Source organism: Oryctolagus cuniculus, chromosome 3, assembly GCF_964237555.1.
Source record: "Oryctolagus cuniculus chromosome 3, mOryCun1.1, whole genome shotgun sequence".
NCBI lineage: Eukaryota > Metazoa > Chordata > Mammalia > Lagomorpha > Leporidae > Oryctolagus > Oryctolagus cuniculus.
In genome coordinates this window covers 69,540,183-69,610,583 of record NC_091434.1, presented here as the reverse complement: position 1 = coordinate 69,610,583, position 70,401 = coordinate 69,540,183, and the positions used below count along the sequence as shown (strand labels likewise).

General features: G+C 47.8%; 1 protein-coding gene across 3 annotated transcripts; it reads left to right on the top strand.

Moving 5' to 3' along the window:
* Positions 1–9,950: 9,950 nt before the first annotated feature.
* Positions 9,951–44,324, top strand: CYBRD1 (cytochrome b reductase 1). Of its 3 annotated transcripts, none has more exons than XM_002712282.5 (4): positions 9,951–10,143; positions 25,071–25,279; positions 39,791–39,945; positions 40,813–44,324. In XM_002712282.5, exons 1-4 carry the CDS (start codon positions 9,951–9,953, stop codon positions 41,108–41,110), a joined length of 855 nt encoding a protein of 284 aa, XP_002712328.1. In that variant the 3' UTR covers positions 41,111–44,324. The 3 variants fall into 3 exon arrangements, with proteins under 3 accessions (XP_002712328.1, XP_069926803.1, XP_008256948.1); XM_008258726.4 differs by lacking the exon at positions 9,951–10,143 and adding an exon at positions 17,283–17,556; XM_070070702.1 differs by lacking the exon at positions 25,071–25,279 and having other exon boundaries at positions 40,813–44,319.
* Positions 44,325–70,401: the final 26,077 nt, after the last annotated feature.

Below are 70,401 nucleotides of genomic sequence, written 5' to 3'. Positions count from 1 at the left end.
TTTTTCTTTATCAAACTGATGGTTATTTGGCAAAAGAAAGAAAGAAAGAGAGAGGGAGGGAGGGAGGAAGAAACTCTTAGAATTCATTTCACAGTCTTATTGTTCAGAGTGGCAACACAGACAACATATTTACAAATACAACAGAGTGATTGTATTTATGAAGGACCCATGAGTCCATGAATCCAGTAAGTTACTTCTTCTGGTTTGTCAGGCTGGAAGGAGTGGCCAGGCTGAGGAGGGGTCATGCAGCCACGGAATTCTGGTCTGAAGCAATGGTGTATGCAAAGCAAAGGCCAGAAGATAAGAGAGGGCATGACATTCAGGGTGATGGGAGCAGAGGTTGCTGAGGGAGAGTGGAGAGCCACGAGGCTGGGATGATGACAGGGGCTCAATCAGCCAGGTCCTGAATGCCACCATGAGATGTTTCTTCTTTAAACCTGGTACCCCTGGAAGACTTCATCAGGGGAATGCACTCAGGCTTGCATTGTTGGATTATGTGTGGGAAATACATTGACTGGGAGAGGTGGGCAAGATTACGAGCAATAAAACCAAGTGGAAGGTTGTTTGCTAATCAAAGCTTTGAGATAAGGGTTGCTAGAACCAGGGCAGCAGTGGTAAAGGTGGAAAAAATAAATGGTTTTTAAAGAGGGTAGAATGGCTCATGAATGCATATGGAGGCTAACAAAAAGAAAGAATCTCTAAAAGAGGAATGGGTATCGCTTTCCCCTGTGATTTCTGAAGAACACGAACACAAGGAACGTGAAATTTGAGGTGCTGTGAAAAAGAGTAACATGTACATGTGCAAAAGACTAACAACAAAGGGAGACTGAGAGAAGAAATATGCTTAATAGGGAATTCTCTTTCCTGTTTTCTGGTTCTAGCCATGGAGGCCTGAGGAAAAGCAACTTAAGAATCTGAAGGAGAAGATGTTAGAACAGAGATTCTGGGATTGGCGCTGGGCGCAGCGGGTTAAAGCACTGGCCCGAAGCGCCAGCATCCCATATGTGCACCAGTTCTAGTCCCGGCTGCTCCTCTTCCCATCCAGCTCTCTGCTGTGTCCTGGGAAAGCAGTAGAAGATGGCCAAATCCTTGGGCCCCTGCACCCATGTGGGAAACCCAGTAGAAGCTCCTGGCTCCTGGCTTCAGATTGGCCCAGTTCCGGCCTTTGCGGCCATTTGGGGAGTGAACCAGCAGATGGAAGACCTCTCTCTCTCTCTGTTTCTCCCTCTCACTGTCTGTAACTCTACCTCTTGAAAAAAATAAATAAAAATTTTTAAAAAAGAATTTATTAGGAATGATGAATTACACAAAATAAGGACAAGTCAAAGGAGAGAAATGAACAATCACAAAAGAAGAAACAAATTATCAGTTAATACATAAAAAAGGTCACTCTCAAAGAAATGTAAATTGTAACAAGACATCATGTTACATTCATTAAATGGGCAAACATTTTAATTATTTTAATTTTTGGGGGGGCAAACATTTTAAAAACAGAACAATAACACTCTTTATTGGCAATGGTGCAAGGAGGCAGAATCATAATTCTGGTAAAACTGGTATAACCTTTTGTGAGACAATCTAGCAATTTTTAAAGAAGTTTTAACCTAGTTGCTCCACTTTTAGGAATTTGCCCTTAAAGAAACCCCCAGAAACGTGTAACATTTTTATGTATAAAGACATTCATGAAGGCAATTTTAAAGTAGTGAAACAAACACAATGTCTATACATACAAATAGAGAATTTGTTAAATACATAATGCAGTAGCCAAACTACTTCCTTGCTGTGGGACCTTGAGCAGGTTGCCTACTTTCCTTGTGGCTTTGTTCTCTCATCTGTGAGATAGGGTTGTTGCAAGAATTAAATTACTGAATACATGGAAAAGCCACAGAACTATGCCTGGCACATACTGAGTGATCCATGAGGATGAGTGATTTTCCTGGTTAGGGTTTACCATCGACTGTTTACCATCAACGGTCAACCCTTAGCATGAGAGATCTGTGATCACTTCATGTTGGTGGAGTGGGAGGGAAGGTTACATCTCCACCTGGGACCTTGGCAGGGATTGTCAGTGTGAGTGTTGGGGGTTCTCGTACAAAAAGCAGTGACAGGACAGAGGAGGGCCAAGGGAGGAAGACAGTTGTAGAGAGGCGAGCCAACAGGCTGCCCGTGGCCGACAGGGCTGTCTGACACCTTCGCCAGGCCTCCCTACCATGTTTGCAGAACCCACGTACCACAGCACCAGCAAATGAAGATGAAGCAAGAGAGAGGGAGACTCATTATTCTTGAGGAAGTCTGAGTCAGGACAACTCAGCATTTAATAGCTCTGGGTTGAGAAGATACAAGGCTTTCTGCTGCGGTTCTCCGAGAGCCACGTCAAGTTCTTTAAGTGTTGTTTTATATTCCTATCGTGGTAGGATGGTCACTGTACTTTGTGAGATATGAGTTTTATTTGATTGACAGCCTCAACTGTTCAAGGTGTGGGTTCAAAGGCAAGAGTGAAGCTTGGAAGCCATTTGTCCTGAGGGCTCTAAAACGTGTCTGTGCTGCCGCCGCTTCTGGCAAACCAGTGAGGTCTGCGAACCCCTCCCCGAGAACTGGTTTAAAACGCATCAAGAAAAAAAAAATCACAAAATAAACCAATCACACGGAAAAGGAGTCATTAAAATCAAAATTGTGATGATAACATGTCACTTCACTATTGACACGGTAATAAGATCAGTTGCTGGTCTGATAACTACTGTTACTTTGAAGCAGGGTTGAACATAAATGTAAATGGCGGTAACTGCAGCAACCCCTTTTTTAACATTTTTAAAATTCATATAAGGAAAACAAACTCCATGTTTTTCATATTCACCATTTTAAGAGCATAATGATACTTTCCATCCTACCCTCCTTCCTCTTTGCTTTCTTATTTTTCTTTTAATTTTTGCAATGGCATACTTTCAACTTACTTTAGAATCACAAGCTTAACCCTCCACAAATAAAGAATGCAACAAGTAGTAATAGAAAACCACTGTTCCTCGGGGGTATAGACAAGGGCTATAAACAATAATCAAATCTCAAAATGTAAGTTTCACTCATATACATTACTCTTTTGTATGCTGTATATTAATTACTACAAATCAGGGAAAACATGAAATTTGTCTTTTGGGGACTAGCTTATTTCATGAAGCATATGGTCTCCAGCTGCATCCATTTTGTTGGGAAAGACAGGATTTCATTCTTTTTTACAACTTGTATATGTCACAATTACTTTACCCAGTTAGCACTTGATGGACTGCAGCAATTCTAATGCAGCAAGAAAGAATCAGTAGTTTCAGTTGGTGACCAAGTCATGGTTCCTGCAAGTACTGCTGAGGATTTTTGTTTGATTAATAAACATATTACTAAACTCACTCAGCAGTTAATGAAAATCCTGTGCAATTTCCCCCCATTCAGTTCCGTCCATCCACATTCACCAGGTTTAGAACCCTAATCTAGGCCAAAGCTGTCCCATCACAGATTAGCAACCTGCAGCCCAGCTTCTGCGCCCGTGAATTTGTCTGGTTATACAGCAAGCTACTAGCAGCAGATTACCTTATTCCACACTGCATCCTGTTGGCCGCAGTTGCCAGGATCTAGGCTTGGAGGCAACATACAAATGACAGAGCGCAGCTATATTGTTTTGGAACCAAAGTAAAGTATGGGTTCATACCATTTGATTTTTCTCTCTCTTTTTAGAAACATTTATTTGTTTGATTTGAAAGTCAGAGTTACATAGAGAGAGGAGAGGCAGAGAGAGAGAGAGGGCTTCACTCCCCAGTTGGCCACAATTGTCAGGGCCGTGCTGATCTGAAGTCAGGAGCCTGGAGCTTCTTCCAGGTCTCCCACATGGGTGCAGGGACCCAAGGACTTGGGCCATCTTCCACTGCTTTCCCAGGCCATAGCAGAGAGCTGGATGGGAAGTGGAACCTCCAGGACTCCAAACTGGCGCCCATATGGGGTGCCAGCACTGCAGGCAGTGGCCTTACCCACTATGCCACAGTGCTAGCACCTTGATTTTTCTCTTTAAAAGATTTTTGAGGGGTCAGCGTTGTGGCATACTGGTTTAAGCTGCTGCCTGTGACACTGGCATCCTACGTGGGCACCGGTTTGGGTCCTGGCTGCTCCACTTCTGATCCAGCTTCCTGCTAATGTGCCTGGGAAAGCAGCAGAGGATGGCCCAAGTGCTTGGGCCCCTGCACTCACCACACAGGAGACCTTGGTGGAGATCCTGGCTCCTGGCTTCAGCCTGGCCCAGCCCAGGCTGTTACAGCTATTTGGGGAAAGAACAGTAGATGGAAAAATGCACCCCGTCTGTTTTCAAAAAAATAAATGAATTTTTTAAAAACATTTTTTAAAGATTTATTTATTTATTTGAAAGGCAGAGTTACAGGGAAAGGAGAGAGAGAGAGAGAATCTTCCATCTGCTGGTTCACTCCCCAAATGGCTGCAACAACTGTGGTTGGGCTAGACCAAAGCCAAGAGTTTCATCTGGGTCTCCAGTGTGCATGCAGGGGCTCAGGGAATTGTGCCATCTTCTGCTGCTTTCTCAAGCACATTAGCAGGGAGCTGGGTTGGAAATGGAGCAGCGGGGATAGGACAGGCACCCATACGGGATGCCGACACTCCAGGTGGTAGCTCAACCTGTCAGCCACAGCGCCAACCCCGTGGATGTCTTTTCTAAAAACAGAAATTAGAATCGAGTCTTCCAAATATCCAGTGAGGTCTGTCTCACCTGTCTGCAGGTAAAATTGACTTCACCAAGCATTTGACATCTTGGGAGAGCCTGGCTGATCTGCAGAGTTCCTTTCTGGATATGCACCACTCCTTCCTACTTCAGTGGGCCTGGGAACTGTGAGTCAAAATTCTGGAAACACGTATCTGAGGCACTGCCTGTGAATGCCCTTTAAAAAAATGCATCAGTAACAAAGAAGATTGTAATTAAAACACTTATTCCTGTTATGACAAAGTCAAACAAGCAAGCATCCAATAAAAGTTCTCCAAGGGTGATGTTTTTGACTGTTCACTAATAATAGTGTAACCCAGCTCTTTGTACACCATAATGTCCCACCCAAACAGCCCAAGGTACTTATGTAATTTGGTTTATTTGAAAGAAAGCTTGGTTGTAAGAAAAATGTTCTAGGGCATTCCATCCCTTGCCAATTCTCTGACCTTAGCTTAGGTTCTGGAATCTTAACTTTTCTAGTCAATTGTCAGTGTGTAAATGTGTTTTAAATGCCTTATCTCTGTCTGCAATCTTGTAGCTGTATTAACTGTGTCTCCCCATTTTCTGTATTCTTCAACTCTGGCAGTTGAGGCCTTGTGGACCCTGGAAAGTGTCCCTCCTAGGGTTAACCATTTCCCAGAGAGAACAGTTTACCTGCCAGTAGATCTTTGAGATGCCTTGCATGAGAAAAGCCTATTCCTCCCACTGAGAAGGGTTTGACTGTGTTCTTTTCCAAACACTAATCCTTGCTTTATTTCACTAAGGAGCCTTTGATCACATCCTGGGCTTGGCTCGCATCATGAGTCATGGTGTCAGCTGCAAGCTGCTTTGTCGTGGTCATCTGGGATGTCTTTCTGACCCCCAAATCTCTTGTCTAGTTGAAGGGAGGAGAGGAGAGTCTGTGACCTCATCTTGGCCCTCCTGCCTTTGATTTTTTTCTCTCACTTTATACGTGGTCCATTCATGATATGTTCTAAGAAGGCATGGACAATTAATTGGGGTGAGGCTAGGGAAACAGCAGGATTAGACTAGAGCATTTTTCCATTTGTATCTGTCAGGATCTTATAAGAAACATGTGCTTCTTGCAAAGGATTTAACTGGAGAAATTGTAATAAATGGACTATTTACAGAGAAACAGATGGACTCAAGGGCACCCAAGAAGGAGTGGTGTAGATGAACAACAAGCAACAGCAGGAAAACAAAATTACCCTTACGCCTGTGAAAGCAAGTGGGGGTGGTGTTGCCAGACCCCTGTGAGAGCTGGAGCTGTGGAAGAGGGGACACTTGGAAGCCAAGTGGCAAAGATCGATGTGACTAACGTGAAAACTATGACCTGTGCGATAAGTAGGTCAACCTGCCTTCTGCTGTCCTGTGGGCACTGCCTATCAACCAAACTTAGCAGGAAGTTGGAGGATCAGGCAGGCCACAGACTTCAGCCTCCCGGGCAGGCAAGGAGAGGGAAGGAGGGGCACACACTATCTAACATATTGTCAATATTTGAAAGTTTAAAAAGCGTGATCCGCTTCTCCCACCAAGCAAGCCACTGTGTACAGCTTACTAGCACCTTGCATTAGATCAGTGGACATGTGTGCCAGAAGCAATGCGGTACTCGTCGTAGGGGATCGGCAGGTCCATGGCCTACAGATTCCTCATCTCACTGTGGACAGGGTTTGCATTTCTCTCCCATGCCTTCACAACCGACCTTATTACTCTGCATTCTACATTTCTGTCAGGGACAATAAAAATCTGTGTCAATGCGTGTATGTTTCTAGAATCCCAAGTTTTTAGAAAGGCCATCTTGTTCGATGCTACCTTCCACCTGCCATATGCCTCAGCAGCCACATGGCACTGCTGAGAAGCTAGCCAGTATGATTATGCACTTTGATGACAAACTGCTTACTGTCTCCCAAGATAAACTGCACTACCTAACAGCCCTGTGTTTTTTTTTTAAGTTGTGAACACTAAGTCATGACAATATTTATTTACTTTTTTTTTAAGATTTATTTACTTATATGAAAGAGTTACAGAGAAAGAGAGGCAGAGAGAGAAAGAGAGATCTTCCATCTGCTGGTTCACTCTCCAAATGGCTGTAACAGCTAGAGCTGGGCTAGGCCAAAGCCAGGAGCCAAGAGCTTTATCCAGGTCTTCCACATGGGTGCAGTGGCCCAAGGACTTGGGCCGTCCTCCACTGCTTTCCCAGGTGCATTAGCAGGAAGCTAGATAAGAAGTGGAGCAGCCAGGACTCAAACCAGCACCCATTTGGAATGTGGCACTGCAAACAGTGGCTTTTACCCACTATACCACAGTACCAGCCCAACAGTATTTATTTAAAATATTCCTTTTCTAAGTGACCAGCGGATTAGTCAGCTTTTCATTACTATGATGAACTACCTAGGACAAGCTACTTATGAAGAAAGGAGGTTTGTTTTGTTTCACAGTTTTGGAGGTTCACAGTTGCAGACTGGGCAACCCCATTGGCCAGGCCTCTTGTGATGAATTCTTGCTGGCAAGATCCTGAGGTGGCACAGAACATCTCATGGCAAGAGGGAGTGTGAGTGTGTGTGTGTGTGTGTGTGTGAAGCCACCAGGACTCACTCATGGAGGCTGCACTCCATCAGCCTAACCTAGTGTAATCACTTCCAAAGGCCTCGCCACTACACACCACAACTAGATTCCATTTCCAGTCTCTCACCACCATTAACACAAGAGTTTGGGGACCAAGCCTTTCACACATAGGTCTTTGGGGGACACCCAAACTAACATTCACACCACAGCAACATGTTTCTAAAACAGTTCAGTCCTTAAATTCTGAGGTCAAAACGCTCTCTGTTTAGCTTATAATGTCAAGGCCATTCAGCATCATTCAGCCAGGTTTTCGTTCTCTAGAGACATTTTGTTAAACAGGGTCTTGGGATCCCAGAGACCCTCATTTGCTGCTGCTGTGAAGCAAAATCAACTCATGAAGGGAGTGAAGGTGATGAGTCCCAGGGGTCCAGACATACACTGGATACCAGAACTGCACACTTCAGGGAGAAGACTAGGGATACAACTGCATTGCCGAAGCGGGACTCCGTAAAGGTCACCAAGGGAGATAAACAGTATCGAATTCAACAGAGATGTTTGCAACATTCAGGAACAGAGTCATTCAGGAACAGGTCAGAGTAAATCAACAGAGCCTAGGAAGGTTTCCATGTATCCCTATAGAGCTCCTCTGACCCTTCTGCAGCGGGCGCTCTGCCTGGGGAGCTGACCTACATATACTACATCCGCTGCCCTCTGGCTTCTGGTTAGGTTCTGGTTAGCCATGGGGCCACAGCACCCAGGAGATCAGAGGGACGGAGGCTATGGTGGGACATGTATCTGTTTTCCCAGCCTTTCTTCTTGCCCTGCAGGCCTCCATGCCACCCCTCTGGTGGACTGCCCTCTGTACACCCATCTCCCTCTGGATTACAGCAACCAATGCTTCTTCAGGTGACGGCACTGTTCAACTGCTGTGGTTTCCTATACCTGCCCACAAGTGTGTCTCTCTTTTATATATATATATATATATATATATATATATATATATTTTATATATATATAAAGATTTATTTATTTGAAAGAGTTACACAGAGAGAGAAGAGGGAGAGGGAGAGGGAGAGACAGAGAGAGAGAGAGAGAGGTCTTCCACCCGATGGTTCACTCCCCAATTGGCCGCAATGGCTGTGCTGCTCTGATCCAAAGCCAGGAGCCAAGAGTTTCTTCCAGGTCTCCCACACAGGTGCAGGGGCCCAAGGACTTGGGCCATATTCTACTGCTATTCCAGGCCATAGCAGAGCTGGATTGGAAATGGAGCAGCTGGGTCTTGAACCGGTGCCCATATGGGATGCCATCACCTCAGGCCAGGGCATTAACCTGCTGCGCCAAAGCGCCGGCCCCACAACTGTGTCTCTTAGTCGTCCTGTTCATCACTCAACTTCCCAGTTAGAATGTGCTATCTGTTTCCTGCCTGGACCCTCTTTGACACACTCACTCCCAGGAACCAACAAATGTTAAGTAACTGTGATATGCCAAGGTGGAATAAAGTGATAAAGTGGACAGTTAACGCCTGTAGGGGGGCAGTCTGGAGAGTGGAGAGGGCCAGACAAGCAGATCATTATGTTACATTCTGGTAGGTGATGCAGAGAGGTCTTGGGTGCGAAGGTAGGGTGTAAAATAGGAACATGGCAAACGTCCTAGCTTCCTGTCTGAAGAGAGGTCAGCAAATATAGAGGAAGGGAAGTGGGTAGGGAGCGGTGTACAGGCAAGGACATCCAGAGCGTCAGGTCAGGTCCTGAGAAAGGACTGAGTAGAGGGCTGGGCTGGGGGAAGGGATCTTTGCCTTCCATTTGCTTACTCTCCTGCTTTGGGGGGTAGGGAGGATAATGGCACAGGTGAAGTCTGCAGTCTCCTATCCCTCCATCCTGCCCCACTACCCCGGCTGGACGCCTGTACTGCTTTGGTCTAAAATCTCTATGGAAAATCACCCAGACATACGTGGGCACATTCTAAGGTCTCCGAATGCATTCTGGAAGCCCCGCTAAGGAGGACAGGCTCCTGGTCCAGAGCACAGGGTGACGGGCACGCTAGGAAGAAGGCAGAGACCCAGGTTCACTTCATCAAGGCGAGGCTGGGAGTCCGACTGGTCGGGGTGTGTGGGCGCTTCTGTGGCTATTTCTGTGGCACTCTCCATGGGAGGCCAGGGGCCAGGAGGTGCCAGTCTGCCCTCTCTCCCCAGCAAACTGCGAGCCTGGCCAAGCCCAGACCGCCCCGCAGCCTCCTCCCGCAGGAACCCTGGCACCAGAACACTACACACGCACGACCCCACCCGGGGGATCCCCGTATCTGACGTCCAAAAGAGCGTGCCTGAGCCCCTGCCCCCGCGGGGCTTTGGGCAGGGATCCAGTAAGAGGGCGTAAGGTCCTCGGCGCCCTCCCGACACTACCAATTTGGGGCGACGCGAGCCCTGGGCCAGGCGGCACGCGGGCGAGGGGCGGTGCAGCGCCATCCCGGGGGTGGGGCGCGCGGGTGGACACGGGCTAGGGGCGCGCACCCCCGGGAGGCCCGCGCAGGGGCCCCGGCCGAGAAAGCCCCTCCCCGGGGGCGGAGACAGCAAGCGAGAGTCGCCGCCCGGGGCCTGCCGCCGGGACCAAAAGGCAGCGGCGGCGCGGAGCATGGGGCTGTGATGGCCATGGAGGGCTACAGGGGCTTCCTGGTGCTGCTGGTGTCGGCGCTGCTTGTCGGCTTCCTGTCGGTGATCTTCACCCTCATCTGGGTCCTACACTACCGCGAGGGGCTCGGCTGGGACGGAGGCGCGCTCGAGTTTAACTGGCACCCGGTGCTCTTGGTCACTGGCTTCATCTTCATCCAGGGCATCGGTACTGAGCACCTCCTGGCGGGGTGGGGGGGGGACGGCGGGGCCGGGGGTGTGTGGGGTGCTCTTAGGTCTGGGTGTGCGCGGCCAGCGGTAGGAAAGCGTGGAGACGTCCGCGACCGCACGAAGGGAGCGGCGGGGAGCGCCCCGAGGGCACCTGTAAGGCGCGGCCTGGCACTGAACTTGCTTGCGGGCTGCAAATTTCGAGGCTGCGGCAGCGGGCGAAAATGGAGGAGCTAGAATTTGCTTCGAGGGCGACCTCCGCAGCCGCGGGGAAGGGTCTGGTCAGCCGAACGGCGCGCTCCGTCGAGCCGGGGGCCGCTGCCCTGCCCGGCCATGGGACAGTCTGGAACCGAGCTTGTTGATGTGGCGGCCGCCTGGCGAAAGCTCTTCCGTGGGGCTTTCTGTTGGGCGCTTGTCCCGAATGCGGGGTGGGAGCCGCCCGGAGCAGGCCCGCGGCTGCGCGGCCGTCCCGGGCTGGCCTGCCTTCCCGGGAATGCGGTTGGCGCTGGCCAGGGGCGTCGGTGTGGATCGCGGTTGTGTCGTGCCCGGGGTCCCGAGGGTTTTCTTTTCCTGTTTGGCCTCTAGCTGGTGGCGCAGGCAGCATTTGTGTGCGGCCACTTTCCAGAGAGCGAAGTCCAGGCTGTGATCTTGAGAGAGTATAGAGGAAACGGGGTCGTGCGTGGAAAATCGTCAAGCGTTTGGAAGCGCCGCCCACCCTGCCTTGTCCGCACCAGTATTTAACGCTCCACGAACAGCAACAGAAGCGCTGTCCTCCTTCCTAAAGGAAAGCGGTGGTTTTTGTTTTTCCCGTTGCACACTTGGCCCCAGCCGTAGGCGAGTGTGGCCTGTGTGCTCCCACTCCGGGAGGCGCTGGGGGACGCTGCCGGGCCTCAGGCCAGCCCAGGCTGTCCTGGTGCGAGCTTGGCATCAGGCCTCCAAGTGATCCCACTGCACAATTCCCGACTGTTTTGCCCCAGCACAAGAATGAGAAAAACACGCTCAAGTTCCATAGTCACTGGCATCAGAAGCACTTTTGGGCCGTGCGCAGCCCTGGGGTTGGTCCAGAGCTGGCCACGCCTGTTGTCTCACAGAAGAAGGAGCCGTCTCTCTCCTTTAACTTCTCCGAGCAGCTCCTAATACCCACGCACTTTTCAGAGGTTTTGAAGTGTACTCTCGTGGAGTAAGGGAAGCACAGGTGATACCACGGTTGCCTGACTCAGCAAAGAGGACTTAAGTCACAAAACACGTGGTGCTCCCTGAGTGCTTTCTGGGTCACTACTAAGTGCATTCTCTGCAGGTGTCTGTGGGGCGCCGGGGCAGAGTAACCTATCAGTAACCTATCTGTGGAAGTAGCCGGTTCTCAGTGGCCTTAACTTTCAAGGTTCATTTCTCTGCTTTTTTTGGCAATAGGCTTGTTTCCTGTAAAATCTTGTTAGGGAAGCAAAAAGCTTCACCTAAAATGTGCTTTGAAGCCTCTTCTTTCACGTGAGAGGCTATTGCACAGTTCTCCTTGAAGGTCTTCTCCTTTCTCAATTTTGGGCTTGTCTTAATGTGCTTAGCCTTTGGGGCAAATTGTGTAAATGGATATTTGGGGATTTTTATCTGCTCCTCTTAAGCAAGCCTGTTTTCTTTACCTTTTGTGCTAATGTTCCAGCGGCCCCCCTGTTTACTGTTCAGGTTGAGGATTTGTGGAGCACTCTGGTCACTCACGTCATCATACATTTAGTTGAGAGTGACATGAGATGTTGGTATGTGTAGACATAGGCGTAGGCCTCCCGTATCTGGGCCACACACACGCCTCACTCAAGCCGTAGGAAGGCTTCAGTGGTGCTTTCCTACATACTGAAAAGATGACATTGTCCCAAGAGCCAAACTACATGGGAATCTGAAAAGGAGCAGTAAATACAGATGTTTCCCAATTTACTGTGGGGTCCCGTCCTAATAAACGCACCATAAATTCAAAATTCCAAGTATGGTTTCCATTGAATGCACTCCATTGTAAGGATGAAAAATTGTAAGTGGAACCGTTGCTGAGTAGGTGCTAGGTGGAGGTGATGGGCTGTGAGGGAGACACACGTTACAGATCAGCCACGACAGAACAGCATTTCTACTGTGTGCAGCTACTTCAGGGAGGATCATGTTAGGCGGTGAGATTTCACAGGTCCCATACTGAACTCACGTGATGTGGAGTTCTTCTCTCCAGTAGTGCACAAATATTTGGAGGCGAGGAAAGGAAAGCTAAAGTTTAGTTATCACTCTAAGCAAAGAATGGTTTATAAATGCAATGTATCAACAGTGAACTGTATTTGAAACTGTGAGGATAAGTATGGTTCTTCTGAAACGTGCTGAAGAAAGCAAGGCTACCATAGAAGTTATATAATCTCCCTGTCTCTCTGACTCTGTCTCTGTCTCTCTCTGTCTCCCTGTCTCTCTCCCTCTCGTCTTCTCTCTCTCTCTCTCTCTCTCTCTCTCCCTCTGCCTTCCTCCCGACCTTCCCTCCCTCCCTCCCTCTCCACGTACAGCCATGCTCCAAGTGCATTTTGGAAAATGGATGTATTGTAAAATACAGTGTAGCACACTATAGGAAATCTAACACTAAAATACAATGTTAAACTAGTGGGAAATCTAGCTAACAGACTCTGCCATGAATGAGGAAGAGTTTAGTAGAGGCTTTGTGCTTCTCTAAAAGGAGCATTTCTCATGAAATAAGTATACTGCCAGGAAATCAGAGAAACACACCTTGAAAAGGAGGCCGCCAAAAAGACTGAAACAAATCAATGCTTTCAGAGTGGCAGCTGACCTTTAAAAAGGCTTAGCAAGGTGGAATGTGTTCTTTAGTAAAAGGTAGAGAATTCAAGTGTCTACATTTAGCCAAAAAGAAGTCTTGGCAATTCTATACTCCTTACTTTCCCACGTGTAGGACTCCGTTATTGTAAAAACTGAAGGAAGAGAAATCAGATAGTTTAATGATCTCAGTTTGATTTCATGAGACAATATAACTACATTTGAGCAACATAAAAGATGGACAGAAAGAAATTAAGAGAAGTTCTTAAAAGGCAGTGGCAATGAGGGGCCCGTGTTGTGGTATAGCAGCTAAAGCTGCCGCCTGTGATGCTGGCATCTTATATGGGTGCCAGTTTGGGGTCTGGCTGCTCCACTTCGGATCCAGCTCCCTGCTAATGCACCTGGGAAACCAGTGAAGATGGCTCAAATGCATAGGCCTCTGCCATGCATGTGGGGAACCTGGATGAGGTGGCCTGTCCCAGCCCTCCAGCCCTCACTGTTGCAGCCATCTGGGGAGTGAACCAACAAATGGAAGATCTCTGTCTGGCCTTCTCTCTCTCTGTAACTCTGCTCTTCAAATAAATAAGTAAATCTTTTTTAAAGAAAGGCAGTGGAGATATCCTACTAGTGTATCTGAATGTGACCAGATTCCAACATCACTTACATATATTTCAAAAGGCTCTTGGGATAAGAGCTGGCAAAGAGTGAGAGAAAGTGTCCCAAATACCCACTCTCAAATAAAAGCCCTTCGCTCTTGGGAAAATGAGAGCTTTTTTCAAAGCATAAAAAGACAACTCAGAGCAGCTTAGAATCCATTTATAAACACAAGCAAATATCTTAATAATGTGACTAATAAGCATGATTTATAAATGATGATTTTGCTCAGTGCCATATCCCCGGCCTGCGGGAACTGGGGCGAGGTAGGCCTGCAAAGAGCAGCTGCATGAATGAGTGCTTATTTCTGCACCATAATTGCATTGCTAGTAACAAGATGCACTTTTCCAGCCCCTCACTGGTGACAGTGATGATAGAATCTGAAGTCCAGGTGCCTTGCCTTTTCTGTGTTAGACACACTGGCCTAGGCAGCCTCAGGGAGAACCGACGTGGTGTCCCTCAGGAAATGCACCCTCATCCCAAGGCCTCTGACTGCTCGGAACGTCATTGCATCAAGTGCCAGCTGAGCCCTTCCTGCCCGCCCGAGGACAGCACTTCACCAGTTCTCCCTTAATGATGCTTCCCAACATGCCGTGATCTCTGTCATCTTAAAAAGAACACCGTAGTCTTGACCCTGAACCCCTCCAGCAACTGCCTCAATTTGCTGCTTGCCTTACCACACAGCTTTCTGAAATCCATGTCTTTACCTGTGGCACCCAATTCCTTTCCTGCTGTTTTTTCTCAACCCTCTGCAACCATTGCTCCATGCCATTGCTCCACGGGGTTGCTCTTAGTGTAGTAACCAGTGGCCTCTGTGTTGCTACTGCCAGGGCTTGGTTCTTAGTCTTCATCTCACAGGACTGGGGGGGAGGGGCAGTACTGATGGAACTGTCTCCTCCCTCTCTCTTGGGATACTTCATTTACTTGGAATATTCTCCGGGATCCTTGGCCGCTTCCCTGGCTGCTACGCAAGGCTGTTTTTGTCCGTCTTTTCCTGCAAAATAGAAACCTTCTGAGGAGAAGGATTGTGTCTGTTTTCTTCGCTGCTGTACCCACAGCCTTACCTACCATGCATACGCACTTGGTGAATATTTATTAAATTGATGAAAGTTTGGCTGATCCTTTAAATCAGAGGCCACACCTACCAAGATCAGGTGCACAAAATACTTAAGTGAAGTCGATTTGGCGTGTAGCACCAGCAGAGTCAGCTGTACATTGGGACACAGATGACCAGGTCTGCACTGGGCACCGTTTACTGAGATGGACTCAGGTCAGGAATCAGAGCATGCAACAGGATGGTGTCAGGTGCTCCTCAGTGCGTTCCCTGCAGCAGCAGTCAGGGCCCAGGGCCCTCCGTAAACTCCCCTGTCCCCAGTGGAGCTTAGGCACCAGCACACGAGATCCACCATGGTGGGCTCAGAGCTTCAAGTCCCCAACCCCAGGGGAACCATTATTTTTGAGACACTCTATAGACCCAGATTCCATGATGCCCTCCCTGCCGGAGGCGGGTGATGGATTCAATAGTGCCCCCTTCCCCAAATATATTCAAGTCAATCCTGGATATCTGTAAATGTGACCTTATTTGGAAATAGGGTCTTTGCAGATACCATCATCCAGGGGCTGGTGTCCTTAGAAAGACGGAGTTTGAAACACAGACGCACGGCAGGGGGGCTGAAGTGGAATCAGAGGCGGAGATCTGGGCAATGTGTCTCTCAGGGAGCTCCCCACGGTTGCCTGCAGCCACCAGACACTGAAGAGCCCCCAGAAAGAACCAGTCCTGCCAGCTGCTTGGTTTTCAAGCTCTGGTCACCACAGCTATGAGATGTCGCTCCCCCTCTTCGCGGAGGAACGACACTAAACCCTGCCTAGGCTTCCTATTCGAGTCACGGCACCTTTATGTCGCTCCCCCTCTTCGTGGAGGAACGACACAGTACCCTGCGCTGTTCTTTCGTCTGCTCGGCCCTCCCCGGGTTTGCTGCTGGTTCTTCCCGGGTTGGCTACCGTCCCTTCCACTTCCGTGGAAGGGTGGTTCCCCCTGCCGCTTTCCCCACTTCCGCAGGGGAGCGGCACACCGCCGGCCGGCTCTCTCGGGGGCTGCACAGGTGTTCCTTCAGATAGATGTTCCCCGGTGCATGTTGTCTCTCCTCCTTTATAGTCCTCTTCCACCAATCCCAACTCTGCTACCCACACGCCGAGTACGCTGCTCTCCTCCAATCAGGAGCAGCTCCTACAGCTTGTCAAGTTGGTGAGAGGCAGCTGGGTAGAAGCTGTTTGCTCCTCTCCCAGCGCCATATTGTGGGAGAGCAGATGTATAGAATAAGTCTTAATTCCAGTAACAGTATAGTCCGAGTTGCTCCCCACAGTGAGAGAATACATTTGTGTTCAGTTAAGCCAGGTTTGTGGCAGCTTGTTATGGTAGCCCAAGGAAGCAATTAACTGCACAGCAATTAACACAGGTTCTCACTGCACCCCGGGGGGGCCCAGAGTGTTGGCCTCCTGCTTAGGTATTTCTAGATTTTTCCATCCTTACTCTCAGTCCAGATACAGTTTACTGATCAGGGATAGTTTTTATTATAAGCAGTGTTGCCAAACAACACTGGTAACAAGTTATTGTATCTGTTTATAAACACAATTAGCCAATGGTCAGAGCCTCATGCAACAGGAGATAGGTATGTACCTTGTTTTAGAAGTGACTCAATATGAAACTTATACTTAGCTCCAGTGGATTGTGTCTATATGGGGATGCTTCAATTTGCTGCTCTTCTCATTTTTTCTAAGCGAATCCAGATTTTGTAAAATTGGTTCAGGGGCAGGTGTTTGGCACTGTAGGTAAGTCGTCCCAGGTCAGAATGCCTGGTTCAAGTCTTGTCTCCACTTCCAGCCCAGCTGCCTGCCAGTGTGCACTCTGGAAGGCAGTAAGTATTAGCCCATGTACTTGGGTTTCTGCCTGCCATGAGGGAGACCTGGATTGCATTCCAGGCTCCTGATTTTGGGCTGGCCTTGCCCTGGCTGTTGCAGACATTTGGGGAATGAACTAGCAGATGGAAGATTTCTCTCTCTGTCTTTCTGCCTTTCAAATAAAACAAAAACAAAAGAATTTTTAAACCATTTTAACATTTTTAAGCCATTTTAAAAAATGTTTTAAAGTAAAACTAAATAAACAGTGCCCCTCCTCCACCACCAACTGGCAACATTGTGCTTATCAAACAAAACAACATCTGGGAACCAGATTCCAGCCCTTATCTTCCAGGTTACATGATTCTGCTAGGGTTTTCTGCCAGTTTCGTGAAGTTTAAAATGTTTTTTTTCTTTTAAAGAAAGACCAACTTTTTTGATTCATGTAATAACTGTTTTAAAAGGTGAATGGGCCTTGAAATGACTGTTGAGGCTTGAGCTGTAGTTTCCTAAGTTAGTTCTACTTTTATTCATGTAATTATTTTGTATTTTATCCTGTTCATTTAATTAGTGTGTTTCTGAAGCACTTCCTTTATGGCCAAATATTGTGTGAAACAAATGAGTAAGAGGAAGCCTTTAAAATGCTGTTCCCATGTGAGTTGGTTAAGGACGAGTTATGGTTTTCTTCTAGAAATGCAGGTTATGCTTACCCCTAAATAGTTAGAGCTGGCAGGGGCCTCAAGTTCAACTCCTCATTTGGAAAATCAAATACCTGACCAGGGTGGGGACAAGCAGGCAGTGTCAGAGCCAGTACTATTTCCAGTCTGTCATCATGTTGATACGAGGCCCAAGAAAATATGGCTGATCTAACAACACAGAAGTCTCTGGACACTTGTCTGTGTCTGGCCAGTCAGTTGAATTTTTCTCTTTTCTTGCACGCATTTGTACAAGTAGCTGCCTTTGTGAGGATTTCAGTCATTTCCGAGAGTTGTTTGCAAGGCCAAGGAGCTAACAGGAATCTTCCAGACTGCTTCCTTTGTGCTGACTCTCCAGAGGTCCTGGGTTATGCGCCGGTCAAGCTGTGAGTCTGTTTTGAATGCATGGGTGTGTTCCACAGTTCTGCTTCTCTTTGACAGCCACGCAGAGAGCTAAAAGAGGGTTTTCTGCTTTTTCATTTAAACTTGAATTCCTTTGGATAGGAGCTGGCAAACTTTTGGGTGCATGAGGAAATGAGTTCTAAAGATTGATAATCCTGATAATTCTGTCAAGGAGGGCAAAACCCTACTTACTCTGAGTGTAACGGGCACACTATGCTTAAGTAGAATTTCTAAGTATTTCTAAATTCCCATGTACTTCAAACTCAATAACTTGTTCTTATTTCTGAATTCACTTAAAGCTCTTAAGTGGGTGCAAGTGCAGAATACTTCTTATGGTTTTGAAAGGACCTTCTGGGCTTTCGTTAGCAAGTACTTGGGTCAGCAGTACAATTTGTCTAGAGTTTTTGATTTGTGCATATAAAAAGAGGCTCTGGGGCCAGTGCTGTGGCTTAGTAGGCTAAGCCTCCGACTACAGTGCTGGCTGGCATCCCCTGTAAGTACTGGTTTGTATCCTGGCTTCTCTTCTTCTGATCCAGCTCTCTGCTTAAGGCTTGAGAAAGCAGTGGAAGATGGCCTAAGTGCTTGGACCCCTGCACCCAAGTGGGAGACCCAGAAGAAGCTCCTGGCATTTCACAGTGTATTCCTCTAACAAAAAATCATGTTGTACATGTAAACAGTTACCATTTTTGTCACTGTGCCTTAATTTTTAAAAGTAAATTTGAACAAAATGGAAAACAGTTCTACTAGGAATACTGAATGAATTCCTGTGCTTTATTAAGATTTATTTATTCTCTCATATTTACTGAATTCCTGATACATGCCAGCCTCCATGCTGACGGCTGGAATGTGACAGTGAACATGATAGACATGTTCCCACCCTTGTGAATCACAAGATTTAAACATAAGAACTAGAATCAAAATATTGTTCTTGTTTGGGAACTTTCTACTTTCTCTAAGTGTTTCTCTCCATGCACTTTGTCACATTCTGAATTTGCATTGCCAGTTATAAAGAAAACTCGTGTATATAGAGAGTTTTTAAATGCAATGTGAGTGGATAGCTGGTGTCAAACCGGAGGTTACATCTTACGAAATATGTTATTTTCTAAAAAAAAAATTCTTAATTTCCTGAGTTTTGATTGTGCAACTAGGAACTAACAAATTTTTGGATCATTACATTCAAATTCAGTTTACTGTCCGGCGGCTCAATAGGCTAATCCTCTGCCTGCGGCGCCGGCACACCAGGTTCTAGTCCCGGTTGGGGTGCCGGATTCTGTCCCAGTTGCCCCTCTTCCAGGCCAGCTCTCTGCTGTGGCCTGGGAGTGCAGTGGAGGATGGCCCAGGTACTTGGGCCCTGCACCCGCATGGGAGACCAGGGGGATGCACCTGACTCCTGGCTTTGGATCAGCGTGGTGCGCCGGCCACAGCGCACCAGCCGCAGCAGCCATTGAGGGGTGAACCAACGGCAAAAGGAAGACCTTTCTCTCTGTCTCTCTCTCTCTCACTGTCCACTCTGCCTGTCCAAAAAAAAAAAAAATCAGTTTACTGTCTTTTCACCGTCATTGTCCAAAGAGTAGCTATACGCAGGTGTTAATTCTTCCTCCCTCCCTTCTTTCTTTCATTCTAAGGTTATCACATTAGCATCTTCTACCATGGATAATTTTTCCTTCTGAAGGCTTTCTTAAACATATTTATTTATTTATTTAAAAGGCAGGGTGACAGAGAGGGAGAGATGGAGAGAGAGAGCTTTTCCATCGATGGTTCACTCACCCAAATAACAACAACAGCCTGGCAGCCAGGGCTGGACCAAGCCAAAGCTAGGAGCCAGGAGTCAGGAGCGAGGAACTTCATCCAGGTCTCCCACATGGGTGGCAAGAGCCCAAGCATTTGGGCCGTCTTCTGTTGCTTTCCAGGTGTATCAGCAGCGAGCTGGATCAGGACTCAAACTGGTGTTCTAGTATGGGATGCTATGTCACAAGCAGCCGCTTAACTTCCTGTGCCACTCTACCACCTCCAACCCCCCTTTAAAGGATTTCAAGCGCATTGCTTACAAATATAAGTGCACTTCAGAGTTTGTAGGAAAATGGAAATAAAAGCTAAGGCTTTTTTTGTTTTGTTTTGTTTTTGGTAAAAAATGTATGTTTGGCTCCAAAACAGACTTCTTGTTGACTTCCCTTTCCAAGAACTTGAGAGGTGCCCTCACATGTGCTAGTGGGTCTTGCTAAGCAGAGCCTCTAACAGCATAGCGTGTGTTCAGTCCCAGGTGGCTGTTTGGTGACGTTTCCCCCTGGAGAGCCGAGGGCTCTTCTTCCTTCTCACTGAGCCTCAGGAATGGGGTCTAGGTAAGTGCCAAGCCAAGGAAGCAAGAACTGTTTGAACTCCACTCTGCAGGCAGTTTTTGTAACTGGCGGGAGTCGCTTCTTGTTTGGGAAATGTGGTTTGATTTGTTGAGCTTGCCCTTTTCTATTGGAAGTCCACCATATTTCGGTTATTTGTGCGTTTCTGAAAGCACGTAAACAGCTTCTACAAATGCAGTGTTTGGCAGTGATCCCTTATTTATCGAGCGCATTTGGAAGCATGTTCAGCTGTGCAGCAGGGCCTCCATGTAGTCAGTCCAAATGCTGCGGATTCCCTGAGCTAAGGTCCTGTGTCCCACCTGTGGTCGCCACAGGCCACCTGTTGAGGAGTTTAGAGTAACTGGCCGTTGGTTTGCAAGCTTACAAAAATATTGTTTTAACTTTAAAACTATAATAAACTCTTTCAGCCACACAAAAAATAATAGATCACCCTGTACCCACCCTCCAGATTTAGCACATGTTAAGAGTTAGGGCAACATAAAAATGTATAAGCTGGAGCCAGATGTTTGGCACAGCAGTTAAGACGTTGCTCAGGATACCCACATCCTACACACAAGGGCCTGGGTTTGAGCTCCAGCTCCACTTCCAATTCCAGCTTGCTGCTAATGCACACCCTGGGAGGCAGCAGGTGATTCCAGCTTCCTGCTAATGCATACTCTGGGAACCAGCAAGTGATGGCTCAAGTACCTGGGACCCTGCCCCCAGTCTGGGAAACAGGTTGAGTTCTTAGCTCCTGTTGCAGGCATTTGGAGAATGAACCAATGGATGATAGTCTGTGATAATGATAATTCTTTAAAAAGGATTCATAAGCTAGGACCTAGTGCTGGTGGGAATGAAGGATGCTAGAGTTAGGCTCCCCAGCCTGAAAAGAAGCTGAAGATCCAGAAAAACTCTAACTAGGCACAGAGACGCTAACATCGCAGTTGTGTGGGCCCCCCTGAGTCAGGAGCAAACACCTCTCCTGCTTCAGAAAATCCCAAGGGTTTCCTTTTACAGTAATAGGGCAACAGGTGTTTTGTTGATGACCCCAAATCATCAATGAGAGATTAAGTCTGTTCCACTTGTGTACTGCTGCAGAAGCAAGGCTAGTGTGCAGCTGACTGGAAACCATTTGGGTGAATGTAAGAGGTTTAACATCAGGTTTGACAAATGGTAGATGTTAGCTGTATGGAAGCGTTGACCCTTCCCTGTGTTGTTGCTGGTAGTATTGGGAAGAGTAAAAAGTCTTCGCTGGATGTACATTTGGCTTTGAACTTTCGGCAACATGTTGCTAAAAGTAAGCTTAATGAAGAATAATAAGCAGAAAAGTCTCCAAATTATAAGCCATGTGTTTGCCTAACAGAAACACACCTGAGTTGTCAGATCAAGAAATAAAATTCCAGGAGACCCAGAAGAAGCTCCTGGCTCAGCTCAGCTCAGGTGCTGCGGCCATTTGGGGAATAAACCTGCGGATGGAAGATATCTCTCTCGCTCTTTCTCTGCCTCGGCCTCTCTGTACCTCCACCCTTCTGTAACTCTGCCTTTTGAGTAAACAAATAAATCTTCAAAAACAAACAAACAAAAGAAATAACATTCCAAGTGCCCCAGAGTCCCCCGGTAACCACGCTTACTCCGTTCTGTCACAATCACTGCTCCAGACTTAACCTCAGAGATTCATTTTGATTCTGGAAATTTTTCATGTTCAACTTGGAAAAGGAAAAGCTGTTATGAATTAGTATTCATAACTTGCTTTCCAGCAAACACATCCTGAGCAGTTTCTTTTCATGTGTAGATGTTCAAGTTCACTCAGCTAAGATTCCTTCCTCCCAGCAGGACTTGGGTGATATGATGGTGCTGCTGCTGCTGATAACAATAACAATATTAATTTAAAACATTGAGGTTGAGCCAATCTACTTCTGTGTCTCAGCTTCCTCCTTTGTGCAATGGTAATAGTGTACCTTCCTCACAGAGTTGAGATGAGAAGATGGAAATATAAAGCAATTAGCATGGTGCCTACTACATAGCAAGATCTCAGTGTGTGTGTTTAATAAATTGGGATAACCCAGGAGAGGTCCTTATATATTGCACGTTTCTTAAAGTTTATTTATTTACTTATCTATTTGAAAGGCAGAGCAACAGAAAAAGAGACACAGAGATTTTCTATCAGCTGGTTCACTCCCCAGATGCCCACAATGGCCAGGGCAGGGCCAGGCCAAAGCCAGGAACCAAGAACTCCACATGAGCAGAATGGGCCCAAGCACTTGGACTGTCCTCCTCTGCTTTTCCCAGGCCATCAGCAGGCAACTGGATTGGAAGTGGAGCAGCGGGAACACAAACGACCTCCTGTATGGGATGCCAGTGTCACCGCTGTGGGTAAAGCCACTGTGCCACAATGCCGGCCTCTGTGTTATTTCTTACATCTGAATATGAGCCTACAGTTATCTGAAAATCAGTTACAACAACTTGGATGGAGCTACATACTTTGAGAGTGGGCTGTCTTAGGCTCTGCAGATACATAGGAGAAACATCAAAACACATTAACACCCTCAGAGAAGATGAGATGGGAGTGAGTGAGGCCCTTGGGTTTGAGGCATTACATTAAGTGATTTGAAAAGGTTCTTTGATGGGGCTGGCACTGTGGCACAGCGGGTTAAAGTCCTGGCCTGCAGTGCTGGCATCCCATATGGGCAGCAGTTCTAGTCCAGGCTGCTCCTCTTCTGATCCAGCTCTCTGCTATGGCCTGGGAAAGCAGTAGAAGATGGCCCACGTCTTTGGGCCCCTGCACCCACATAGGAAACCCGGAATAAGCTCCTGGCTCCTGGCTTCGGATCGGCACAACTCTGGCCATTGCGGCCATCTGGGGAGTGAACCAGCGGATGGAAGACCTCTCTCTGTCTCTACCTCTCTCTGTAACTCTGCCTTTCAAATAAATAAAAATAAATCTTTTTTAAAAAAAGAAAAGGTTCTTTGAGGCGGTATGTCGCCTGGCAGGATGAGCTGCTGCCTGTGACGCTGGCACCCCAGTCCTGCCAGTCCTGTCTGCTCCGCTTCAGATCCAGTTCCCTGCTAACGTGCCTTAGAAGGCAGTGGATGACTGTTCAAGTACTTGGGACCCTGCCACCATGTGGGAGACCAGGACGCAGTTTCCAGGTCCTGGCTTTAGCTTGGCCCAGCCATGGCTGTTGGGGTCATTTGAGGAGCGAACCAGAGGACAGATTTCAATTTCTCTCTCCCTCTCTCTCTCTCTCTCTCTGTCACTACCTTTCAAGTAAATACATTTTTTAAAAAAATATATTTGAGTATAGAAATGATAATCCAGAAAGTCTCCATGTCCTCAAAGAAGTATAATCAGTAGCATCTTCAAGATGTCCATATAAGCAGTAAAATCATTGAGCAGCTCCTTCGGGCTGGGAGTAAGTGGAAGGAATGGTGCCCTACGGGGAGGCTGGCAAGGGTTGCAGGAGGAAGGCTGGTGTCTTGTGCGGACAGCTTCAAAAAGGCTGTCTTTGTAGTCTGAAAAAGGGCTAGATAATCCCGTACATTTTTACAATTCTAAGAAGTTTATGTATTCTGATGATAAATGCCTCCGATGGCTTCTTTTTTTTTCCTTGCTGGAATTAAGAAGTGTACAAGACATGCTGCTCATAATCTGGAATCCATCTTCCAAGAAGCTTTTTGTTTTGTTTTGTTTACTTATTTACTTGAAAGGTAGAGGGACAGAGAGAGAAATCTTCCCTCTGCTGTTTCACTGGGCCAGGCCAAGACCAGGAGCCAGGAACTCCATCCGGATCTCCTACGTGGGTGGCAGATGTTCAAGCACTTGAGCTATCTATCACCTGCTGCCTCCCAGGATGCGTTAGCAGGAAGCGGCATCCCAAGCACAGTAGCCAAGACGGAAACCAGGTATTCTAGTATGAGATATGGGCACCCCATGCGGCGTCTCAACCCACTGCAGCACAACGTCTGATCCCCAAGACATATTCCTTAAATGTCTTTGCTCTGCCACACATTTCCAGAAAGTTCGTTTTTCCCTGACAAGGACAAGAAGGAGGGAGGGTAGCAGCAAGAAACTGTCTTCAGAATAAAAATTAATTGCCTACTGATTAAGGCGGTCTTGTAAATATATTCCTTAAAGTTGGACTCCTTTGTAAAATATTTTTTATTGAAATCTAGTCTTCGTGTAGAAAAGTCTGCATATACCTAATGAAATACGTGTCAGGAAGCACCTGTGTCACCAGCACAGGAAGTTGAGCTGCAGTATTAGGAGCCTGTGAAATCCCCTGAGTGTGTGGTGGTTTTTTTTTTTTTTTTTTTTTTTTTTAACAGGCAGAGTTAGACAGTGAGAGAGACAGAGAGAAAGGTCTTCCTTTTTCCATTGGTTCACCTCCCAAGTGGCCACTACCGCCGGCCACAGCGCTGCACAGGTCCGAAGCCAGGAGCCAGGTGTTTCCTCCTGGTCTCCCATGCGGGTGCAGGGCCCAAGCACTTGGGCCATCCTTCACTGCACTCCCGGGCCACAGCAGAGAGCTGGACTGGAAGAGGAGCAACCGGGACAGAATCTGGCGCCCCGACCGGGACTAGAACCCGGTTTGCCGGTGCCACAGGTGGAGGATTAGCTAGTGAGCCGCGGCGCCAGCCGCTGTGTGTTCTGTTGCAGGTGCTATTCCCCTTCCTCACCAGGCAAGCTGCCCTCCAGACTTTCCTAATTACACGGATGAGCCTTGCCTGTGTTTGTGTTCCGTGCACTTGTTAATGTCTGGCTTCTTGGGATGGATAGTATGGGCTGATGTGTACCAGCAGGTGTAGTTCCAGTGGTAGATCATTCATTCTCTTTATTGTGTATTATTCCATGGTGTGAATATATCACAGTTTATTATTCTATTGATGGCATTAATTTGGGGGAGTTTCCAGCTTTTGGCTACTGTAACTGGTGTACTAAAACTCTGGTATGCAGCTAGACTTTTGAGCATATGTCTTTTTGGGCACAGACCCTGGAGTGAGATGGCTACAAAGGGGGAGCTGCTGAGAGGCAAAGTAACCTGGGTAAGGGATAGAAGCAGAGGCCAAAGGAGAGTGTTTCACAAGAGGAGGAGTGGAGTCTTCCCACTGTTCGTTTTCTGCTGGTTTTTTAAAAACACGTGTTCTCCACTGTCCTCTGTCCTCAGCCATCATTGTGTACCGACTGCCATGGACCTGGAAATGCAGCAAGCTCCTGATGAAATCCATCCACGCGGGGCTCAACACCATTGCTGCCATCCTCGCCATCATTGCCCTGGTGGCCGTGTTTGATTACCACAATGTCAGGAACATCCCCAATATGTACAGTCTGCACAGCTGGGTGGGACTGACAGCTGTCATCCTCTACTTCCTGCAGGTCAGTGTCTCAGTGTTCCTTTAAACAAGGGATAAAGGGTAAAACGATTCAGAGAATGTCCACGTTTTCTAAACCTTCTTCACTTTTGTTTCTATGTAACGCTTTGTCTCAGGGTACCAGACGTACAGAATGAGCTTTTTTAAAAAAATTTGTTAGAAAGGCAGAGTTACATAGACAGAGGAAGAGACACAGAGAGAGAATCTTCCAACTGCTCATTCACTCCACAGATAGCCACAAAGCCAGGGCTGGGCCAGGCTGAAGCCAGGAGCCAGAAGCTTCATCTGGGTCTCTCACATGGGTGGCAGGAGCCCGGGCACTTGGGCCATCTTCTACTGCTTTCCAAGGTGCATCAGCAGGGAGCTTGGATTGGAAGTGGAGCATCTGGGGCTCAAACCGGCACCCACATGGGATGTCAGTGTCACAGGCAGGGCCTTTACCCACTGTGCCACAGTGCCGGCTCCTGTCTGTGAGCTTGAATGTGAGCTTCCAAGTGTTGACATACGTCTCTAGGGAAGTTGCATCCCCTGACGTCCTAGACTGATGTTACTTGGGCTTCAGGTTCCATGCACTGAATGAACTCACCGAGGCAAGAGTTGCAGATTTCTCTGTCACATTCTGCCACTTGCTTTTTCTAGGTTTACTTTTATGGGTAAAGAAATTATAACTTTGTGTTAGGTTTTAAAAACACAGGGATTATTTTATTTTCCTCCTGTCTCCCCTTCCCTTATTTATTTATTTGAAAGGCAAAGTTAAGAGAGGCAGAGGCAGAGAGAGAGAGGTGTTCTATCCGATGGTTCACTCTCCAAATGGCTGCAGTGGCTGGAGCTAAGCCGATCTGAAGTCAGGAGCCAGGAGCTTATTCTGGGTCTCCCACCTGGGTGCAGGGCCCCAAGGACTTGGGCCATCTTCCACTGCTTTCCCAGGCCATAAGTGGAGAGCTGAATTGGAAGAGGAGCAGCTGGGACTAGAACCAGCGCCCACGTGGGATACCACGCCTCTGGCAGGGGCTTGGCCTACTACGCTACAGCACCAGCCCCTGAAAGCTGTTTTTAAGTAGTTCGTGTTGCCTTCCCATAGAAGTGACAGAACAGGTTCCCCAGGTGTGCTCAGGGAACTATTCAGCGAGAGAACACTGCCTATGGACATGGAAGGAAACAGAAACGGTTCTGTGCTTGATTGCAGCTCCTTCCTTTTTGTGATTTACAAAGATTGCTGATGCCATATCCTCAGATGCGAAGACACAAGAGCCACAGAAGCCTTGTGCTTCGACTGAGGTGCTTTCCTGTCAGGTTTCTTAGGTTAAACGTTAAAAGGGGAAGCATTTTCCTGTCTGAGGCAAGATGACTGCTCTCCAGCTGGTGGTTTCTGGGGCTTCGCTTGTGGGTGGAGAACCGGAAGCCTTGACTCGCTGGAAGTCACTGGCAGCCGTGGGTCGGTCATGGCCACCCTGCTGTGCTCCTGCCCAGGCCAGGAAAGTGCGTACCATGGAGCAGGAGGAGGCAGGGAGAGGTGCTCAGACAGACCACTCACCTCAGCGCTGCCGGGGTTCAGGGGAGCTGCTTTGTGCAAAATCAGGATGTGGCTGCCAAAAGAAGCCAGTGTCTGGGCTGTTTTGGAAAAACAAGGATGTAAGCAAACAATAAACAGTACAACCACAACAAGCCGGAAGGTCCTCACCCCTGGTTGCATCCCAGGCCAAGAATTCTGTTCCGGTTGTGAGACACAGCCCACGGGGCATTTGCAAAAATAACAACTAAGTCACAACATCACTTTGAGCCTCCTTAGTGTATACACACAATTATATGAGGGCACTTTAAAAGGTTTGTGGAAAATGGAATTAAAGGGTAAGTTTATCTTAGTGCAAACATATTGAAATCCGTGCATGTGAGGGGTCTTCAAAAACTTTATGGAAAATGCCTATTATGAAAAAATTATATGTGGATTTCAAAATCTTTTTTGTAACAAAATCAACTTCTTTTTTAATTCTGTTTTCCCATGAACTTTTCGAATACATTGTCAACTTACAATTTAAATAACAAGAAGCCTGGGAGTTCAACCTAAAGAATATATTCAATTATTATATGTATATAAAAGTTGTGAGTCAAGGCTGATATTGTGTTGTTTTTTTTTTAAGATTTATTTATTTATTTGAAAGAGTTACACACACAGAGAGAAGGAGAGGTAGAGAGAGAGAGAGAGAGAGAGGTCTTCCATCCACTTGTTCACTCCTCAACTGGCCACAACGGCCGGAGCTTGCCAATCCGAAGCTAGGAGCCAGGAGCCTTTTCTGGGTCTCCCACGCGGGCACAGGGGCCCAAGGACCTGGGCCATCTTCCACTGCTTTCCCAGGCCTTGGTAGAGACCTGGAACGGAAGTGGAGCGGGTGGGACTCAAACCAGCGCCCATATTGGATGCTGGCACTGCAGGCTGTGGCCTTACCCACTACGCCACAATGCAGGCCACCGCCTGTAATACCAGCATCCAATATAGATGCCTCTGGTCCAAGCCCTGGCTGCTCCACTTCTGATCCAGCTCCCTTTTAATGCACTTGGGAAAGCAGCATAGGATGGCCAAAGTCATTGGGGCCCTATACCTATGAAGGAGACCCAGAAGAAACTGCTGGCTCATGGGCCCAGGCCTGGCCAGCCCTAGCTATTGCTGGCCATTTTGGGAGTGAACCAGCAGATGGAAGACCTCTGTCTCTCCCTCTTTCTCTATCTAACTCTGCCTTTCTAATAAATAACTCTTAAAAAGTTCTGAGTCAGGGTTAGTGCTGTAACACAGTAGGTTAATCCTCCACCTGTGGCACCAGCATCCCCTATGGGTGCCGGTTCTAGTCCTGGCTGCTCCTCTTCTATGCTCTCTGCTATGGCCTGGGAAGGCAGTAGAAGATGGCCCAAGTCCTTGGGCCCCTGCACCTATGTGGGAGACCTAGAAGAAGCTCCTGGCTCCTAGCTTTGGATTGGTGCAGCTCCAGCTTTTGTGGCCATTTGGGGAGTGAACCAATGATGGAAGACCTTTCTCCCTGTCTCTCCCTCTCACTGTCTGCAACTCTACCTCTCAAATAAATAAATAAATATATTTTAAAAAAAGTTCTTAATGAATTCATTCATTAAGAATCAAAGTTCTTAAAAAAATTCATAATGAATTAGTCCCCATGATTTCACATACAACCTAATTGCTCCCATATCTCTACTACCCACATCTCTACTACCCCAACTGGACCCATGTGGGAGACCTACAAGAAGCTCCTGGCTCCTGGCTTCAGATCTGCCCAGCTCCAGCCGTTGTGGCCATTTGGGGAGTGAACCAGTGGATGGAAGACCTCTCTCTGTCTCTCCCTCTCTCTGGCTGTAACTCTGCCTCTCAAATAGATAAATAAAAATCTGTTAAAAAATTTGTCTGTGATATTTAAGTGCTTACTTCATGTGGAATCCACCTTAGTCTACGTTGCCATGTTGTGACCCAACTTCCTTTGTTTCCTCTGGATAAACTATAAGCACTGTTTCTTGGCTTGTCCTTGCCCTTGTCTTTATCTGCAATGCTGGTTCTGTCGTGTACCTTTTCCTGTGTCCCAGCTGGTACAGTGCAGTAGTACAGTAGAGAGATTGATAAGTGGATATAGATAAGAGGTATAGAATTCAAATGGAGATAAGAATCCATCTGGTTCTTACTTTAGAGAGAATGCTGGCAGGTGTTTGGCACAGAGGGTTGAGCTGCTGCTCGGGACACCTGCATCCCACACCAGAGTGCTTGTCTGAGTCCAGTCTCATCTGCTCCCGATCCAGCTTCCTGCTGCTGCACCTGGGAGGCAGCAAATGATGGCTGCCAGCTACCCACACAGGAAACCAGGATGGAGTTCTAGGCTCCTGGCTTCGGCCCGTTCTGGGCACGTGAGAAGTGAATTAGCACATGGAAGAGCCTGTCACTCTGCCTTTCAAGTAAAATCAGTAAATCAACATTTTTAAAATAAGTAAATGAAGTGCATGCTTCATTTCCCTCCTCTCTGTGAACAAGTTTTGTTTTACTGTTTAAATCATGAATGGATGTAGAATTTTATGGAATGTCTTTTCTGTGTTGATATGCAAATATTTTTCTTCTTTATTCTATTAGTCAATTTTCTCAATAGATTCTAATTTTAAACTTCAGTGAATTGAAAAGATTTTTAATTGCCTCAAGATTCTCTTTTGCTGTATGAAACATCCAGATTCTTATCTCTCATTTCCTTGTGCTAACTGGGCTTCCCAGAAATACCATTTCACAACTTTCTGGCTCTTCGTACTAGGAGGAATTTTGGCTTCCAACTTCTTCCTTGCTCAGATCCAGGGACCAGGTTGGGGTTAAGAACACAGGATTTGCAGCCAGGGAGATCTCACTTTGAATCAGGTTGGTGCATTTTGATAGCTGGTAACCTCGGACAAGTTGCCCAACTTCTCTGGATTTAGTTTGTTCACCTGTAAATTAAAGCTTGTGATCATTCATAACATCATAAGCCTCAAAGCCAAACAAGGCTCCTCCCAGGGCACAGCACAGTGGGATGACTCTTGTTGGTGGGCTACTTTATGATCTGCAGGTGTCATTTTATATTTCCACCATAAGTTATAGGGGCCTTCGTGGTTGACAACATGCATTTTATGCCAGTGAAACTTCACTCCTGGCTTCATTTATTCAACAGAGAGCTGAATACCTGTTGTGTGCCAGTTAGCTTGCCAGGCTGTGGAGGATGCATTGTTCCCAAGACAAACATGGATTCAAAGAGATGTGCTTCCTGCCCGTGTGAAGTCTACAGGGGAGGACGGGTAACTGAGTATTTGTTAGACAGGGTGGTTATGGAGTGTTCTGGGAGAACTCTCACATGGGAAAAGGGATAAAGGAAGTCCCACTGAGACCTGAAGTCACAAGGCAGGTGTTGAAAGGGCAGAGTCTTCTGGGTGGATGCCATAGCGTGTGGGGAAATGTTTGCTTTATCTGAGGCATGGAAAGGAGGCCATGCTATCCAGAGTGCGGTTTGGAGGATGAATTGGAGGGTGCACAGGTATAATAAGCACAGGTGTTTCCAGAGGTTCAGGTAAGAAATGGTGGCGACTTAGAGGAGTAGCAGTAGCGGTTATGCAAGGTAATAGACAAAGATATTTCAGCGGAAGAATTAGTAAGATTTGGGAAGTAAATGATGTGAAGAATGAGCAGACTTGAGCAAGTGGGTGATTGAGAAAGGAAACATGGGGTAGGGGCAGAGGAATGGGCTTGAGGTGTGTCACATGTGACTGAGAAGCAAAGCAAAGAACTGAGAACTGTCCATCAGGGTGAGTGACCTGGAAGTCACTGCCGACCCGGAGGGCGGTGGACTGAAGAGGGAGTGTGCAATGAGGAGTCCACTCCGTCAGGAAGGTTGGTTGGGAGGAGAGCGAGAGGGTGGTAACTGGACAGGGACAGGAGCCAAGGCAGGTATTTGGGGACCTTTTTGTGTTTTTACTTCTGCTTTTCATTGTGAGAAGCATGGGCATGTGAAAATGCTGACAGGGTGGCGCCAGGAAAGAAGAGGTGGTGACTACTACGGGGGAGTGGCGCTCATCTGTCCCCACGTCTTCAGGAAGCGCGTTGTGGGCACGCCGACTCCATTGTGATTGAAGACAGAAAGGAATCGTTGGCTTGGGGTGACTTTTTGGTCTGGTGGCAGGAAATTGAGGCTCTTCTCTGAAGGTGGGAGTAAGGCCATCTGCCAGTACTGGGGAGGCACAGCAGGGAGTCAGGAATTTGAGGCGGGAGAGGATGGAGAGCCAGTGGTAAACCAGGCAGTAGAACGTTTGTTGAGCGGCGTGGACTGCTCATGACCAGCAGCGTCCCAGCCATGAGTGCAGTGATTGAGATTTCTTCCGGTAGCACCAGCAGGCCAAGGAGTCATGGAGATGGCTGAGCTAGGGTTCAGGTGTTGCCAGGTGGATGAAAGGAGAAGACAGTGTAGCGAGGAGATGTAGGGTATGAGCGGGAGGCTTAAAGGCCAGTTTGAGCATCTGTTATTCCCTTTATTAAAAAGCTTTGGAGGGGTTGGCACTGTGGCATTGCAGGTAAAGCCGCTTGCCTGCAGTGTTGGTGTCCCATATGGGCGCCGTTTTGAGTGCCGACTACTCCACTTCTGGTCCAGCTCTCTGCAATGGCCTGGGAAAGCAGCAGAAGATGGCCCAAGTCCTTGGACTCCTGCACCTGTGTGGGAGATCCTGAGGAATCTCCTGGCTCCTCTCTTCAGATCTGCGCAGCTCCAGCCATTGCGGCCATTTGGGGAGTGAAACAGCTGATGGAGGATCTCTCTCTCTCTGCCTCTCCTCTCTGTGTAATTCTGACTTTCAAGTAAATAAATAAATATTTTTTAAAAAAGCTTTGGACATATTCTGTAATATACAAAGTGATTTTTTTGACAGGCAGAGTTAAACAGTGAGAGAGAGAGACAGAGAAAAAGGTCTTCCTTTTCCGTTGGTTCACCCCCGAAATGGCCACTATGGCCGGTGCACTGCACCGATCCGAAGCCAGGAGCCAGGTGCTTCCTCCTGGTCTCCCATGTGGGTGCAGGGCCCAAACACTTGGGCCATCCTCCACAGCCTTCCCGGGCCACAGCAGAGAGCTGGACTGGAAGAGGAGCAACTGGGACAGAATCCGGCGCCCCAAATGGGACTAGAACCCGGGGTGCCGGTGCCGCAGGCAGAGGATTAACCAAGTGAGCCACGGCGCCGGCCTATACAAAGTGATTTTTTTAAAAAAGATTTACTTATTTATTAGAAAGAGCTACAGAGAGAGAGGGAGAGACAAAGAGATCTTCCATCTACTAGTTCACTCCCCAAATGGCCACAAAGGCCAGGGCTGGGCTAGGCCAAAGCCAGGAGCCAGATGCTGCTTCTGAGTCTCCTATGTGGGTGCAGAGGCCCAAGGACTTGGGCTGTCTTCTGCTGCTTTCCCTGGTCATCAGCAGAGAGCTGGATGGAAAGTGGAGCAGCTGGGACTCATGTCAGCACCCATATAGGATGCTGACATTGCATACAGTGGCTTTATCTGCTACACCATAAGGCCAGCCCCTAATTTTTTTTTTTATTTTTTACCTCCAGAAGAAGATGAGCCTTTTATTTTTGCTTATGAAGAATGCAGTTTAGGAATGACTTTGGACATTTTTCAAAAGTATGATCCTGAAGTGGGTGTTTAGTCTTGTGGTTAAGATGCCCACGTCCCATATCACAGTACCTGGGTTCAATTCCTGGCTTTGGCTCCTGACTCTACCTTCCAGGTGCAGGCCCTGGGAGGCAGCAGTAATGGCTGAAGTAATTAAGTTCCTTCCACCCACGTGGAAGACCTGCATTGCGTTTACCACCCCATCTTCAGCCCCAGCCCAGCCCTCGCTGTTGCACACTTTTGAGGAGTGAATCAATGGATGGGAACTCTGTCTCCTCTGTCTCTGTCTCTCAAGTAAATAATAAATGAAGTTTTAAAAAAAATTTAAATATGGTTCCTGGAATAGCAGCATTAGCAGCACTAGGGAAAATAGAAGAACAGGTTCTCAGGTCCCACCCCAGACCTACTGGATCAGAAACTGGGGTGACACTCAGCAGGTGCTGTAACAAGTGTTCCAGGTGATTCAGGTGCACGCTAATGTTTGAGACATTTGACCTAAGAGACAAGGCTATAAATGGCCAAAAGGTCGGACCTTACGACAATAGTAATGAAAATAAGTGCTCGTCCTTGGAACACAGGGAGCTTGTCCGTTTTGTGTTGCATTCCCAGCACTCAGAACAACTCCTGGCATGCACAGAGGTTTCAGAGTGAGTGTTGAATGTAGGAGTGTAGGCGTGTGTAGAACAGGAAGATGAAGGAATGCTAGGAGCAGCTTCAATTACTTCTTTTCTTTAAGATTTTTATTTATTTATTTGAGAGGTAGAGTTACAGACAGTGAGAGGGAGAGAGAGAAAGGTTTTCCTTCCGTTGGTTCACCCCCCAAATGGTCACTACGGCCGGAGCTACGCTGATCCGAAGCCAGGAGCCAGGTGCTTCCTCCTGGTCTCCCATGCAGCTGCAGGGGTCCAAGCACTTGGGCCATCCTCCACTGCCTTCCTGGGCCACAGCGGAGAGCTGGTTTGGAAAAGAAGCAGCCAGGACTAGAACCGGCAGCCATATGGGATGCCAGCGCCGCAGGTGGAGGATTAACCAAGTGCGCCACGGCACCGACCCCCATTTAATTCTAATAATCTGTAATTCACTGGATTGTTCACCAAATCTACCCCTTACCTCCTTGACTCCTGCGAAAATAGTGAACTGCAGCAACTAGCCAGGAAGATGTTCCCTGGTCTCATTAATGGCTTTTGCAACGAAAGCGTTTGCTAGGTTTATAAGTTTGTATACACTGACATTTTTTCAATGTTTATTGTATTTACTTGAGAGGCTGAGACAGACAGGCAGAGGGAGATGGGCAGAGCAATCCTCTCTCCACTTGTTCATTCCTCAGATGACTGTAATGGCCAGCGCTGGGCCAGGCTGAAGCCAGGGGCTGGGAACTCAAGCCAGGTCTCCCCTGTGAAGGCTCAGAATCTTAACTATTTGAACCCTCACCTGCTGCCTCCTCAGCTATGCGTTAGCAGGAAGCCGGAATCAGAAGCAGAGCTGGGACTTGAAAGCAGGCACCCTGAAACGGATGCAGGCACCTGCGCTGGTGTGTTAGCTGCTGTGTCACAGGCTCCCCCTTTCCTCTGTTTAAACTCATCCATTGGTAAAGTGAGACAAACTGGCGTGCTAAAATACATTTGTATCTTTAAAGTAGTAATACTCAACTGCAAAAAGCCCAGGTATTTACGACAGAATTTTAAAAAAAGATTTATTTTTGTGAAAGGCAGAGAGACAAAGACAGAGATCCACAGAGAACTTCTGTCTGCTGGCTCCCTCTTCAGGTGTTATCAACAGCTGAAGTTGGGCCAGACCAAAGCCAGGAAGCTGGAACTCCATCCAAGACATGCATGTGGGTGACAGGAACCCCAGGTCCTTGCGCCATCCTTGCTTCCTCCCAGGGCATGCATAGCAGGAAGCCAGAATCTGGAGCAGAGCCAGGACTCAAAGCTTGGCAGCTATGACATTGATGCAGGTGTCCCAAACAGCATCTGAACTGCTGTGCCACTCACCCAGATATTTAATTTTTTTAAAAAGATTTATTTGATTTATTCAAAAGGCAGAGAGAAGAAGAAGAAGAGACAGAGAGAGAGAGAGAGGGAGAAATCTTTGATCTGTGAGTTAATTCCCCAGATGGCTGCAATGGCCAGGGCTGGGCCAGGCCAAAGCCAGGAGCCAGGAGGTTCTCCCATCTGGGTAGAGGGGCCATCCCTCAATTAGCAGGGAGCTGGATTGGAAGTGGAGCAGCCGGGACATGAACCAGCACCCATGTGGGATGCCAGCATTGCAGGCTTTACCTGCTACACCACAACAGTGGCCCCAGATATTTAATTTTAAATGTTATTAGGTTTGGGGCTAGTGCTTGTAGCACAGCAGGTTAAGCCACTGTGTGGTGCTGGCATCCCATATGGGTGCCAATTCGATTCCTGGCTGCACTACTACTGACCCAGCTCCCTGCTAGTGCACCTGGGGAAGTAGCAGAGGATGGCCCAAGGGTTTGGGCCCCTGCACCCACATGGGAGATTTGGATGAAGCTCCTGGCTTCTGGCTTTAGCCTGGCCCAGCCTCAGTCATTGTGGCCATTTGGGGAATGAACTAGCAAATGGAAGATCTCTGTCTCTGTCTCTTCTCTCCTCTCCCTCTCTCTCTCTCTCTCTCTCTCTCTCTCTCTATATATATATATATATATATATCTGACTTTTAAATAGATAAATAAATCTTAAACAAATGATTTATTTTTTTGAATGTTATTAGGGTTATACTTTCATCTTTAAGCATAACTTTTTGTGAGATTTTATTTGCCTTAGCTCTCCTGAGCACTTCCACTATAGTGGAGAACAGCTTCCTATAGCCAATAGTTCCTGAGTACTAGAGCACTTAGCAAGTCTTTGTAGACCATTGGTGATGGAGGATTCCGCTGCCTTCTCTTTGGGGGATTTTCCAGAATGCAGTTAGCCCATATCTCTAGGAAAATTTGAATGAATCAAAAGCAATGGTCTTCGCCAGCGCTGCGGCTCACTAGGCTAATCCTCCGCCTTGCAGCGCCGGCACAGCGGGTTCTAGTCCCGGTCAGGGCGCCGGATTCTGTCCCGGTTGCCCCTCTTCCAGGCCAGCTCTCTGCTGTGGCCAGGGAGTGCAGTGGAGGATGGCACAAGTGCTTGGGCCCTGCACCCGCATGGAAGACCAGGATAAGTACCTGGCTCCTGCCATCGGATCAGCGTAGTGCGCCAGCGCAGCGCGCCGGCCGCGGCGGCCATTGGAGGGTGAACCAACGGCAAAGGAAGACCTTTCCCTCTGTCTCTCTCTCTCACTGTCCACTCTGCATGTCAAAAAAAAAAAAAAAAGAAAGAAAGAAAAAAAAAGCAATGGTCTTCAAACTTCAACATATGTAAGAATAATGTGGGTGTTCTGTTAAAATGCAGACTCCTAGGCCCTACTGCAGAAATTCTGATTTCGTAGGTCTGGAGGTAGCCCGGGAATTGCTTTAAATACTTGAAGTGTCTCTGCTATGTCTTCTATGAACCACACCTTAGCAATGACTGACTTAGATAAAGGGGCTCATAATTTTTAGTTCACTAGGTTAAAAATTGTCATCTTCACTTGAAATAAGTCTAAGATAGTTAGAAAGGGATGGCATTGTTGTGCAGCGGGCTAAGCTGTCGTCTGTGACACCAGCATCCCATATGAGCTCTGGTTCAAGTCCCAACTGCTCTTCTTCTGATCCAGCTCCCTGCTAATGCACCTGGGAAAGCAGCAGAAGATGGCCCAGGTGCTTGGGTTCCTGCACCCTAATGGAAGACCTGGTTGGAGTTCCAGGCACCTGGCTTCAGCATGGTCCAACTCCAGCCATTGTAGCCATCTAGAGAGTGAACCAGCAAATGGAAGATCTTTGTCTGTCTCTCTGTCCCTCCCTCTCTCTCTATAACTCTTTCAAATAAACAAATCTTTAAAATAATAAAAAGGAAATAATGATTTCTATAAATTTTTATAAATTATAAATGTATTATTTATCGTTTGAAGCACTTTTCATAATTTTTTAAAGATTTATTTATTATTTGAAAGGCAAAGTTACAGAGAGGCAGAGGCAGAGAGAGAGTGAACCATCGACTGGTTCACTCCCCAAATGGCCATAATGGCCAGAGCTTGGCCGATCTGAAGCCAGGAGCCAGAGTGTCCTCCAGGTCTCCCATGCGGATGCAGGAGCCCATGGACTTGGGCCATCTTCTACTGCTTTTCCAGGCCATAACAGAGAGCTGGATTGGAAATGGAGCAGCTGGGACTCGAACTGGTGCCCATATGAGATGCCACCACTGCAGGTGTGGCTTTACCCACTATGCCACGGTGCTAGCCCCTGAAGCACTTTTTAAAAAAGATTTATTTATTTGAGGAGCAGAGAGAGAGAGAGATTGAGAGATTTTCCATCCCCAAATGACTGTAATGACTTGGGCTGGGCCAGGCTGAAGCCAGGAGCCAGGAGCTCCACCTGGGTCTCCCAAGTGAGTGGCCAGGACCCAAGTACTTGGACCATCATCTGTTGCCTCCCAGGAGCATTAGCAGGAATCTAGATCTTACAGGAGCAGCTGGGCCTGGAATCAGTGCTCCCAGTATAACCCATTGCACAAAAAACCAATACCCCTTCCTGCCCCCAAATGATTTCTAATATATGCAGGTGTGTGTGGTATTGAGCAAACAATAAAATGTGTAAATCAGCCTATCAAAGTGCACTAACATTTTTAAAATTATTTATTTGCGAGGCCGAGAGAGTTCCCATGTGTTGGTCATTCCCCAAATGCCTGTAATAGCCTTGGCTGGGCTAGGGCCTAGGACCACAATCTAGGACTTCTGTTACCACTGCCTCCCAGAGGACATTGGCAGGAAGCTGGAGTCAGGAAGCGGAGCTGGGAATTGAACTCAGGTACCGTGATGTGAGACGTGGGGGTTCTAAGCAGCATCTTACTGCTAGGCCAGATGCCTGCTCCTCCCTGTGCGTTTTTTAAACTTCCTGTTCATTACCATTGCTCATTACACATAAGCCGGTTCTAAGTACGCACGAGGGTTCTGTGCCCCACTCTGCCTTGCTCCTCTGGTATCTCCGGTTACTCCTCGGATCTTGGGAAAGTCGCACAGGGAGGCCGCCGCCTTTGTTCCCCTTCTCCTGTCTCTTGGGGCCCTTGTTGGGGTGGGGGCCCTAAGCCAATACCTGAAAGGAGATGTGCCCTTAAACTCAGTAATTCAGTAGCCACTGAGTTTCTTGAAGAGAGAATACTTACTGGGTAGGGGCTGTGAGGGCCACAGCACAGACGGTGAACGTGCAGCAGACTCCAGTTTACACAGCAGTGTGGCTGCCTTCCCCAGAGATGAACCCTACTAGGGATTTGATCATCGAGGAAATGGGGATGGCTTTTCTGCAAAATTCCTTTCTTCCTCAAAAAACAAAGCTGTCGGCTTCTCACGTAGCTTTTTAGGTTGAGCTAACGAAATCGTGCATCCTAATGTATGTGGTTTTAGTGATTTAAGAAATATTTTACTCCCTTTCCTAATTGACAACCTTAGAACATTGTTAAAAAAAAAAAAGTTACTTGAGGCCGACACTGTGGTGTACCGGATAAAGCTGTTGCCTGCAGTGCTGGCATCCATATGGGTGCCGGCTTGAGTCCTGGCTGTTCCACTTCCGATCCAGCTCTCTGCTATGTCCTGAGAAAGCAGTAGAAGATGGTCCAGGTCCTTGGGCCCCTGCACCCACATGGGAGACCCAGAAGAAACTCCTGGCACCTGGCTTTGGATCGGCCCAGCTCTGGCTTTTGCAGCCATCTAGGGAGTGAACCAACAGACCTCTCTGCCTCTCTGTAACTCTGTCCTTCAAATAAATAAAGAAATCTTAAAAAAAAAAAAAAGTACCAAAATGTTCACTCTAGCCTTACTAAAGATGGCGGAGAAAACTAGAAATAGAAGCATCCATGAAGAACTGTATAAATAAATTCTGTCATAGCCTTGAAATAGAATTTCAGCCACTAGAATAATAAACTAGACACTTTTTTGTTTACTTAAAGATTTATATATTTACTTGAAAATCAGAGAAAGTGAGAGAGATATCAAGAGAAATCTTCCAGCCGCTGGTTCACTCCACAAATGACTGTAGCAGCCAGGGCTGGGCCAGGCCAAAGCCAGGAGCCAGGAGTTTCTTCCAGTTCTCCCACGTGGTCTGTCCTCTGCTGCTTTCCCAGGCACATCCACAGGGAGCTGGATCAGAAGTGGAGCAGCTGGGACTCGAACCAGTACCCACATGGAATATTGGCACTGCAGGTGGTGGCTTTACCTTTTACACCACAGTGTGAGCCCCAACAGATGTGTGTGTGTGTGTTTTTTTTTTAAGATGTATTTATTTATTTGAAAGGCAGAGTTACAGAGAGGCAGTGGCAGAGAGAGAGAGAGGTCTTCCTTGGTTCACTCCCCAAGTGGCTGCAATGCCTGGAGCTAAGCCGATTTGAAGCCAGGAGCTTCTTCTGAGTCTCCCATGTGGGTGCAGGGGCCCAAGGACTTGGGCCATCTTATACTGCTTTCTCAGGGCATAGCAGAGAGCTGGATCAGAAGTGGAACAGCCAGGACTCGAACTGGCATCCATATGGGATACCAGCACTGAAGGCGGTGGTTTTACCTGGCACAGTACTGTCCCCAACAGACGTGTTTTGGTTTGAGAATATTTTCAAAAAATACAATATATATTTTAGACCACTATACATAAAAGGTCCCATCTTAAAAGCTGATTATGGCTGGCGCCGCGGCACACTAGGCTAATCCTCCGCCTGCAGCGCTGGTACTCTGGGTTCTAGTCCCGGTTGGGGCGCCAGTTCTGTCCTGGTTGCTCCTCTTCCAGTCCAGCTTTCTGCTGTGGCCCAGGAAGGCAGTGGAGGATGGCCCAGGTGCTTGGACCCTGCACCTGCATGGGAGACCAGGAGGAAGCACCTGGCTCCTCCTGGCTTCGGATCGGTGCAGCGCCGGCCATAGCAGCCATTTGGGAGATGAACCAACGGAAGGAAGACCTTTCTCTCTGTCTCTCTCTCTCACTGTCCACTCTGCCTGTCAAAAAAAAAATAATAAAATAAATAAATAAATAAAAAATTTAAAAAAGCTGTATAGTATATATATGAATTATACCTTTTGCATATAACATGGTTATAAAGGCATAGAACTCTTCTGGAAGGATACATGAGAAGATGACTCTCCTAGCTGTCACCTGTGGGTCCTATAACCGGGGTGGGGACCCTCACTTCACTTTATGCTTCTCGGCTCCCAGTGAGAGGTTTTCTCATTTTGCATATGCTGATTTTATATAATAATCATTTAAAATTAACTTTGGCACTTTTTGGTGTTTAGCTTGTCCTAGGTTTTTTGATCTTTCTGCTTCCCTGGGCGCCACTTTCTCTGCGAGCGGTTGTCATGCCCATCCACGTGTATTCTGGACTCCTCCTCTTTGCAACAGTGATCGCAACATCACTGATGGGACTGACCGAGAAGCTCTTTTTTGTCCTGTAAGTTGTATAGTCTTCCTACCTGTAATACTTAAGCTATAAAATATTATATACTTGTTCAATGGGAAAATATAATATAAATGTAACAAATTAGTTTAAATATTAAAAGTTTTAAATATTTATGTTGGAATAACTTAATGGCATCATGCATGTAATATGATATTATTAAAAGCTTAGAAGGACCAAAAACATTCATCAGATGCACCTCTCTTAAGAAACAACTTCTTTAAAAATTTTGTGTTTTTTTTATTTTAGAGACAGAGAAAGAGAGAGGCAGAGATAAGAAAGTTGTCATTCATTGTTTCCCCTAGCAAATGCTTGCAATGGCCAGGGCATTGAGGCTTAATGGTGAAACTGAAAGCTGGAAACTCCACCCAGGTCTCTCACACAGAGAGCCCAGCTAGGAGAGTTAACACCACTGCCTCTCAGGGTCTGCATCTGTAGGAACCTGGAGTCCGGAGCCAGAGCTGGCCCTGGACCCAGGCACTTTGATGTGGGAAGCAGGTATCTTAACTGCTAGGCCAAACACCCGCCCCCAAAACAACTGTTAAAATTATAAATTCTCTCGGTCTTTCTGATGTGCATGTTTTTATGTTAATAAAATTACAGTGTACCTTTGTTTTTGTTTTATCTGTTTTTCCATTTGTAAGTAATACCAGCATTTTTCCGGATGCCATATTGCTTTCATACTTAATGATGTTTAATAATTTCCAAATACGCTACTGAATTACAGCATAACTGAAATTTCTCCTGAATATCAATCTATAATGTACCAGTGTGCCTTTTGAGCAGGTGCGTTCAAGCCTGTTTTGCATGTTGCTGTGTCTTCCATGTGTAATTAAGCACGGAGATCTGTTTTTCTCCTAGGACAAACCCTGCCTACAGCACATTCCCACCAGAAGGCGTTTTCACAAACACCCTGGGCCTTCTGATTCTGCTCTTCGGGGCCCTCATTTTATGGATCGCCACCAGACCGCAGTGGAAACGTCCTAAAGAGCCGAGTTCTACCCTTCTCCAGACGAACGGGGGCGCTGCCGAGGGGACGGAAGGCTCCGTGGCCGTAAACCCTGGCAACAACCTGGACAAATCCGATTCAGAGCTTAACAGTGAGGCGAGGAAAAGAAACTTCGCCCTGGATGAGGCTGGACAGAGATCCACCATGTAAGGCGGCGTGGAGGCGTAGCTGTGTAACTTCCCCTTTAAAAACTAGCTCCAAAGCTTAGCTTCTCCTGTTTAGACATAAGATGATTGAGCTGCGTAGTGTCGATATTTATTTTAATCGGCCAAGGGGGTTTCTTGAAAGCGATTGCGTTGATCTAGGCCTGCGAATTTACGTGATTTAGAAAGATTGTGATGTATAGATAGTAGCTGATAACCAGCTGTGGTTATGTAACCTCTTTTCTTCTTGTGGACCAAAGCATTAGCACAGCGCCTTGCACAGAGCAGAGCTCAGAATGCAGCAGTCAGCTGATTAATTTGATAAGCTGGCAGCATCCCCTGCTTCTTGTCATGTGATTGTTTTGAGTTAATTCTGGGAGCCCAGTGATTTCCGAAGTAGGCAGAGCCAGCCCTGAAGTTTTAAAATCGGGCGTGACTGTCTGGAACAGGATTTAGACCATTATGTAACACAGATGTCATGACTAAAGTACTGGGAGAAATTGAGGAGAACAACTAGTTCCCTTCTGCCCGTGGTGGCCATCTGCTCCCTCCCTGGCTGGTTTGGGTGCAGATTGGCCCTGGGCAGCGGGGCTTGTATCAGGGTATTTGGGGGCAGTTGCTGGGTGACGGGTAGCTGAAGAGATCTGTCTGATGGACTTGGAAGATTCCCCAAAACTCAGCTGCCGAGTCGAAGACCTCCTGGGACTATTGTCCTTTATGATCCGGATTCTAGTGTTGTAGGATGACAATATACCTGAACCCTCAGGCAGCACCAACTGCCCCACCAGTCTCTAAAGAGCGTTTCCCTTAAGGATCTGGGTTGGGGCTGAGCACTTCCCAAGTGTTAGCTCGTTCAGTACCCAGACTGACAACCAGGTGTTACTTTACAGGTAAAGTCAGGGAGGTAAGGGACTGGCCTCCAGGTCACACAGCTCCTAAATGGAGGAACTGAGATTCAGATCCTGAATCTGGCTCCTCAGTGCATGATCCTCACCACTTCCCTGCTCTTTCCCTGTTCTGTACTAATTGGTACCTCCTTCCCAGCCCTGCACAAAACAAACCTCAGGTGCTGGCGTGGAGTGGAGTTGGTAAGAGAGGGCTCTTGGTTGCTGGCTCTCTTCCAAGGTTAAGAGTCCCCAGGGAACCGAGGAAAAGACTCCTCCCCCTCAACCCTACTCCCACCCCACACCACCCCGGTAGCTGGAAATATGTCATGGGGCTCCTGCCATGGCTAGCAAGCCATCGCCCCCTGGGTGCCCCTTTGATTGTTAAGTTGTGTCCAGATTGGTGACAGATTTGGACAAGAACATCTGTCCATTTCAAGATGAACTGAATGCAGTTTCGGGATCTTAGCAGCTGGAGCACTTAGTGTGGCGCTAGGGAACACCTGTCTCGTGGCCTGCCCTGCCCCAGGACAGCTGCCAGGGTCCTTGCTGATCTTGGTGGCATTGTAGGGGACGCTCTGAGCTCTGACTTCTCAGTGGTGAGTGGGGACTCGGGTCTGGGCGCCAGGCTGACTTGCAGTAAAACCCAGAGGAGTGCCTGTGCTGAAATGATGCTTTTCACTTCTTGATTGAATTTTGGCTTCCCTGCAGTTCTAAACAGAACCATGTGAATGCACAGGAAAACTGTACAGTTGGCACCACAGTCACTTACTGCTATTGGTGCTTGTGGATTTCGTTTTTTTAAGATAACTGATGGCTGCTTCCAGAGGTACATGTGAGCTGCACTCCATCACACATCTCAGACATCACAGGCAACCAGTCAGGAGCCCCCTGCTGCAACACATGTCCTTCTTATTTAGTTTATTCTATTTCCAGAATAGCTAGTAGCAGCAGAGGGACCCCCAGGGACCCACCCAACACCTGCCATGAAGTAACAAAGTTAACTTCCTCACAGGTGGAGCAGGACAGGCTCCTGGTGTTAGAATAGGAGTAAATACATGGCCACCCACAACTGTATTTTGATAAGTGGTGTTTTATTACATAAAGGTGAACCACAAAATATCAGGGTTTGTTGGGGGGCTACAAACCAGGCCCCAAGAGTTGAGGCTGCCATCCATTCTCATATAGGCCAAGAAAGAGGTTATCAGTGCAGTTAATTGCAGATTTAGCACTAGAATAGCTCCATTGCAAATTATTTGAGTCCCTCTCATCTCAGCCCTTTATTTTATCTCTCCTGTGGGCTAATGTGAGGGTAATCTTACAGATATTATAGGAACTTCTTGTCTTTCTTTTTCAGCCTTTTTGAAAACAATGCATAGTAAAATATATCCAAAAACCCTTTCTGTTTGAGACTGTTAATGGGCTTTTAATTCTAATGCTAATTGCACTATTATCTTTCAAAAGCCCATATTTCCTATGTAAAACATCTCTCCCAAAAATATCTCATTAAAAAGCCTACAAAGAATAGAGGAGAAGAAAGCAGTAGGTATCAATTCCAAAACAGTGATTGAAACTGCCCAAAATAATTACAGCTTCTCTCATCTGCAGAGATAATCTGGCATGGCTCACCCCATAATCTAATTTCAGAAAAGAAAGCTTTATTTTAATATTCATCCAGATCAACAGGAGAAACCCAAATGAATATTCTTGTTTGACTTAATGTCACCCACAGCAGGCAGCTTCCTGCGCTGCCTGCTGCCTGTGTGGAGGCCGCCCTCCCATGCACTTTGCTTCCTGTGTGGATTCACTCTAAGCCATGCTGTCTGGAAACAGCACCTTAGACTTCACAATGAGATGACAAAGAAGGCAGTTGGACTTTTTAAGGAATGCTGACAAGTGGTTTCAGTTTTCTTTTTTCCCTGCTGAGTTGGAAACTCCAGGGCAATACTGATCAATCATAATTGCCAAATTTTAAGCCCAAACCAAGAAGTACAGCCTTATGCTAATTTTATGGCTGTAGGGTGGAAATTTTATCTTGGTATTTCCTTTTTTTTTTTTTTTTTGATAACTCCAACAGAAAACTGTAGCTGCTCTGTCTTGTAGCTATCCACAGGAAAGTACATGAAAAAAGGAGAATTATTATTCCCTATCCCCTACAAAGTAGCTGAAAACTTTAAGTGGAAAAGAAGAGTCTGTCTTTAATTTTGTCTTTTTATCTCAGCACATTAATGGAAAGATATTAAATATCTTGAATATTTTATAATTTTATAGAAAAATACACATCTATTTTTCCTTGACTTGTTTTTATATAGTAATAAAAGTTATTTTGCAAGCCTGCTTTGTGTTTTCAGTTTGTCCAGGTTAAAAGGTGTAGACACTGTTCTGAAAGTTTCTTAATCATGGCTTTTTGGGATTTTGTGGGTTTTTTAATTAATTAATTTATTTATTTATTTGAAAGAGCAACAGGGAAAGAGAGAGAGTGGGAGATAAATCTATCAACTGATTTGTTCCTCAATGCCCACAGGATCCAGAGCTGGGCCAGGCTGAAACTAGGAGCCAGAAATTCAATCTGTGTCTCCCACATGGGTGGCAGGGACCCGAGCACTTGGACCATCATCTGCTGCCTCCCAGGTGCGTTAGCAGGGAGCTGGATTGGAACTAGAGGAGCTGGGATCAATACCAGTCGCACCACAGTATCATGTGGGTGATGCAAGCAGTGGCTTAACAACACCTGCCTCAACATGGTTCTAAGTTTCTTTATTGAAAATACTGTCAGGTTTCTATAGACAGCATCCTCTAAGTAGCATACTTTTTATATTGCTATTAGAGGAGTTTTTATTTTTAAGATTCATTTATTTATTTGAAAGGCAGAGTTAGAGGGGGAGAGAAAGGGAGAGAGAGATATCTTCCATCTGCTAGTTCACTCCCCAAGTGGCTGCAATGGCTGGAGCTGGGCCAGGCTGAAGCCAAGAGCCAGAAGCTTCTTCTAAGTCTCCCACGTGCAGGGCCCAAGGACTTGGGCCATCGTCTACTGCTTTCCCAGGCCATAGCAGAGAGCTGGATTGGAAGCGAAGCAGCCGGGACTCGAAACGGCAGCCACATGGGATGCCAGCACCGCAGGTGGTGGCTTTACCCACTATGCCACAGCGCTGGCCCCAGTGGACTGCTTCAAAACTGTTGTGATAGCCAGCGCCGTGGCTCACTAGGCTAATCCTCCACCTGTGGCGCCGGTACTCCAGGTTCTAGTCCCGGTTGGGGTGCCGGTTCTGTCCCGGTTGCTCCCCTTCCAGTGCAGCTCTCTGCGGTAGCCCAGGAAGGCAGTGGAGGATGGCCCAAGCACTTGGGTCCCTGCCCCTGCATGGGAGACCAGGAGGAAGCACCTGGCTCCTGGCTTTGGATTGACACTGTGTGTCGGCCGTAGCGGCCATTTTGGGGGTGAACAAACAGAAGGAAGACCTTTCTCTCTGTCTCTCTCTCACTGTCTAACTCTGCCTGCCAAAAAAATAAAACAAAAAGAAAAAATACTGTCATGATGCTTCCTTCCATTCAGGATCCACACTGCAAGCACACTGTGGAAGGCAACCCCAGCCGGATTTAGGGTGGAGAAATCTAGAGGAAGTACCTAGTGCTCAGGCCGGGTTTTGACACAGTGGTTATGACCCACATTAGGATGCCCATGTCCCATGTCAAGTACTTGGGTTTGAGTCCCAGCTCAGCCTCCTCGTTCCAGCTTCCTACTAATGCACACCCTGGGAGGCAGCAGGTGATGGCTCAAGTAGTTGAGTTCCTGCCACCCAGGAGGGAAAACTGGATGGTGTTCCCAGGTCTGGCCCTCGTGAGCATATGGAGAGTGGACCAGTAGATGGGATCTGTCTCCCTGCTTTGTAAATAATAATATAAAATAAATAAACAGGCCGGTGCCGCGGCTCACTAGGCTAATCCTCCGCCTTGCAGCGCCGGCACACCAGGTTCTAGTCCCAGTCGGGGCGCCAGATTCTGTCCCGGTTGCCCCTCTTCCAGTCCAGCTCTCTGCTGTGGCCAGGGAGTGCAGTGGAGGATGGCCCAAGTGCTTGGGCCCTGCACCTGCCTGGGAGACCAGGAGAAACACCTGGCTCCTGCCTTCAGATCTGCGCAGCTCTGGCTGTTGTGGCCATTTGGGGAGTGAACCAGTGGATGGAAGACCTCTCTCTCTCCCCCTACTCCTTTGTAACTCTGCCTTTCAAATAAATAAATCCTTAAAAAAAAGTTTGGAGGAAGATTTTTCTTTTTTTTTTTTTTTTTTTTTTTTTTTTTTTTTTTGACAGGCAGAGTGGACAGTGAGAGAGAGAGACAGAGAGAAAGGTCTTCCTTTGCCGTTGGTTCACCCTCCAATGGCCGCCGCAGCCAGCGCACTGTGGCCAGCGCACCGCGCTGATCCGATGGCAGGAGCCAGGTGCTTCTCCTGGTCTCCCATGGGGTGCAGGGCCCAAGCACTTGGGCCATCCTCCACTGCACTCCCTGGCCACAGCAGAGAGCTGGCCTGGAAGAGGGGCAACCGGGACAGAATCCGGCGCCCCGACCGGGACTAGAACCTGGTGTGCCGGCGCCGCTAGGCGGAGGATTAGCCTAGTGAGCCGCGGCGCCGGCTGGAGGAAGATTTTTAAAGTGTATGTGTACTCACATACCCAGTGTACCCAGTGTACCCAGTGTTTTGGGGGCGATGCGCAGGGGGAGCTGGCAGTGCAGAGATGCAGAGGCGACACTGGTCTGCAGCAACAGCTTCTACTACTAGCCCTGGGGCATGCACCCCCGTTCTCAAGCGCTGCAGTGACAAAGTGAGTACTGAAGTTATAATTGTATTCAATTAATTCTAATAATTTGGATATTTTATTTTATTTTTGACTGCTTGGATAACTTTAGCCCTTAACCAAGTATATGTGGTTATTTTTTTGTTTTTGTTTTTGGGTACAGCTGTAAAATACTGGGATATAGTAAATGTATTATTCTTGCAGCCTTGATATTCAGGGTGGATTGTAAAATATAAATTTTGGGGGCTGGCACTGTGGCGTAGCAGTGCAGTAGTGCCTGCAGTGCCAGCATCCCATATGAGCGCTGGTTCGTGTCCTGGTTGCTCCATTCTGATCCAGCTCTCTGCTATGGCCTGGGAAAGCAGTGGAAGATGGCTCAAGTTCTGGGCCCCTGCACCTGCTTGGAGGACCCTGCAGAAGCTCTTGGCTCCTGGCTTCAGATTGGCCCAGCTCTGGCTGCTACAGCCATTTGGGAAGTGAACCAGCAGATTGAAGATTCTCTCTCTGCCTCTGTCTCTCTGTAACTCTGCCTTTCAAAAAAATAAATCTTTAAAAATTATATATATAAATTTTTGTGAGATTTCAAAGATTAGTTTGATAACATTATGTACAGATTTAAAAGAGGTGGTTATCACTGATCTGTTGAGGGGGAAAACCACATAAAATAGCTAACTTGGAATAAATATTTTGCATCATTTAAAAAAAAATGCTGGTTGTTATGAACTCTGTGCTTATAGTAACCTGTCCTTGAGAAAGTATAATTCACAATGCATGAATGAGTTTGTTTATTTGTTTTCCAATCAGAAAGATGAATCAGTTAGCATCCAGGTATTGCCAACATTCATCAATCTTTAAGACCACTTCTTTAGCCTTTTTCTTCTTTTTGTCTCTTGGGAAATGTTTATGCTATTTTATGCCATGTATATATTATTATGCAATAGAGCTGTAATATTGGATGTGACTTTAGTTTTTATGTTACATCATATTTTGTCACTGACATTAATATTAGGAGCAGTATATTTCACTTCAGATTTATCTTAACTGTGAGTACTTCTAATACTGTATGTGGTTAAAGCGCGATAGCATTAGTTTTGAATATATTAGCTCATTTAATTTTTTTTTTTAATTTTTGACAGGCAGAGTGGACAGTGAGAGAGAGAGACAGAGAGAAAGGTCTTCCTTTGCCGTTGGTTCACCCTCCAATGGCCGCCGCGGCCGGCGCACCGCGCTGATCCGATGGCAGGAGCCAGGAGCCAGGTGCTTTTCCTGGTCTCCCATGGGGTGCAGGGCCCAAGCACCTGGGCCATCCTCCACTGCACTCCCTGGCCACAACAGAGGGCTGGCCTGGAAGAGGGGCAACCAGGACAGAATCCGGCGCCCCGACCGGGACTAGAACCCGGTGTGCCGGCGCCGCTAGGCGGAGGATTAGCCTAGTGAGCCGCGGCGCAGGCCTAGCTCATTTAATTTTAAAGAAATAACCATTTATTTATTTATTTGAAAGAGTTCAGAGAGGGAGAGAGAGATCTTCCATCCACTGTTCACTCCCCAGATGGCTACAATGGTCAGGGCTGGGCGAAGCTGAAGCCAGGAGCCAGGAACCACCATGTCCCTACATTGGTGGCTGGGGTCCACGCATTGGGGCCATCTTCAGCTGCTTTTCCCAGGGCACGAAGCAGGGTCAGAAGTGTGGAGCAACAGGGACGTGAACTGGCGCCCATATGGGATGCCGGTGTTGGAGGTAGCAGCTTTGCCCGCTATACCACAACACCAGTTACTTAATTTAATTTGCAGTTGTACTAGATACGTCAGTCATGTGCCCAGCCAGTCCAGGCAGCCATGTTTTCCTGACAACATCTCAGCCACAGCCAATTGGACGGGGTGGAAGAGCACATACCACATATAGCCTCTCCATGGCTCCCCAACATACCTACGGCATCCCAGCATGAAGAGAGGCTGGTTGTTTTGGTTTTGTCTCTTCTAAGAACTTGGAAATACTTGAAGAATAAGCCCGTGAGAACTGAAACTAAAAGAGCGCCTATGGACAGGTGACAAGAGGAAGTGTAGACCAGCAGTCAGGAAGGTTGGTGAAGCATCAAGTAGAGACACTCGTGGGCCACGCCGTGACTGTTGCGCCTGCTCAGCTTGGCAGTTGTAGCAAAAGGGGCCACAGACAACACAGAAATGAATGAGCCGGCTCCGTGGCTCACTAGGCTAATCCTCCGCCTTGCGGCGCCGGCACCCCGGGTTCTAGTCCCGGTCGGGGCGCCGGATTCTGTCCCGGTTGCCCCTCTTCCAGGCCAGCTCTCTGCTGTGGCCAGGGAGTGCAGTGGAGGATGGCCCAAGTGCTTGGGCCCTGCACCCCATGGGAGACCAGGAGAAGCACCTGGCTCCTGCCATCGGATCAGCGCGGTGCGCTGGCCACAGTGCGCTGGCTGCGGCGGCCATTGGAGGGTGAACCAACGGCAAAGGAAGACCTTTCTCTCTGTCTCTCTCTCTCACTGTCCACTCTGCCTGTCAAAAAAAAAAAAAAAAAAAAAATGAGTAAGGCTGTGTCCAGTGAAACTGCACTTACAAAGCATGTGCTCCACAGGCTAAATTTGCTCTCATTTCCAGTCTAGACCAGGAGATAGGCCAGAATGATGAGAAAATCCTGAGGCCAAGTGGGGGTGCTGATGGCAGAGAGGAAGAACTGGTGGTTGCCAACAGGGGACACAAAGGGGCAGCCACGGGTGGCAGAGCTTGCATCATGGCAGCCACTGAAATGAAGACCACGAATTCCTCAGGGTGCGGGGCTGTGGGGGGTTCCTCAGGGCCGCCCAGGGTTCAGTTCGTCTCCTTAGTGACTGCCCTCCTGGGAGTCATGAGAATCTGTCTCCTTTTAGACCTTAAATAAAAGTCGATGAGTTAGGTCCAAATGAGGTTCTGAGAGGTGGGGGCGTGGGTCCAAGCTGCCCAGCTGGTAGCAGACCAGTCGCCTGGGTGTTGTCCCAGAGTGCTTTCCTCTGTCCCCGGGCCCGGCACTCCTGTGCGCTGGGCTCAGAAAGCCGTAGCACAGTGAGGCCTCGGAAGTAAGGTTTCTCTTTCACCCTCCTGTCTCGCCCCTCACTCTCCCCAGGCCAAGACATGGAATCTAGAATTCATCTTCCCCAAGGTGGGTCAGAAACTGGAACTTCTCCTCCCAAAACCTAAAAATACTACTTGCCTCTTTCCTCCACCCATCTGTGTGAGAGTTGGCTACAGGGCTGGGCGCCATGGCACAGGGGTAAAGCCACTGTGTGGGATGCTGGCGTCCCATATGGGCACGTATTCATGACCCAGCTGCTCTACTTCTGATCCAGCTCCTTGCTAATGCATCTGACAAAACAGTGGAAGATGGCCCAAGTGCTTGGGCCTCTCTGCACCCACGTGGGAGACCAGGAAGAAGCTCCTGGCTCCTGGCTTTGGGTTGGCCCAGCCCTGGCCACCATTGCCACCATTTGGGGAGTGAACCAGTGGATGGAAGATCTCTGTCTCTGTCTCTTCCTCTCTCTGTGTAACTCTGACTTTCAAATAAATAAATCTTAAAAAAAAAAAAAGTTGTTAACAGCAACATCCTCAGACCAATCTCATTTTTTTAATAGAAAACTTTTATTTAATAAATATAAATTTCAAAAGTACAACTTTTGAATTATAGCAGTTCTTCCCCCCATAACCACCCTCCCACCCACAAACCATCCCATCTCCTACTCCCTCTCCCATCCCATTCTTCAATAAGATTCATTTTAATTATCTTTATATACAGAAGATCAGCTCTATACTGAGTAAAGATTTCAGCAGTTTGCACCCACACAGACACACAAAGTATAGAGTACTGTTTGAAGACTAGTTTTCTCGTTAATTCTCATAGTACAACACATTAAGGACAGAGATCCTACATGGGGAGCAAGTGCACAGTGACTCCTGTTGTTGATTTAACAATTGACACGCTTATGTATGACGCTCTGACCAACCTTGACTGCAAGTCCTGAGACCTCGCAGAAGAGAAGGATGCTGGGCGTGGAGTCCAGAAGGTCTGACCAAACAGCTGAGACTGTTCCATCAGACCCCTTATTTCCAGTTATGTTTCTACATGGCCGTTCCTGCCTCATCAAACCTGAGCATAAAAACAGATGCTTCACCTGTTCTTAAACTACATCATAGAAAACCGATCAGGGGGCCGGCGCCGCGGCTCAACAGGCTAATCCTCCGCCTAGCGGCACTGGCACACCAGGTTCTAGTCCCGGTCGGGGCGCTGGATTCTGTCCCGGTTGCCCCTCTTCCAGGCCAGCTCTCTGCTGTGGCCCAGGGGTGCAGTGGAGGATGGCCCAAGTGCTTGGGCCCTGCACCCCATGGGAGACCAGGAGAAGCACCTGGCTCCTGCCTTCGGATCAGCGCGGGTTCTAGTCCCGGCTGCTCCTCTTCTGATCCAGCTCTCTGCTATGGCCCAAGTCCTTGGGCCCCTGCACCCGCATGGGAGACCCAAAAGAATCTCCTGGCTCCTGGCTTTGGATCAGTGCACCTCCTCAGCCATTGCGGCCATCTGGGGAGTGAACCAGTGGATGGAAGACCTCTCTCTGACTCTACCTCTCTCTGTAACTCCATGTTTCAAATAAATAAAATAAATCTTTAAAAAAAAGCTGAGTTTGGTTGCAAACAACTTTTTTGGAATCCGTACATAGTTTTTTAATAATAAATATTTTCCATGAACTTTGAAGACCCTTCATATATACCTTTAGTATCTATATAGAACTAACATTGTGGCAAAATTTTTAATATATTAGGCTTATTTACTGACTCCTCATTCTAGTCTTGTCATATATGACTATACATGTTATTTTTTATTATTTCTTTTTTAAACTTTTATTTAATAAATATAAATTTCCAAAGTACAGCTTATGGATTACAATGGCTTCCCCCACACACAACTAACTATACATGTTATAAACTCACAATATAATGTTAAAAATTTTGCTTTACATAATCAAGTGTGTTTTAGAAAAATGAAGCAGTGGGTGGGTGTTGTGGCTCAGAGGGTTGAGTCTGTGATGCCCTTATCCCACACTGGGGTGCTGGTTTGAGTTCTGGCTACCCTGCGTGCCATCCAGCTCCCTGCCAATGTACCTGGGAAGCATCAGACAATGGCTCAGAACTTGAGTCCCTACCACCTGTGTTGGAGCCCCACATGGAGTTCCTGGCTCCTGGCTTTGTCTTGGCCCAGCCCTAGCTCTCAGGCATTTGGAGAGTGAAGCAGCAGATGGAAAATATGTTTCTCTCTTTCTCTGTCATTCTGCTTTTCAGATGAATTAACTAATTATTAGAAAAAAAAAGCAAATGCATCAGTAAAAAAAGAACTGCCTTTCCAAATATACCCACATATCTACCGTTGCCACAGTTCATCATTCCTGCCTGAGGGGTAGGTTTCCATCTGACATCATCTGCCCCCATCCTGCAGAACTTTCTTCAGTATTCTTCGTAGCGTAGGTCTGTTCTGCAGAATTTTTTTTACTTTTGCTTTTCTAAAGATCTATCAATATCACTTGCATTTTTAAGAATATATTCACTGAATATAGAATTCTAGGTTGACAGGCTTTTTTGTTTATCTGTGTACTCCAAAGTGCAAAAATACTTCCTGACAATAAGCAAGCAGCCATTTGTGTTCTTTTTCTCCTGCTTGCTCCCATGGTTCCCTCCTTATCTTTGGTTCTCAGTCATTTAATTATGATAAACCGGGGTGTAGCCTGGGGGCTTCCTGAAGAGGGGTCCCCTCCCTCAGCGCTTGGGGCCTAGGCAGAATCAGGTGGTGGGGACGCAGGATCAGTGAGGGGTTCACCTGCCAGACTCTGCTCTTTTTGGAGGAAGCCCCCACCCAAAGCCCAATTTATCTGGACAGCAGTGTTGTCAGACAAAGTGCACCCGCTGAGGGACCCCAGCCTGTTTGTTCTGATCCTGCTGGAATGGAGCTAGCTGCCGTCCTTTCCCTCTCTTAAAGGAACGCGGAGTCCATGGGGCAGGAGGAAGAAGTCTGAGGACAGGATTGCACTGGTGAGAGCTCCCTTCTGTGCGGGTTCTGGAAGCCAGGACGCTTTCTGAACGACTTTCAAGTACTTGGCAACTTTGCCTGGTCCCAGTCTACTGCATAACTGGTGGGTTTCCAGGCTCAATGGGGTCAGATGAGTTTTCCTGTTGTAGCGGCAAGAATGTTTGCTCTTCAGCATCTTACATAAGCAAATCCTCCAGTTTGGCGGCTAGTCTGAAGTCCAGTCCAAATAACTGCTTTGTGTACTCTTATATCTGTGTATAAGAATCTATCGCACAAAGACTAGACGGAGGCCGTCACAAATATCCCTCTTGTATAATGAAGGGGAAATACAAGCTTTGCAGAAGGCTGAGCGAACCCGCACTCAGCGGGCACACAGGCAGGCAGGCCGTGTCCTGTTCTGCCAAGTGCTCTTCCCTCCCCAGGGTGGAGGTGGGAGGAGGAGGCATCCTGGCCTTTCCCCGTTCTAGTCACGCTCACACCTCCGGTAAATCTCTAGCTAGGGATCTTTGTGTTGTGGGCAGGAGAGTCTGACCCCATGCTGAACACCCAAATGGAGAAAGGAAAGGAAGAGAGCCCTTAGGCAAGCGGGCAGGGCCCACTCTCAGTGAGACCTCACTTAACCGAAAGCAGGAGCCGAAGTTCAAGTTTAAATCACCACTGTGCCACAAGTGTGGAGTGGTGACTGTGCTCCACACCCCATTGGATGGAAAACCATCGCTTCTTTATTTGTCTCTCTCTCTTTCTCGCTCTCTCTCTTGCTCACTCTCTTTCTTGCTCTCTCTCTTGCTCACTCTCTCTCTCTCTTTCTCGCTCTCTCTTTTTCCAGAGCACTGGATTGCAAGTCAGGTGTAAGTGGAGACTGAGACCTACTACTGCAGAGATTGTATCTGTGTGGCAAATCTGTAACGACTTTGTCCTTGGAAACAATAAATAGAAAGGGAATGGCCAAATACAAACTCACACTATGCAAAACTTATGTCATTGAAAAGGATAGGGTAAGTGGGTAAGTGAACAATGAACAACAGGGAAAGGTGTTCATAAGCAATTAAGTGAAACCAATGGTATATAAAATAATTTGCAAATGCACACATACTTGCAACCTGGAAGCGTTATGTAGCAAATAGTGCATTAATTAATAATGGCTACCCCTGGGGCCCGGTAGGATAATGGTAATTTTTTTTAATCTTTTTTTAAAATTTTTTTACAGGCAGAGTGGACAGTGTGAGAGAGAGAGACAGAGAGAAAGGTCTTCTTTTGCCGTTGGTTCACCCTCCAATGGCCGCCGCGCCGCACCACGCAGGAGCCAGGTATTTCTCCTGGTCTCCCATGGGGTGCAGGGTCCAAGCACTTGGGCCATCCTCCACTGCATTCCTGGGCCACAGCAGAGGGCTGGCCTGGAAGGGGGGCAACCGGGACAGAATCCAGCGCCCCGACCGGGACTAGAACCCGGTGTGCTGGCGCCGCAAGGCGGAGGATTAGCCTAGTGAGCCGTGGCGCCGGCCTGGATAATGGTCATTTTTTAATTTCCTGGGGTTTTTTGTTTGCTTGTCTGCTTTATCTGCTTTTTGTATAATTAACATTTATTACTTTTGTCCTAAAAAACATTACCATCACTTTAAAATATGTTATCAGAACTCCACTTGCCTGTTGACATCATCCAGATCTTTGTTTAGTCTAGTTTAACAAGAGGTTGAAGAGCACATTTTTAAAAGTAGAATAAGGGCTTCCTTAGCACCAGGAAAGAGGAACTAAAACATTTGTCAAGAGTAGACTTGGTCAGATACCAGATGGGCCTGAGGACTCCTTCACTTTGCAGCACTGTCAATCCCCAGGTCCCCGGGGACATAAACATCCACTAGGCTTCCAAAGGTGATGCAAATTCCTGGAAGCTGGGCAGTGCAGATTCTGAGAACTGGGCCAACAGGAAGAGCCAGATTTTTGTAAAGATTGTCGGGATCCAGAAGTGTAACCTTGGATTAGCTTCTTAATCTCTCTGTCCACTGTAAAACCAGCTCCTTTCTTATGCACTCGCCAACCAGCTCTTGAAAATCTTCTGTGTGCACAGCACTGCTCAGAGCACTAGTCTGAGTACATAGTGGAGTGCCGTGAGTCTGTGACTTCACGGTCCTCAGGTTAATGTATGCCACCGTTTCCACCCTTCAATGCAGAATTGTCCAGAATTCTCATGGCCTGTGAGTGGTATGGAAGGCTCCAGAAGGGACAGGAGGCAGGTGGGCTTTGGAAAGGTGATGAAAGATGCAAGGATTGGGCAAAGGGAATACTGAGTAGAGTGAAAGATGGAGCAGAGGGGCCAGCACTGTGGCATAGCAGGTAAAGCCACTGCCTGCAGTGCTGGCATCCCATATGGGCACCAGTTCGAGTCCTGGCTGCTCCACTTCTGATCCAGCTCTCTGCAGTGGCCTGGGAAGGCAGTAGAAGATGGCCAAGTCCTTGTGCCTCTGCCCCCTAGTGGGAGACCTGGAAGAAGCTCCTGGCTCCTAGCTTTGGATTGGCGCAGCTCTGGCTATTGCAGCCAATTGGAGAGTGAACCAGCAAATGGAATTTCTCTCTCTCTCTCTCTCTCTCTCTCTCTCTCCTCTCTCTGTGTAACTCCAACTTTCAAAAAAATAAATAAATTTTAAAAATGTTTTAAAAATTTATTTGACAGGTAGAGTTATAGACAGTGAGAGAGAGAGAGACAGAGAGAAAGGTCTTCCTTCCGTTGGTTCACTCTCCAAATGGCTGGCACGGCCGGCGCTGTGCCGATCTGAAGCCAAGAGCCAGGTGCTCCTTCTGGTCTCCAACGTGGGTGCAGGGCCCAAGGACTTGGGCCATCCTCCACTGCCCTCCCTGGCCACAGCAGAGAGCTGCATTGGAAGAGTAGCAACCAGGATTAGAACCTGGTGCCCATATGGTATGCTGGTGCCACAAGCGGAGGATTAGCCAAGTGAGCCACGGCGCCACCCCCCCCCCCAAATAAATAAATCTAGAAAGAAAGAAAGCAGGGAGGGAGGGGGGGTGAGGGAGGAAGATGGAGCAGAGCAGAATGGGCTTGGCCGGAGCAGCTTGGAAGGAAGAGGCAAGGAAAGACGGCCTGAGCAAGAGCCCTGGGGAAAGCTACAGATCGAGGTGGTGAACCCCCAAACGCGACAGTCTAAAGACCTTATTTCCCACAAGGTACAATTCATGAGTGTTCTGAGGCAACAGCGATCTGAACTGAACAACATTTACGTGTTTACTTCTGGCCAGAGAAGGAGAGATTGGAGCACGACATCTTTGTCCTTAAAGATCTGGTGTTGTACCTAATGGCTAAAGTCATTGATTTTGACAAATGTGGGGCGTGTAAGCCAAAATCAATAGACACCAGTGTTTGGTTCCATGAAGGAACATATGTGGTGTCAGGATAAATTATTTTGTATGCTCCCCAAGATTTATTTGGATGTTTTCATTTTGGTGTCTCATAATCTGATTATCTTTCATCATTGCACAACCCTTTTGTCCAAGTGATTTTTTCCCTCATTGTACAATGAAGCATTCATCAAGAAAGCCCAAGAGCTATTAGTAAAAAACAACTGGAAGGGTAGCTCACTCGGTTAATCCTCCGCCTGTGGCACTGGCATCCCATATGGGCGCCGCTTCTAATCCTGGCTGCTCCTCTTCCAATCCAGCTCTCTGCTGTGGCCTGGGAGGGCAGTGGAGGATGGCCCGAGTGCTTGGACCCCTGCACCTGCGTGGGAGACCAGGAGGAAGCACCTGGCTCCTGGCTTCGATCCAGCCATAGTGGCCATTTGTGGGGTGAACCAACAGAAGGAAGACCTTTCTCTCTGTCTCTCTCTCTCTCTCTCTCTCTCACTGTCTAACTGTCAAAAAAAAAAAAAAAAAACTGGAAAGCAAACTTGTTGGAAAAATGTCCTCATAAAGGTATGCACTCACACACAAACACAGGCACACATAGCCACAGACAAATGGCTGAGAAAAAGAAATGAGATATTCAATAAAGAAAACTGATCATTAACAAGAAATTTAGCTATGAAACCAAACACACTCTGGGCAAGTTTTCATGAGTACGTTCCCTCTTTGTGACAAAGCAGAGAACCTGCTGTCATGTTCTGTCCAAGAACTCCCCCTGAGTTCAGTTGTCTTAGCCAAACATAGCGCATACAGGGCTCCTAAGGTGAAGGTATATGATATGCGGGATCTTCAAGAAGTTCATGGAAAATTGTATTCTGTAAAAACTACACATGTGGGGTCATCGCTGTGGCTCAACAAGTTAACGCCCTGGCCTGCAGCGCTGGGACCCCATACAGGTGCTGGTTCAAGTCCCGGCTGCTTCACTTCCAATCCAGTTCCCTGCTAATGTGCTTGGGAAAGCAGCAAAGGATGGCCCAAGTCCTTGGGCCCCTGCACCCATGTGGGAGACCCAGAAGCTCCTGGCTCTTGGTTTCAGATCAGCTCCACTCTGGTCATTTCGTCCATTTAGGGAGTGAATCAGCGGATGGAAGACCTCCCTCCCTCCCTCTCTCTCTCTCTCTCTCTCTCTCTCTGTGTCTACCTCTCTCTGTAACTGTCTTTCAAATAAATAAAAAATTAATCTGTGGGGAGCAATTCGGACTGGACTGAGTTACTGGAATTAAGACTTATTCTATGCATCTGCTCTCCCACAATATGGCGCTGGGAGAGAAGTAAACAGCTTCTGCACAGCTGCCTCCAGTTCAACCAATAAACTGTAGGACTTGCTCCTGATTGGAGGAGAGCAGCGTACTCGGCGTGTGGGCAGCCGAGTTGGGATTGGCAGAGGAGGACTATAAAGGAGGAGAGAGACGGCATTCACCAGGAACATCTAAGGGGAACATCTAAGGGGAACAGCTGTGCAGCCCCCGAGAGAGCCGGCCGGCGGTGTGCCGCTCCCCTGCGGAAGTGGGGAATGTGGCCAGGGGGAACTGCCCTTCCACGGAGGTGGAAGGGATAGTAGCCAACCCGGGAAGAACCAGCAGCAAACCCGGGGAGGGCCGAGCAGACGAAAGAACAGCGCAGGGTCCTGTGTCGTTCCTCCACGAAGAGGGGGAGCGACATAATGGTGCCGTGACTCGGATACGAAGCCTAGGCAGGGTTTAGTGTCGTTCCTCCACGAAGAGGGGGAGCGACATAATGGTGCTGTGACTCGGATATGAAGCCTAGGCAGCGTTTAGTGTCGTTCCTCCATGAAGAGGGGGAGCGACATAATGGTGCCGTGACTCGGATATGAAGCCTAGGCAGGGTTTAGTGTCGTTCCCCCACGAAGACGGGGAGCGACATTAATCTTTTTTTTTAAAAAGCAACACATGGATGTCAAAATTTCCTGGCATCGAAATTAAGTTATTTTTTTATTCCATTTCCCATGAAGTTTTAAAAATTGTATGCTGACTATTCTGACAACTTGATTTGTTAAGTGAACACGTAGAGCAAAACAAACTCATGTATCATTGTACAAAAGACAAAGTTCCTTGATTCCTGGGCCTTCCATGTTTTCTTTCTTGTGTCAGGAAGGCAGGGAAGCTCAGTGAGCTCATGACTAATGCGCTGTGCACCAGTGGCTGTTGTGTGCCTTCCATTTCCCCCGTTTTCCAACAAAAGCATCTGTCCCAGTTCTGTGCTGGTTCTGCTGCTGCATGCTGGGAGCAGGGGGCTGAGGGTCTGTCCCGTGGTTCACGGTCTGCAGGTGGAAAGGAGCTGCACAGGTGGGGACCTGATTTACATCTTGAGATCATGTGATGGTTTTAAATGATGCCAAGTTCTTTGATATTCTTCTCAATGAAAAGTAAGGTCCAATTCTCCAGCCCTTGAATAATGGTGGCCTCATTGACTTGCTTTTTAACAAGTGGCATGGCAGAAGGGATACTGTATGACTTCTCAGACAAGGGCACCAAAAGGGACACAGCTTTTGCCTTATTCTGTTCTCTCTTGAGATTCCTGCCTTGGGAACTCAGACACCACAGTACGCAGAAGCCAGGCAAGTACATGGGAAGGTCTAGGGTCGAGGTGCTAGCCCTAGCTCCAGCAGAGGTCCTAACCAACAGCCTGTAGCAACCAACTGAGCTGGGAGTAAGCGAGGTGAGATGGTCCCAGCCACTAGTCTCTAGTCACCCAAGCTGATCTCAAGGGACTCAAGATTCACCGGCCTTTTCAAGCCCTGCCCAAACTACAGCTCCATGAGCAAAATGAACACCATCATTGTTTGAGGTGGCTTGTTATGCAACCAAGGAATATCAGAGGTTGGCATGCAAATGTCTACTGGAAATATTCAATACAAAATCTTTTTTTAAAGATTTATTTATTTGGAAGTCAGAGTTATACAGAGAGAAGGAAAAGCAGAGAAAGAGAGGTCTTCCATCTGCTGGTTCACTCCCCAGTTGTCTGCAACTAACGGAACTGCACTGATCCGAAGCCAGGAGTCAGGAGCTTCTTCCAGGTCTCCCACGTGGGTGCAGGGGCCCAAGGACTTGGGCCATCTTCCACTGCTTTCCCAGGCCATAGCAGTGAGTTGCATCTGAAGTGGAGCAGCCGGGTCTCGAATCTGTGCCCGTATGGGATGCTGGCACTGCAGGCAGAGGCTTTCCCCACTATGCCACAGCGCCAGCCCCCACTTATAAAATCTTGTAAGAATTACAATGCTTTCCACATTATGAATGACAATTATGGGGGCAGACAATTTAGCCTAGCAATTAAGATGTCCACATCCCACACTAGAATACCTGGGTTTGGAACTCGGCTCCAGCTTCCAGCTAAAGTAGACCCTGAGGGCAGCAGAAATGGCTCAAGTAATCGAATTCCTGCTGATTGCAGGAGACCTGGAATGAGTTCCTGTCTCCTGGGCGCAAACTGACCCAATCCCAGGCGTTGTGGGAATTTCAGGAGTGAACCAGCAGGCAGGTGGGAGCGCTCTCTCTGTTCATCTGTGCCTCCTTCTCTGTCTCTCAAATAAATAATTTTAAAAGTCAGGGTTCCTTTCTGGTCCCTGGACTTACTAAGTGTGGAAGCTCAGGAAGCCTGTTCCCTGAGCTTCAGTTTCTGCACTGTGAAGTAGATGTGAGAATACCTGCTTTATTTTCTCTTTTCCAGCTTTATTGAGAACTAATTGACAGATGACAGTGTGTATATTTACAGTGTACGATGTGAGGATTTGATTAACAGGTGCACTGTGAAAGGATTATCACATCTAGTTAACATATCCATCGCCTATAAAGCCTACTTGTTCTTTTTTTTGCAGTGAGACCACTTAAGATCTGCTGTCTTACCAAATTGTGAGTATATAGTCAGTATAACACAGTCACCATGCTGTACACTGGAACCTGTCATATTTGAGAAAATTCCTGGGGCTGGTGTTTGGCCTCGCGGTTAGGATGCTGTTTGGGATGCCTGCATCCCCTATTGGAGTACCTGCGTTACCATCCCGGCTCCAGCCTGAATTCCAGCTTCCTGCTAATGCTGAGGCAGCAGGAGATGGCTCAGGTCTTGGGTCGCAGCCACTCATGTTGGACACATAAATTGATTTCCTGGCTCCCAACATCAGATGTTATAGGCAAATTTGGTGGCAGAGGAGGGTGGTGGTGGTGAACTAGTGGATGGGAGATATCTCTCTGTGTCCCAAATAAGTAAATTAAATAACAATTTTAAAAGAAAATTTATTTATGAATGCTGCATAGCACAAAGGAAAAATGGTGCCATATTGTAGGTCTTAAAGCTAGATTCAAATAATTACAATGGTAAAAATGCACAAGTGAGACACAGGAATTCTACTAGTGGGGATGAAAATACACTTGCTTTTCATTTTCCAAATTTTCTGCCTGACTATTTACTTTAGTAACTCTAAAATGCATGAATTAAAACCAAGAAAAAGGCATGTGCGTTCCCAGCCCAAACCCAGGGGGTGGGTCAGTGGTGATTTCTGCTCATCGGCCTCCCCACCTGTGAAGTCAGATCAAGTAGCTTGGAAGAAGAGCAGAGACAAGACATCATCCTGGGGCTTGAAGGCCGGGGCCCAGTAGAGAGTTGGCTACAGGATCCAGGTTTTCCACCTCCCCAGCCCATGTCCACGTCTCACCCTGAGCCCCTCAACACCGGTGAGGTCTCGTCTGGGAGGGCTCAGCATTAGACCCACTGACACATAAAACACCCAGCTGCCTGAGCTTGGAAGGACTGCAGTCCATTGCCAGGCGTCGGGTTGGGGTCGAGATGCTTGACTTGGAAACTTGCCCCTGCCACCCCTTGTCTGAGGTTGGGGGTATAATCAGGACCCTCAGATGCAATCATCCTGGGTTACCTGGATAGGCCTGAAATCCAGCGATAAGCATCCTTACAAGAGAGGAAGGCAGGCTGGCACTGTGGCACAGAAGGCTAAGCCTCCGCCTTGCAGCGCCGGCACACAGGTTCTAGTCCCGGTTGGGGCACCGGATTCTGTCCCGGTTGCCCCTCTTCCAGGCCAGCTCTCTGCTGTGGCCAGGGAGTGCAGTGGAGGATGGCCCAAGTCCTTGGGCCCTGCACCCGCATGGGAGACCAGGAGAAGCACCTGGCTCCTGGCTTCGGATCAGCGTGATGCGCCAGCCGCAGTGGCCATTGGAGGGTGAACCAACGGCAAAAGGAAGACCTTTCTCTCTGTCTCTCTCTCTCTCACTGTCCACTCTGCCTGTCAAAAATAAAAAAATAAATAAATAAAAATAAAGAAGCAAGGCTCAAGGGGAGTGGAAGGCCTGCAGTGACAGGGGGAGGGGTCCAGTGGAGGGGTCGGGTACCAAGAGCTTCTGAGCGGGTAGCAGCCGATGGCCGAGGCTGAGTGGAGGGGCAGCATGATCAGTACCATCCTTTCTTTGTTTTCAAGGTTTATGTTGGGGCCAGTGCCGTGCCACAGAGGGTAAAGCCACTGCCTGAGATGCCAGCATCCTATATAGGCGCTGGTTCAAGTCCAGGCTGCTCCACTTCTGATCCAGCTCCCTGCTAAAGAACCTGGGAAAGCAGTGGAAGATGGCCCGAGTACTTGGACCTCTGCACCCACGAGGGAGATCTGGATCGAGTTCTTGGCTCCTGGCTTCCGCCTGGCCCAGCCCCAGCTGTTGGAGCAATTTGGAGAGTGAGTTTGGAAGGCAGAGTGACAGAGAGAGAGGGAGACCGAGAGAATCTTTCATCTGCTGCTTCACTCTCCAAATCACTCCAACAGTCGGGGCTATGCCAGGCAGAGAAGCCAGGAGCTAGGAACTCAGTCCAGGTCTCCCACATGGGTAGCAGGAGCCCAGTGACCAGGGTCATCTTCTGCTGCTTTCTTAGGCGCATTAGCAGGGAGCTGGATCTGAAGCAGAGCAGCCAGTATTTGAACCGGTGCTCCAATATAGAATGCTAGCTTTGCAGGCAGAGGCTTAATCTGCAGGCTACACCACAACCCTGGCCCCCTGGTATCATACTCTTATGCCATCGTGTAGGGCTCGATTGTTCCAAAGAAAAAAGAAAAAAGGGTAAGAAAGAAGGCTTTTTGCACCTGGAAGGTGGGGGAGCTTCTTTCCTGGATCCCGGCGACCTTTCCAATGGCAGGCGGGGATGGGGCACACGTGTCTCTCCCAGTCCTTAACAAGCAGGGAGGAACCACGTTGTTAACAGTCAGTGTGCTGATGCCGTGTATAAATAATTCCAACCGTAACCTTTTTCATTGGGAAAACACCTGTACAGTGCCGACTCTGATTACTCCCTGTGGATCTCGCTTAGCTAAAAATTAATATATCATACTTTCCAGAATGACAGACTGTGGGCCGGAGGAGGAGAAAACAGTAATTTATAAGACGGAGTAATTACGGGAGGATCCAGGTACTATTTACCGACTTTGGTCTTTGTTCTCACGCCAACAAAATTATCGAGTCCACCTTCCCAGAGCCCTTTATTAGCCTTAATCTTAGGTTGTCTATCAAAAACAATGCCGTTGTGGATTAATAAACACCACTAACCCATAATAAACCGCACAGGCCCCTCGTCCTCCCGGGTAATAAGCGCGCTCAGCTGAAGCATTAGCCAAGTGAGTGACTAGAGGCCGCTGGGCGGCGGTGCCCCCCTCCAGGCTGCACTGCCCACAGTAGCCGCGGGGTGGCAGCAACTCCCCGGCTGCCGGCGAGTCGCCTCCCTGGGCTGCCGGAGGCTGCGGTTGTGACATCCCCGTCACCACTCTGGGCGTTCTGGCTTCAAACTCGGGCTCTCTTGGCGCTGAGATTTAGAAAAGCATTTTGATCAATTTCGAGGAAGAATGCTTCATGCTACGTGTAACAGACGTATAAAAAATAAGTTTATAGGGGCCAGCGCCATGGCTCACTAGGCTAATCCTCCACCTGTGGCTCCGGCATCCCAAATGGGCGCCTGGTTCTAGTCCCGGGTGCTCCTCTTCCAGTCCAGCTCTCTGCTGTGGCCCAGGAGTGCAGTGGAGGATGGCCCAAGTGCTTGGGCCCCTGCACCCACGTGGGAGACCTGGAGGAAGCACCTGGCTTCTCTCTTCGGATTTGCGCAGGGTGCCGGCCTTTGCGGGGTGAACCAGCGGAAGGAAGACCTTTCTCTCTCTCTCTCTCTCACTGTCTATAACTCTGTCAAATAAAAAAATAAGTTTATATCTACTATAAGTGGTCCTTATCTCCCACCCCCTTTTCTCTTTTTGTACTCCTGATGGTGACATATTTTGTTATTTTTTAAAACACGACCAGGCAAAACTATGGAATTCATGAAAAGATCAGTGCTTTCCAGGGACTGGGAGGGCATGAAGAGGTGGGGCACGGAGAATTGCTAGGGGACTGAAAATATTCCGTGTGGTACCTACTGCTGGGGGGTTGGCTAAGCAGGCTCCATGCATAGGCTGTGTGTATAATCTACATTTCCATGAACTTTTTGAAGTACCCTCATTTGTATATGTAGTTACACTTGTACATTCGTGCAAACCCACAGAAGCCACCCGAAGGTGAACATTGGACTTTGGGGACAGTGGGGGACAGTGATGTGTCAGTGTAAGTTCAGGGTTCCACTCTGGTAGGGAATGTGGTGTGTGGGGCAGGGGGAGGTGGGAAATCTCTGTAATATCTTGTGCTCAGTTTTGCTGAGAACCTAAAACTTATCTTGAAGAAAGCAAAGTCTAAGGTGGGTGTTCGGCCCAGTGGTGAGCTTGCACTTGGGACTCCCCCATCCCATATCAGAGTGCCTGGTACAGATGCCAGCTCCACTTCCACTCCAGCTTCCTGCTAATGTGTACCCTGGGAGGCAGCAGGTGATGGCTCAAGAACTTGGGTCTTGGTCTGGCACTGTGGCCTGGTGGGTAAAACCACACAGTACGGGTGCCTGTTTAGGTCTCAGCTGCTCCACTTCCAATCCAGCTCATTCTTAATGCACCTGGCTCCTGGCTACTGCTTTTAGCCTGACCCCAGCCCCAGCTGTTGCAGCCATCTGGGGAGTGAACCAGTAGGTGGAAGCGTCCTCTCTCTCTCTCTCTCTCTCTGTAACTTTACCTTTCAAGTAAACTTTTTTAAAAAAATCATTTAAAATATTTTTTAAAAAGGGCTTGGGCCCCTGCCAATCATGTGGGAGACCCCAGTATAGTTCTGGATTTCTAGGTTTAGCCTGGCATAGCCCTGGCTATTGTGGGCATTTGGAGAGTGAACCAGAAGATGAGTGATCTCTTCTCTCTCTCTCTGTCTTGCTCTCTATCCCTTTCTCATAAATTTTAAAATAAAACAAGAAGTCTAAAAAATGCTAATTTCCAACAGTGCACTAGGCATGTGAATATCTTAAAATCAGAAGACATACATTTTCATGGAAGTCAACACGAACAGTGTTCAAAGAAAGTCTTGTAAACAGTCAGCACTTTACAAAGGGCAGACTCATTTGACAGCAGGTAAATTATAAATGGTTTCACACATCTCTACTCGGAGGGCATAGCACGAAAATGCAGATGCGGCTGAGAAATGTCACATCTGAGAATGTCACATCAGGTTTGCTTGCTCTGTCTCACAGCGCCGGATCTGGAAGCTCTGAACTCTCGGGACTTCAGCCACCAAAGAGAAGATTTCACGGCGGGCTGCAGAAGCCGATGAGACAATACTGCCCAGTTTCCAATGTCAGGGAAGACTCTCTCCCATCTCTCAGAGGGAAATATTCTGAGCATACCTGAGATGTGCAAAGAGAAAGGCAGAACTGTGAACTAGAAACATGCTTGCTCCGGAGATAAATGTGCAATACTACAGAGCGCGTGGTGAGCAGGGGGCACTGGCTGTGGGGTCAGGACAGAGCATGGGTCCTCAGCGCGCATGGTGGGCAGGGGGCACTGGCAGTGGGGTCAGGACAGGGCGTGGGGCCTCTCCCTAAGGCCTGGGGAACCTGGGCGTTTGCCTGCTCACCTTGTAGGTGGCTGAGGTGCAGGGGAAATGATTCCAGGCTCAGTGTATGTTGACTGTTGTTGGTCAGAGGACTTTGAAAACTGCACTTGAATAGGCAACCCCAAATACTGTAGGGTACAGTTATACTGTAGGGTTTTGTGACTGTTTCACACGAGAATTACATATTCCCCAGATCCTGGCACAGAGTTCTAAAATGCTGGGGATGTTGAATCTTCCAAGTGAAAGGCATGAGAGGAGCACCTTTTTTTTTTTTTTTAATTTTATTTTTTTTTAATTAATTTGTTTACAGAGAGCGAAAGAATCTTCCATCTACTGGTTCACTCCCCAAATGACCACAAAGGCCAGAGCTGGGCCAGGACAAAGCCAGCAGCCAGGTGCTTCCTCCAGGTCTCCCACGTGGGTGCAGGGGCCCAAGCACTTGGGCCATCTTATACTGCTCTCCCAGGCCATAGCAGAGAGCTGGATAGGAAGAGGAGCAGCCTGGACTAGAACCAGCGCCCATATGGGATGCTGGCATTGCAGATGATGGCTTAACCTGCTGCACCACTCTGTGTTCACTTTGTGTTCCACACGGTTGTCTTTATGTGGGAGCCGGGATCGTGGGCCTGGTGCCTCCCTGGCTCCCTTGCACCACAGACCATGTGATTGAGGCGGGGGCGGGGGGGCGGTCACGGGCTCCTGGCTTGCAGGTGTAGGGTCCCAACTGGCACATGGCTGTAACAAAAGCCAGCTTTATTTAATTCAGGTTTTTGAGAGCCTTCAGTAGAAGACCCCAAAACCCCAGACAGGTGTGTTTTCAGCTCAATGATCTATGAAGCATCAGCAGCCATGTGGAAGTGGCCTGGGCAGCAGCGCAGGCGGGAATGGAATAGAGTTGCAGTGGGAAGCTGCCGGGGCCTGTTTGGGTTGTTTGGCCTCTGGGTGGCGTTCCTCCCTGCCAGGCAAGGGCAGGGCCCTCCTGGAATGAGCGTCTCATGCTCCGTAGACAAGGGACATCCAAGAACCTCTTTGTGGCCAGCTCTTCCATGAGGGGCCAGGGAAGCAAGGAGCAGCGTTTCCAGCTGTGGCCGTCGGCCTTGGGGAACAGGAATTCTGCTTGCTTGCTTTTCACATTTTTATTTATTTGAAAGGCAGAGTCACAAGTCTTCCATCCACTAGTTCATCTCCAAATGCTGGCAAACAGACGGGGCTGGGAGAGGCCAAAACCAGGAGCCCAGAACTCCGTCCATGTGAGTGGCAGGACTCCAAATGCTTGAGCCATCACCTACAGTCTCCCAGGGCATGCATTGGCAGGGAGCAAGATCTCACGTGGAGAATGGACCTGAACCCAATCACCCAATATGAGATGCAGGTGTCTCGGGCAGTGCCTTAACTACTGCACCCAAAATGCCTGCCCCCAAAGAGGTCCAGCTTCTCTGGCAGCCCTGGGAGAAGAGGGCGGAGAGGAGAACGAAGGGCAAGAGAAGGCTGGAATGTGTTTTTTTCTGAGCCCCTGTTCTTTCGCCTCAAGGTACTCAGCACGCAGGGCCCCTGCTCTGGGGCATCAGCCACAGTGCACAGAAGTAGGCATGACCTGGGGACCCACGGGCATCTGAAGTGCGGGGATCAGTCTTGAGGGACTGAATCCTTCACCTGTGGGACCTGCGCTTGAAGTAGGCAGGTGTACTCTAGTAGGCCAGACCTACGAGATGAGCCCCTGGAAAATCCAGATGCCAAATGGTTTACTGATGGCGGCAGCGATATGAAAGAAGGAGTTAGAAAGGCAGGCTATGCCGTAGTGGGTCTTACTCAGATGATAGAAGCCCAAGAACTACCACACAATACTTCAGCCCAAAAGGCGGAGCTTATTGCATTGACTAGGGCTTTACAACTGGGAAAAGGCCAGCGAGTTAACATATACATGGATTCCAGATATGCTTTCCTTGTGTTACATGCACACACAGCAATCTGGAAAGAGAAGGGCTTACTGACTGCAAAGAATGCCCCTGTTAAATATGGAAAAGAGATACTGGCTCTACTTCAGGCAGTACTAGAGCCTTTAGATGTCCACTGCAAGGGACATCCGAAGGGAGATAATTATGTTAACCAGGGAAATGCGTTAGCAGATAGGGCAGCAAAATGAGCAGCTACACAGGAGAGTATGGAAATGGCCCTTATACGTCAATCTGTGAAAGTGGCTAAGGAACCTCACTATACGGAGCCTGAGAATGAATGGGCCAACAGCGAGGCTATACTAAAAATGCAAGTGGATGGTGGATGCCAAATCATAGAACTATGCTACCAATGGCCACTCAGTGGGAAATTATAAAGGAGATACACAACTCTACCCACTTGGGAAGAGATGCCTTAGTACAACTGGTCTCCCGAGCTTTTGGAGGAAAGGGACTAAATATAGGCATAAAGGGAGTGACTCGCTCTTGCCCACTATGTTTACAGAATAACCCTGTCCACGCAAGGCCACCTCCCCTGTTGACTCCTGTGCAGAGGAGGGGAAGAAACAGGTGTAGATTGGCAGGTTGATTTTACCAATATGCCCCCAACAAGCAATTATAGGTACCTTCTAGTCTTTAATGATACTTTTACAGGATGGATAGAGGCCTTTCCGACCTGAACAGAGAAGGCACACGAGGTGTCTAAAGCCTTGTTGAAAGACATCGTGCCTCGCTTTGGACTCCTACGGTCACTCCAGAGTGACGACGGACCTTCATTTATATCTAAAATAACCCAGCAGGTAGCCACTGCTCTAGGAATTTCTTACCACCTCCATACTGCTTGGAGGCCTCAGTCATCAGGTGGATCCAACAGATGCATCGGCTTATTCCTGTGAGCCAATTGAAGATCTAAAATACCTCTTCAAAAGGCAGAAAGATAAGTAGGACTCTTGTCCTAGCCACGTCAAAATGCAGCAATTCAGTGCCCACCTGATGGACAGACCTCTCTTGGTCCTTTCTGGGTGCTATTATTGGCAGAAGGGTCCCTTGGTGGGTTCCTCAGTAGTAAAGAGTGACAACCCAGAAGAGTTTTATGAAACTGACTGTAAGAACCTGACCTTAGCTATGGGTAGTCTGGCCTACACTTCAGGACGGCTTCTGCATCAGGCTCTGATTTCAGTAGACTCCCTGTCCAGGGCAGTTATGGACAATAGACAGGCCTTAGAGTTCATGTTAATAAACGAGGGGCATGTGTGCAGTGCTCAACGGGATCTGTCACCTTTATTCAAATAATAGTATGTTCACAGAAAGGGATAGCAAAGCCCTCTATATGCTCAAGCTAAATGGTTTTATAGTTTGCATGGGGTAATCTCCCACCACCTACTGTCTGGGAGATGGCTATTTTAAGGGGCACACCAGTTGCACTTGGGGCTATTCCAATCTTGCTCATGGTGATGACAAACTTACATGTTTCAGAACCCAACAGCTTCTGAGAATAATGATGACCATGCGGGGACACGGAGGATGGCAGTGACTGAAAGAGTCCCAGCTCGTGAAGCGAGCTCATTAGATGAGATAGGCAGAGACTTCCAGACCGAGAACAGGCAGCGTCTGTGCCCCTGATAAGCAGGAAGCAGCTACAGAAGACAGTGACTCGACGCCCATCAATAGCCCCTTAAGATTAAGGTCTGGAGTCTCTGAGAGGAGGATGAAGTAGGCAGGCATACAGGCTAAAATTGAATAGATTTGTGAGCTGGAAGACCATGCCTTTGCCACGCCCCTGAGTGACTTCATGCCCTACCTGATACTTTTGACACGCCCCTGTGTGACCTTATACCCTACCTGATACCCCCAACACGCCCCCATGTGACAGCAGGGTCTACCTGACCATACCTGAACGCCCACCTGCCCACAAGCCACTCCCCTGTGGAAAATATATAAAAAGGGCAGGGATGGTCCCAAAACGCGCTCTGCCTCTGCTTTGCTGCCGGTGATAAGCAGCGGATAGCAGCTCAAGGCACCTGCTGCACGTGGCTTTTTGCCTGCTGTCTGCTTGGTATGGATGCTACCCTAGTTCCCAGACTTTCCCCTCTCTCCAACCTGAACTAAAGCCCTCACTTTCCTAGATACTTTTTGCACTAAATAAAAGCCTAAAATGTACCATGCTGCCTCATTTATCTGTGCCAGTATTTAGAATTCTTCTCTAAATATTAGGCAGGAACCCTCTTGGGCTTATTAATATTGGGGATTTATTAATAAGCACATGGTGAAATCGTATGGCACCCCAAATTCCGGTAGCACATGTGGCAGACCAGATAGCACTTCTGGGGAACTTTAAGGGGCCACATTTTAGGGGGTCATGTCCGATTTCACGCTGACTCTGTGGTTAGCATCAGAATTTAAATTACAGGCTACCCCGTTGGTCCTGGAGAGTTGGAAATGTGTAGGACTAAGGAGGGAAACCCACGTAATTGGTGTCAGAAGTGTCAGAGAGAAGCGTTTTTTCCTTTGGTAAAGAAACCAGATATCGTAGTAACGGCTCTCTCAAGAGTGAATTAATTACGAATAGCCTTCTATGCGCACTGAGCAACGGTTCTCGCGTCTGGAAAGTCTTGTAGCCATCCGAGAGTCAGGATTTTAGGTGGGAACGTTTGCTCTGTGTGTGGTGGCGTTTGGTTGGTGGGTGTGAACTTCCTGGGGGACAGTCACGTGCAGCCGGCTTCAATGACACTATTGAATGCTGGCTGCGATCAAATCAGAATGAGTTTCTGGTTGAAAAATATTTCTATTTATGGCTAGAAATGCAAGGCTTTGTCCTAAGCACATTTTTGCGTTATGACTTCTCTTTTTCTCAGTATACAAAAGAAATACGTGCTTAAAGTAGAAACTGTGAAAACCACAACAAAGCAAAACATGACCATCACTCCAAAGCTGTAACCACTGACATGGAGCGTGTTCATTTCTTCTTCTAGTGTATACACAGATGTGTATTTAAAATAAAAATGGAATCTGGCCATAGCTTATAGCTAGATTTGTTCACTCAAATACATTTTTCCATGCCAATATTGTGTTCCATGATATGATTTTTTTAAAAGATTTTATTTATTTGAAAGGGAGAGAGAGAGAGAGAGAGAGAGAGAGACAGCTCTTCCATCCTCTGGGTCACCCCTTAAATGGCTGCACATCCGAAGCTGCGCTGATCCAAAGCCAGGAGCCGAAAGCTTCCGAGTCTCCCACATGGGTGCAGGGGTC

What these genes read in the sequence shown, in the direction of transcription:
- CYBRD1 (XM_002712282.5), top strand. Translation starts at nt 9,951, where the DNA reads ATGGCCATGGAGGGCTACAGGGGCTTCCTGGTGCTGCTGGTGTCGGCG. An exon ending in CATCTTCATCCAGGGCATCG is followed by an intron (nt 10,144 to 25,070) that starts GTACTGAGCACC and finishes CTCTGTCCTCAG; the next exon opens with CCATCATTGTGTACCGACTG. An exon ending in TCATCCTCTACTTCCTGCAG is followed by an intron (nt 25,280 to 39,790) that starts GTCAGTGTCTCA and finishes TTTGGTGTTTAG; the next exon opens with CTTGTCCTAGGTTTTTTGAT.